The sequence below is a fragment of the Saccostrea echinata genome, unplaced genomic scaffold (genome assembly GCF_033153115.1).
Source record: "Saccostrea echinata isolate AGI-Se365-2 ecotype Australia unplaced genomic scaffold, CSIRO_AGI_Sech_v1 ptg000008l, whole genome shotgun sequence".
In the NCBI taxonomy this organism is placed as follows: domain Eukaryota; kingdom Metazoa; phylum Mollusca; class Bivalvia; order Ostreida; family Ostreidae; genus Saccostrea; species Saccostrea echinata.
The window spans coordinates 11,675,340-11,747,428 of NW_026889757.1; the positions used below are offsets into that span (position 1 = coordinate 11,675,340).

The 72,089-nt window shown below is 32.6% G+C and overlaps 5 protein-coding genes across 6 annotated transcripts in view; 2 read left to right on the forward strand and 3 right to left on the reverse strand.

Annotated features, from left to right (window-relative positions):
* The window catches only part of LOC133181078 (transforming growth factor beta regulator 1-like), an 8,220-nt gene extending 4,876 nt beyond the window's left edge, over positions 1-3,344 (reverse strand). Inside the window, exons 1-5 of the mRNA XM_061315619.1 lie at positions 3,202-3,344; positions 1,504-1,655; positions 1,262-1,367; positions 846-916; positions 308-531 (exon numbers count right to left, since the gene is read on the reverse strand). Of these exons, the coding sequence (XP_061171603.1) occupies positions 308-531; positions 846-916; positions 1,262-1,367; positions 1,504-1,655; positions 3,202-3,342 (694 nt within the window). The 5' untranslated portion in view covers positions 3,343-3,344. The remainder of the gene's footprint in view (positions 1-307; positions 532-845; positions 917-1,261; positions 1,368-1,503; positions 1,656-3,201) is intronic.
* Positions 3,345-8,420: 5,076 nt separating this feature from the next.
* LOC133181437 (MIF-like protein mif-2) lies at positions 8,421-16,009 on the reverse strand. Its single transcript, XM_061315945.1, has 4 exons — positions 15,980-16,009; positions 11,602-11,718; positions 9,653-9,825; positions 8,421-8,753 (listed from the first exon to the last, which is right to left on the reverse strand). The coding sequence occupies exons 2-4, from the start codon at positions 11,707-11,709 to the stop codon at positions 8,702-8,704; spliced, it is 333 nt and encodes a 110-aa protein (XP_061171929.1). The 5' UTR covers positions 11,710-11,718; positions 15,980-16,009; the 3' UTR covers positions 8,421-8,701.
* A 3,454-nt stretch (positions 16,010-19,463) lies between these two features.
* On the reverse strand, positions 19,464-35,252 carry LOC133181438 (meiotic recombination protein REC8 homolog). Of its 2 annotated transcripts, none has more exons than XM_061315947.1 (16): positions 35,166-35,252; positions 34,107-34,181; positions 33,282-33,424; positions 32,756-32,834; positions 32,459-32,555; positions 29,507-29,648; positions 29,150-29,226; positions 28,737-28,873; positions 27,115-27,349; positions 26,512-26,670; positions 26,061-26,232; positions 25,633-25,811; positions 24,774-24,910; positions 21,818-22,015; positions 21,560-21,669; positions 19,464-20,858 (listed from the first exon to the last, which is right to left on the reverse strand). In XM_061315947.1, exons 1-16 carry the CDS (start codon positions 35,219-35,221, stop codon positions 20,776-20,778), a joined length of 2,079 nt encoding a protein of 692 aa, XP_061171931.1. In that variant the 5' UTR covers positions 35,222-35,252; the 3' UTR covers positions 19,464-20,775. The 2 variants fall into 2 exon arrangements, with proteins under 2 accessions (XP_061171931.1, XP_061171930.1); XM_061315946.1 differs by having other exon boundaries at positions 25,633-25,814.
* Positions 35,253-35,434: 182 nt separating this feature from the next.
* On the forward strand, positions 35,435-56,481 carry LOC133181082 (uncharacterized). The gene is made up of 8 exons (XM_061315625.1): positions 35,435-35,527; positions 40,663-40,914; positions 43,353-43,634; positions 46,457-46,631; positions 48,213-48,346; positions 49,350-49,514; positions 51,877-52,020; positions 54,377-56,481. Exons 2-8 carry the CDS (start codon positions 40,848-40,850, stop codon positions 54,892-54,894), a joined length of 1,485 nt encoding a protein of 494 aa, XP_061171609.1. The 5' UTR covers positions 35,435-35,527; positions 40,663-40,847; the 3' UTR covers positions 54,895-56,481.
* A 12,058-nt stretch (positions 56,482-68,539) lies between these two features.
* LOC133181395 (uncharacterized) overlaps positions 68,540-72,089 on the forward strand; it is a 3,828-nt gene continuing 278 nt past the window's right edge. The window contains exons 1-3 of the mRNA XM_061315910.1: positions 68,540-68,585; positions 69,770-70,051; positions 70,485-70,659. Of these exons, the coding sequence (XP_061171894.1) occupies positions 68,540-68,585; positions 69,770-70,051; positions 70,485-70,659 (503 nt within the window). The remainder of the gene's footprint in view (positions 68,586-69,769; positions 70,052-70,484; positions 70,660-72,089) is intronic.

The window sequence follows — 72,089 nt, forward strand, 5'->3', positions numbered from 1 at the left end:
ATTTCAATATTAAATTTGTATATAAAACTTTCCAAGAAACATACAAACTCTGAAGTGGAAAATTTCAGAATTGATATTACATTGGTAATTATAACAAAAATTCTTATATATATATATATATATATATATATATATATATATATATATATATATATATATATATATATATATATATATATATTTTTGCATTCCTACAAAAAAAGTGAAGCTTTGGGCTTCCTCATAAATTATTTTTTTTAAACACTGATAAAATACACTTCAGTATCTTTATTTTTTGTGGTATGTGTTATTGTACTATTTTGAGTACCCAATATTTCTTTGGCTACTGTGGGCACTGCTGTTGCTGATTTCCGTTTGTCTGTCCCACCAGAAGACTTCTTTTTGGACTTGCTCTTGATGATTGATGGTTCTGGATTACCCTCAGCAACAGATATCATAGACTTACTACTACTGCCACCTGGTGATACTTTACCAGGGGCAGGTAATCCATCTTTCAGGGATTCGTAGTGAAGGAGTTTTCTTAACAGAAACCTTCAACGAAATATATCTGTTAATTGTACAAGTTTTTTTTTTAACTACAACATTGCCAAATGAGCATAAGAATTTTGGCAATATGTATCTTTTTAAAGCAATGTTGTCTGCATAATTTCTGCAGTTCATGTAATCGATCTCAAATTTGCTTTTCAAGCATATACTGTACACTGCATGTACAAATAGCAATCAAGGAAATATCAAGAGTAAATTTTGTTTACTAGATATCTTATAAATGTATTGATTTAATTTTTTCAATGAATATCTGACAAATATATTAATTCAATTTATATGAATATGGCTAGCCACTTTACCTCCTTTCTTCTTTAGCTTTAGCAATCTTTTCCTCAACATGGACCACTTCGTCACAGATTGAAGCATTGACCTACACATATGTTTAAATACAAAGGAAATGTAAAAACACTGCATGTAACAATTTACATCTACCTGTACATATTCAATACATGTTGGGAAAAGCAATGACACTTTAACCATATCTTATTTTCACACAAAAATTTGAGAGTTGCCTTCTAATTTTGAATTTGAAAGCTACAAGCCAATCAATATAAGTGAATCATGAATTTAATTTTCATCTCATTTCAAGCTAAATTTGCAACTCTGAAAAATGTTGTTTTGTAAATACACATTCACATACTAATGTCATTTGATAAGTTTTTTCACCAACCCCATTTTTGTTATCTAAAACACGTTTTGGAGTCCCCATACTTACAAACATTAAATCTTTGATGACTTTTTTGAGTCTTTTCCATCGCTTCAGATATGGATTCACTGGCACAGTTCTGGTTACAACTGCTGGTTTTGTTCCCACAACAACTCTTCAAAATAATTCATGAATACTTTTAAGGTTTCATTAGTCATTCAAATGCAATCAAAAATACAGGCCGGTGGGTAAATGGTGGGTAAAATTAGGGCTGGTCGGTTAACGGAAACACATATTTTTTTTAGCCTTACCTGCCAGCTTGAACATTCTTCAAAATCATTCCATGGGGTCCTTTAATGACTTGTGTGACATGCGGATTACTTGTACTGGTCCCTGATCCACTCATCATAGGACCAGCATGAGAGGTCTTCAATAAAGATGTTCCAGCTGTGGTATTTATCAACTGTGTAAATTAAATCAATTTCAAATAATTAGTTTTGTGGTCACTTTTAGGGGGACTGTAATAAGTATACCAATATAATTATGTAGTAGAGGTACTTTTATTAAAAATTATAAAAGTTGAAATGATTTTAAATGAAATAAAATAAATATAAACTAAATAAACTATTAAATATGTTATAAATGCATAAATGATAAGTTTTCTAGTAAAGTTTCATTCTGTTCATTCTTTACTAACATGGGTATTTAGTGACATAGATATACACCCCTTTGAATCCACACCTGTACATATACTTTTACATGACCACACACATATCTATTGGTCAGATTTTGAAATGGTTAGATTTCATTGGTTGTAAATTTGGTCTTTGTGGGGTACTGAGTTTTATTCAGATTTAGCTCAAGATTTCATGGTGTAAGACATACAGTTTAAGCTGCTGACTTTATTTATTTCTGAAGACCTAAGACAGTTCCTGAAAATGTAAGTTTTACCCTTTTATGCCTTAAGATATGTTTTCCATAATTTATGTGAAATAGGTGGAAAACAGAATATTTTACTTTTAAATGTTAACATATTGAATTATCTGTCTGTATAATCAGATGTAGATAAATCTGATGGAGTTTTCTTATTAATTAATTTGTATATATACCTAGAAATATTTTGATGTGAATATTTTGGTAATCAAACTAATTTAAATATCTATTGGTTATGAGAAAGGTATTTGTAAAGAACAAATCCCTGATTATTTTATTTGTTGTACATAGGTAACACCATAAGTAAACCATATAAATAATTGAAATTGGAGAAAGTTCAATTCCATAAATTGGTATGTCTATCTGTATATATATATTATGATTTGTAAGAAACATAAAAGAAAGATAACTCTTCACAAGACTGTTAAGAGTAATTATGTTGTAAGAGTTAACTCCCTTATATAGAATATCTTCATTTTATCATATCGAGTTAAATTGATAAATATGATAATTAATTGTAAAAGGGAATACAGATAATTTGTTATATTTTTATGATCAGAATATTAGATAATTGATATATTGTTTGTACATATTTTTATGATGCAATTTGTATATTGCAGGACATTTCCATATTATCCATTTATCTATCATCAACTATGTCACCTTAATAAAAGAATAATTTAAAATTTACAACTGAGTGTGTTTCCATCATTGCCGGGAATACCTGCTACAATTATATATCTAGATACTTTACTTTAAACTATGACATGCCATAAAAATTCAAAATATACTGATAAAAGATGAAACCCATAGATCTATATGATCTAAGTCCAAGGAATTTTTACAAGCTAACAAGAATTTGATGTAGCATTTTAATAATCCATATGGTAGTTTAAATGAACTACATCGTTGAAGTGAAACTACATGGCGCTGAATATAACTGTTCTTTATTGTAAGACAAAAGGTAGATTGCTCTCGTCAGGAAAGATTTTAGCATGTTTGGGAAAACTAAATGTTCAAAATGATTCGAATTTCCTCGACACCATAAACTCTCTATACACATGATGAAAATTCACCTGAGATGGTTTCCCAGTAAGAAGACTAATATGACTGTGGGATCGCTGAGCAACATTTTCATGTGACGCTTGTTTGTTGAGGTCAGCTTGATACTGCTGCAAAAACGCTGAATCTTGACTAAAAATTTTGTTCGGATCCATTTTTTCTTCCTTAGGTGCACAACAAATCGTTCGTAAAGTAACTCGTAAGGTAACTCGTACAAAGATTCTTGACCCCCCCCCCCCCCTTTCTTTCAATTTTATTGCCTATCCATTATCTAAGTTCCACCACAGGGGCTTGCTCCCGGCGTGTAATAATTATTTATTAAAAAAAAATCATATACGTTAATACTAAAACGTATATGATTTTTTTTTAAATAAATAATTATTACACGCCGGGAGCAAGCCCCTGTGGTTCCACCTCTGGATGCTGAACTTTAAAAAAAAACTAAAACAATAGTGTATACCTATTGATATGCAAAAAGATCACAGATACTTGGGTCTTCGTTTATAAAGACATATAACATGTAGCGGTATCTCATATTTTTATAAACTAAGATCCAAGTATTGTGGATTAAATAAGAGATTAATCCTTGATATATACCAGGTACATGTATATAGATGAGTTTTGTTTGCAATTATTTGTTTTGTTATGTCGTTGTTGTTGTTTTTTTAATTTGTTTTGTTTTGTTTTAATTTGCCCCCCCCCCTTTTTTTTGGTTTTTGATTTGTCTTGTTTTTTGAACTTTCTTTTATTTTGGTGAATAAGTTCAATTTAAAATTTTCTTCAATTTTTTCCAAAGTATAACTTACGTTACACTGTATTATAAATTGTCATGCAACAAGGACATAAAGTTGGAACAGTTTTAACTCGTTTTTGATTCCTATTAGGCCCTATTTACTGTGCATTTAGGATGACTTATTTAAATGAAATAATGAAAGCCAAAACATCTGCGGTAGAAATAAAGCGTCTGAAACAGATTCCTATCCCCCCTTTTTAAACAATGTAATTGAACTATATAACCCCACCCCCCTTAAAAAGGAGTTTGTACAAATAAGACACTGGTGCTGGGAACAAACTTTCAAATTCACAACAAAGAGTGAATTTGGTAGGTTTTTCATCAGCATATAGAACTATAGATGCTGGAGTGGCTCAGGGATCTGTACTTGATCCGTTCTTGTTTTTGTTATACATCAATGATATAGCTAAAAATATATCAAGTAATATTCGATTGTTTGCTGATGATACTTCTTTGTTTGCCATTATAGAAAATAATATTACTAATCCAACAATGCCCCTTACTCAAGATCTTGAAAAATTAATAAATTGGTCCAAAGCTTTGGCTGTAGATTTTAATAGTGAAAAAAACTGTTAATGTTGATTTTACAAGAAATCATATAAGTTATCCCTGCATTCAGTTTGGATATGGAGGTGATTATATAAAACAATAAAAGACTCATGTTCATTTAGGAGTACAATTTCAGGCAGATGTGTCTTGGAATAATCATATATAATGTAATTTTAGTTATAACGCGGTATTTGATTGGATAAAAAAATTACTTTGGGGTGCCTACGTCACAATTACTTGCGTCAAAAACGTATCGATCCGCCTGACGTTACCTTTAAATTTTGTACAATTTGAAGTAATTTTTTATGCGCAATCATCTTTTTTCTTACAATAAATGAATGAAATAAATAGCTACCCAATTTATACGGTATAAAGTGGGTTGGAACAGTTTACAATTTGAAGTAATTTTTTATGCGCAATCATCTTTTTTCTTACACTAAATGAGTGAAATAAATAGCTACCCAATTTATACGGTATAAAGTGGGTTGAAACAGTTTACACTTTTTTTATAAACCGCTTCCCAGTTTATAAAGTGTAAACTGCCCCAACCTACTTTATACCATATAAATTGGGTAGCTATTAAATTCATTACTTAAATCAAACATATATATGAAAGGGCATGTAAAAGACTGAATATACTTAGGTTATTGAAACATAGTATAGATAGAAATTCACTTATAAAATATTTTGCTTTCATAAGGCCAATCTTAGAATATGTAGACATTGTGTGGGATAATTGTACACAAAGTAATTCAGAATTGCATGAAAAAGCTCAGATAGAAGCTGCCAGGATTATTACTGGGCTTAGGGTTAATTCTTCAAGAACTTGTTTGTATGGTGAACTTGGATGGGAACCATGCATTATATCTTAGAAGAGAAAAACACAAACTTAAGTTAATGTATAAAATAATCAATGGTTCTGCACCTGATTTATTTGTACGAATCGATTCAACCCTTTTTTCCAATTCAACATGCATACAACCTAAGGTCTGGATGTAATACCAGTTTTTTAAAACAATGTCTTAGTATAATAATTTTACTCCCTCAATTATAAAACTTTGTGAGAGTCTTAGTGAAGATGTCAAAAAACTCTCCATTATTATCTATCCTTAAAGCAGAACTTAAAAGTTGGCGAGCAACTCAATCTAATTAAAACTAGATGTTCCGAATCCGCTACCTCTTCTCAAACGTTTGAGAAGCGGAAACGGATTCGGAACATCTAATTTTAATTAAGTTGCAGGCGTCGATCCAGGAATTTTTTTCAGGGGGGGGGGGGTCTACTCCAGTCAGAAAAAAAAATCCAACCCAGAAAATTGACAAAAACATGATAAACCTATTCCGGGGGGGGGGGGACTTTTAAAGCTTCATACCTATGACTTTTCATACCAACATAACACATATCCGCGTTTATTAGGGGGGTCCAAGGTCACTTTTAGTTGGTTTAGTATATCCATTTAGTAACTCGGCAAATATATATATATATATATATATATATATATATATATATATATATATATATATATATATATATATATATATATATATATAAAATCTTTCTAAAGATTGATTATTTAAATAAAAGGGTGTAACTAAGCGTACGCAAATGCTTCCCCATCATTTTCATAAAAAAGAGAAAACTTTAAGCTAAAAAGAAACATACATTTTTCTTTGAATCCGGTGAAGATCTGCTATTTTTAAATGTTAATTGATATTTATCATTATCTACTTCATTTTTACTTTTCACAACATACATGCTTAAACCCTGTTTTAAAACTAATTTGATACGATATCCATAAATTGACAACTTGAGTAAACATATCATACAGAGAAGATTTTCTTTCCATTCACTATTTTGTGATTTATTTTCTACATTGTATGTACAATATACTGTACTTTTAAGCATTCCCGATCATGTAATGTATGTTTAAATAGTGGATAGTAAATAGGTCTATTGAATACATATATAGGTATCAACATTTTATATTATAAAGGATCTTCGTTAATTTATACAATGTGAGCCAAACGCACATATGTATTTGCACCACTCCTTTGTGGGGACGCGAGTCAATCAATTCAACAGAGTTATTGACAGAGCTACATGTAGTATCTTTGAAAAAAAAAATCATGTCCTTTTTGAATTTATTTTTGAATTATATGTGCATGTAAGTACTACAGCATTTTATTTCATAACTCCTTTACATTATCATAATCTTCATAAAATACCGTTAACACAATCAGTCATTTATAAGGAAGATATTGCGCAAATAACATCGTGTTAATGTACGTGTACTTTGTGTCAAGAGCGTCTTGTACATATAGTATTTGCATGATATGCCTTACCATGTAATTGTATACATGTATTTTATGAATTTGGTCCAATAGAGAGAAAGGAAGGTGAAATTTGACGCTTTTATGTTTTTTTTTTTAAATATACAAATGCATATAATAATTTTTCACAAATAATTGTTCATGTTTCCAATATACATGTACATGTATATACTAGGTTTATTGCTTTGAAATAGTTTGAATAAAAAAATATCTGTTAAATTAAACTGTAATATACATCAACCATTTTCACACAGAACATGACAGTATATTTTTATTCGTGAACTTATCCATAAAACATGCAAACTAAAAACGATGTACATATTCTCAAAATAAAATTAAACAAATCAAGGGTCAATGAACAATATCATTAATTTTGTTGGAAAATCTAGGATATGGAGTACATTGTGTGTGTATATATATATATATATATATATATATATATATATATATATATATATATATATATATATATATATATATATATATATATATATATATATATATATATATATATATATATATAAAATCTTTCTAAAGATTGATTATTTAAATAAAAGGGTGTAACTAAGCGTACGCAAATGCTTCCCCATCATTTTCATAAAAAAAGAGAAAACTTTAAGCTAAAAAGAAACATACATTTTTCTTTGAATCCGGTGAAGATCTGCTATTTTTAAATGTTAATTGATATTTATCATTATCTACTTCATTTTTACTTTTCACAACATACATGCTTAAACCCTGTTTTAAAACTAATTTGATACGATATCCATAAATTGACAACTTGAGTAAACATATCATACAGAGAAGATTTTCTTTCCATTCACTATTTTGTGATTTATTTTCTACATTGTATGTACAATATACTGTACTTTTAAGCATTCCCGATCATGTAATGTATGTTTAAATAGTGGATAGTAAATAGGTCTATTGAATACATATATAGGTATCAACATTTTATATTATAAAGGATCTTCGTTAATTTATACAATGTGAGCCAAACGCACATATGTATTTGCACCACTCCTTTGTGGGGACGCGAGTCAATCAATTCAACAGAGTTATTGACAGAGCTACATGTAGTATCTTTGAAAAAAAAAATCATGTCCTTTTTGAATTTATTTTTGAATTATATGTGCATGTAAGTACTACAGCATTTTATTTCATAACTCCTTTACATTATCATAATCTTCATAAAATACCGTTAACACAATCAGTCATTTATAAGGAAGATATTGCGCAAATAACATCGTGTTAATGTACGTGTACTTTGTGTCAAGAGCGTCTTGTACATATAGTATTTGCATGATATGCCTTACCATGTAATTGTATACATGTATTTTATGAATTTGGTCCAATAGAGAGAAAGGAAGGTGAAATTTGACGCTTTTATGTTTGTTTTTTTTTAAATATACAAATGCATATAATAATTTTTCACAAATAATTGTTCATGTTTCCAATATACATGTACATGTATATACTAGGTTTATTGCTTTGAAATAGTTTGAATAAAAAAATATCTGTTAAATTAAACTGTAATATACATCAACCATTTTCACACAGAACATGACAGTATATTTTTATTCGTGAACTTATCCATAAAACATGCAAACTAAAAACGATGTACATATTCTCAAAATAAAATTAAACAAATCAAGGGTCAATGAACAATAACATTAATTTTGTTGGAAAATCTAGGATATGGAGTACATTGTGTGTGTATATATATATATATATATATATATATATATATATATATATATATATATATATATATATATATATATATATATATATATATATTATACTAGTGAATATGTATTAGTAGTATGCACAAGACTGTTCTGCTACAATATCCCGATCATGTGGGCCTCAGCAGCTTTATACACCAGTGTGACTCTAAAACAAACAAAAAATCAGTTCGTAACAATACATTCAAGATGCTGCACAGGCTCGTAGAACGCGGGGTGGGGGAAATTTTTCTGAGTATAGTATTTTGCTATACCAAATTTTCCTTCAGATGCTGGTTGCCCCCCCCCCCCTCCCCCCCACTTTTATGCTGATCCAAGGTCGAGCACTGGAACATATTTTAGGATTTGGACGGTTAATTAGGGTTTCTTTTTTGCTTGTCAGATGTTTGGAGAAGCCCCCCCCCCCCACTTTTTACTGTTGTTACGGGCCTGCTGCAGAATTGAATGAACTTTACTATATAATTTGGTTCTAGTCATTGTCAAATAATTTAGACTGTGCACCACTCTTTTTTTTTTTCAACCGAAGTCGAAAATAGAGTACTTCACCACCACGTACCCCATCCCCAAAAATGCAGGGATTAATCAGGGGAGGGTGGGGGTTGGAGTTAAAATATTATTATGAAAACGTCTTCTGACCGCCTTAAAGTTTCTGTCTTTGAATCTTGTATCAAAAAAAAAAAAAAAAAAAAAAAAAAAAAAAAAAAAATTGAAATTAAACAAAGTCTCATCGCCGCATGCCAAAGGTTTTCGTGTCCATGTATTTCTAAATAAAAATAATAATGAACAAAACAAAATTTCCTGACTTGCAAAGATAGTGCAGCTGTGACAAATTGACGGATTTTGCTGCATTAAAATTATCTCCTTGTTTTTCCAGAGGGATTTGCCCCCTCCCCCCCCCCCCAATTAACTTGGCAACCCCAAGAGGAGATACAATCTACGCAATAATTATAATATTTCCACATTCATGACATGTATTAAACCATGCATGGTTACACTCTTGGTTTCAATAGAGAATGTAGGATCCGAAAAAGTATCTTAATTGATTACCTTGATTTAGGAATGCTGAGTGTGGTCGAAAAGAATTCCATGAACTTTTCTGTGTATCCCGGATTTTTGTCGGCGCTAAACACGCCTAAGGATTGAATCTCAATCAACACACAGGGCGAAGAATCTTCGTTCCTACACATACGTTTGTCCGAATTCAAAATAACATGAATTCTCTGGAAACAGAAAAAATACGTTAAAATACGGCGTTGTAGGTTAGAATTAACTTCCAGTGGTAAATAACATGTATCTCGAAGTCAATTATATTATAGAACAGCAAAGAAGAATTAAAAAATTGTGTTTTTTTTCTGCCAAATTGACGGTGTATCAAAATACTCATAGGCGATGTATTATCTTTAAAAATAAACCTGTTTTATCAAATGGTTGTCCACGACTTTCAGCAAGAAAATACATTAAAGTCATAATTTTGCGTATTCCAGACCATGAGATTTTCATATGTGCGTTGCTTTTTGAAAAACTTAATTAATGTGTCGTAACGCTACAATTGCCCCCGTAGCCGTAGGCAGCCCAAATTCCAAATGCAATATTTAGTTTTAAATTAATTTTTTTTCTAAGTTCAAGGGGCATAACTGAGATAAAAACTATAAATGTTAATCTTATCAAGGTGGCTAGAGCTTGCATCGATGCTTATAATACTTTTTATATTAAGACATTGTATCACAGGACGGCAATTTAAGTGTTTTGTGAAATTGTTTGTATAGATCGATTTGGTCAACTATGATCATAGCCAAGTGGTTAAAGTATCGGACTTGAGAACTGCAATTCCCAAATTCGAATCCCACTTGGGCTTTTGTTCATATTCACTGACTTAAATTGTTATAATTTTTAATTTTTTTAACCAAAGAGGCAAATTCAAATGTAAACAGGAAGATAACCAATTAACCATGATATCACCTTCATTTTCTGACCCTAACAAAGAAAATTTCACAAAATATCTAATTTTTCCTGAATACATGTCTCTGCCAAAAATCATCGGACCATGATCAAATTCAAACTTGACCTGTATTTTCTGGTAAAATACCTGCACATGCAATTTCAACCTTATACATACATCCTACAAAAGTTAGCGGAAATTGAATACTAGAATTTCTTATTTTTTTTCTAAGTTCAAGAGGGATAACTCTGTCAAAAATAAGAAGGCCCTTGCAACAATCAATCAAAAGTTATGGTCAAAGTTTTTTTTCTTCCAAAAGTAGGTCAAATGTCAAGGTTAACGTCATGAGTTTAAAATATTGGTACCTAAGAAAAGGTCTTGTCACGAGGAATACACCTGTGGAAATACTGGAATATGACAGCCATATTGCACCAAAAGTTCAAAAGTTATGGTCATGGTTAATTTTTTTATCAAAAGTAGGTCAAACTCCAAGGTTAAGGTAAAAAATATTCAAACCAAAGGGAAGGTCTTGTCACAAGAAATAAACATGTGACATATGAAAGCCTTAGCACCAACTCTTCAAAAGTTATGACCAAGGTTAATGTTTTTCAAAAGTGACATGTGAAAGCCTTAGCACCAACTCTTCAAAAGTTATGACCAAGGTTAATGTTTTTCAAAAGTAGGTAGTACTCCTAGGTCAAGGTCAAAAGGTTAAGAGGTCAAATATGTTGGTACCCAAAGAAAGGTCTTATCACAAGGAATACACATGTGGAAAATGAAAGCCATTGCTCTAACCAATCAATTGTTATGGCGAAGGATAAAGTTTCTCCGAATCTACGATTAAGGGGCACAAATCGATTAGATCTTTAGATGCTATTTTAAAGTGGCACAGGTTTCTACAGGCCTATGTATTAGATTCGTACTATATGATATCGAATCTTCCGACGATTTTTATCCCTAGCAAGGTATCGTACATGTTTACGTCCCATTTGATAACCTGTCTATTTTTTTTGTCCAAAATATGATTAAACACTTTTAAAATGTTAAGAAAATGTACCTCTTTGGGTTTGTTCAGAACTTCTGACACACATCTGGAAGTTTTAACCTCGAAATCTGCAGGGACCTCCTCATCCTTTAGATTAGTGTACAGAAATACCATCGGCATTTTGACTTCCTGTGATTTCTGTCGCTAGTGCTCAGGGTCGCTCTTAATAGATTATATAGGGGAAAGAGCGACTGAAATCACTGGCTTCTGCGCATGCGTAGGGATTTCAGTCGCTTCAAATCGAAGCGGTGCTCTGTTGGTTTCAGAATTTATCAAGACTGACATATTTAACGTCTGTAAAACTAGTAAAAGGTACATTTTGATGCCGGTTTCATTTGAAATACATAATTTAAGTGTAGTTTAATTATTCTAGAGGAAAAAATTGGGGAAAAGAATTAATTTGCATTAGTTATGAGCATCAGTGATTTGAGTCGCTCTTCAAAATGGCCGTTTCGAAATTAATCAAGACTGACACATTTAACGTCTGTTAAACTATTAAAAAGTACAATTTGATGCCGGTTTCATTTGAAATACATAATTTAAGTGTAGTTAAATTATTCTAGAGGAAAAAATTGGGGAAAAGAATTAAGTTGCATTAGTTATGAGCATCAGTGATTTGAGTCGCTCTTCAAAATGGCCGTTTCAGAATTTATCAAGACTGACACATTTAACGTCTGTAAAACTATTAAAAAGTACAATTTGATGCCGGTTTCATTTGAAATACATAATTTAAGTGTAGTTTAATTATTCTAGAGGAAAAAATTGGGGAAAAGAATTAAGTTGCATTAGTTATGAGCATCAGTGATTTGAGTCGCTCTTCAAAATGGCCGTTTGCAATTTTTTTATGCTTATGCGATATTTTAGTTTTTCTATTTACTTCTATGGATATATAATACATAGTGTAAAAAGCTTGTGCTATCATTGCTAGACATCAAGATCACGTCTAATTTCATTTCATGCTAACAAACATTGGTATCTAATGCAAGATTAAAGGAAATTCAATTTCTCCAAAATCACATTTTGTTTTTCTTTTAAGGGCTTCAAATGTCTATTTTTTACAAGACCGTTTCTAAGACTTCAAAGAACCGTGAATCATATTCAGATGCATAAAATGAAAATTGTTGCACGTAAAGATCTCAATTTCAAGCTTCACACTCACACTATTTAAAAAAATTAAAAAAATTAAAAAGAATAAAGTTAAGAGTTATCCTTCATGGCTGTGGATCAGATATGCTTAAATGTAACCTTAAAATTTCAAAACTAGGTCATGGTGACCTACTCTCAATTGAGACACTTTAAGAACCAAAGATGCATTAACTCATAAAGTTCTATGATTCTAAGCTAATTAATATCTAAAATATTTAAATATAGCCATATAATTCTAAAAGTAAGTCACAGTGGCTCTGTAAAAATTTGAGGTGTAAATTGATGTGTTAATTAAAAAAATGACCAGCTGACATATATTTATCAACCGGCAATTACCACACATACTTACATAGTTGCAGTGGGGATAATTTTCTTTTATCTCATCATATGTCTTTTCATTTTATCGAAATACCTTCTGGGATGTGGTAGTGGAAATGTGTAATGGCAGCAATTAATTACAAATTTCGATGTAATTGAAAGTAATGTGTAATTAGCAAAAACTACAATTACATATGATTGTTATATGATTAAGGTATTCAATGTATAACGACCATATTTTGTACCTAATAAATGAATGGTCCGAAATGATTCATCATGGTAGCATTTTGAAGGTGTTATGAAATAAACATGCTCCACCATAGGAATTTACAAAATGTTATTTACTGTCCAATTTATGAAAATATGAAATAATATGAATCATTTGTCCTCAATAATTCTCTGATATGTCACAGGAAATTGCAGTTTATTTGATAATTATAATATTAGGTGGCATTGAAGAGATGAATTTATAGAACACTTTTGCAGGAATTTTGCCCATTTAAGTAAATAACAGTGATTTATGTTCATCAGTACTTCATTGACTTTGAGCATTTTTCCTGGGGGTAAATGCAACGCAACCTATGTTGAAAATGTGATAGATAAGCTCAATACTTACACCTTTACATACTATAATTTTCTCAATGTCCAAAAAATATTTTCCTCTAGTGTATAGAGGGTCCTTAAAATGTTCATTAGACCATGCATATATCAAGCACAACAATACAATAACAGTGGTTTATTTTATATTGCAGGTGAAAGAATGTGATAGATGTCAGAGATCTGCCAATGCTGCCCCATCAACAGCCCCTCCCCTGCAAGTCATACCAGTGGCTACAGATGTCTGGAACAAAATTGGTATGGATGTGGTCAACTTTAAAGAGTCTGTAGATGGTTATAAACATGTTATTACTATTACAGATTACTTTTCCAAATGGATGGAAGCTGTAGCTGTGCAAGACAAAACTGCAAACACCATTGCTGCCTTCCTGATCAAGACCATTCTGCGCCATGGTGCCCCACGCATACTGGTGACTGACAATGGCTCCGAATTCAAAAACCACACTCTTCAAGAGCTGACCAGTACCTATGGAATCAAGCACATTTTTACCACGCCGTACCATCCCCAAGCCAATGGCCTTGATGAGAGGACCAACCAGACACTGAAGCAGAGTCTGCGGAAAGTAGTCCATGACAATGAAGACGACTGGCCAAAGTACATCGACCACGTGGTTTCAGCCATAAACATGACCATACAGGCTTCCACAGGCTACTCACCAATCTACTTACGGGAGTTACGGACACCCAGGATGGGGTTTCAAAACCAACTTGACGAAGATATGCATAGCATCGTGTTTAACCTGGAGGTCCACCTAATTACACATTATAAACTTAAGTTTTATATTACCTATATGACTTTCATAAACTTCACACTCCCCATCTCCACTCTAATAATATCCATAATTTGTTGTATCCACAGACATGACTTATTTAAGTATACCAAATATCTCTTAGACTAACATCTTCATTGAACATAACCAGATCGATATCTATAGATATTAAAACTACCTTATGTATAAAATTGCTTTGGTCGTAAAACACAATTGACCTCTTAGTTGGATATTAAGTTGTATACACAGTATAGCAGGTCCAGAACAATCAGTACATTTAGCTAAGTAGCTAGATTTAGCTACCATAGCTTTATTTAGGCTACTTCAGGTAGCTTTATTCAGCTATTTCACTACAACTTTTCATAACTTTGCTTTTTATTTAAATTAGATAAATAATCACAAGAACATGTCGACTAATATTTATACTATAGGATATAGAGGATATTTAAAAAGCAATCTAAAGCAGAGATTGTTTAAACATTGCTGTGTTTAAACACTTTTTACAAGCTTAAGCAAAAGATGTATTTCCATTGTTCAGTAACTGTACAAAGTGTGATTTTCTGCACAGCCTGAGAAAAATGCTAATTTAAAAAATAAGTCTATTTTATAGCTGAATAAAGCTACTTCAGGTAGGTAAATAAAGCTATGCAGGTAATTTTGGCTATCTAGCTAAATCTAGTGATTATACCAGACCCGTACTCGGCTACTCGGCTCACTGTACAGGGCTCATTTAAGAATACAAATAAATCTTCATCTATCCCAGAACTATATAGAATTTCAAAACCAAATGTAAAGAAAATAAAAACAGCATTTCTTCACCTTTTCTTCATCAAGATAAAGAATTACTCACGGTCCTAGCTTACATGAAAATGCATCGATATATTAGAAACACGATAGAGGAAATTCGATTCACAACTTCGTCGAATTAGTCTTTGACTGGTACAGAAAGATCATTATTTATATTTATTTATGCCCAACTCTACTTATCAACGATAAAACGTTCATGTCTTATTATTTTTCTATTATCAACACTTTCTTACTTTCAGCTGTGGAATCATAAGTGATACGTGCCAACCGAACGTACGGCACTCTGGCATGCCGATCTCGATGATTCTTGCGTGTAAAACTAATATATAATCATATTAAATTTCTATCCATTTTTTTTTTACATAAAACATTTAGCACTATATATATCATGTAATAACAAAAACAAAATTAAGGGTCAAAATGAGCTGATTCTCCGATGAAAAATGGAACTAAATGAAGTCCATATGCCAATCTCTACATTTCGAATGTAAGTGTGCTTAATACAGCATTTTCGGGATTTTTCTTATAAATATTCAATAATACAGTATTGTTTGATTATCTAATAATTTCATAGCATCAGTATTCTTCAATTAAAATACAGATTACATTTATTTAAGGTATTTACGACTATATATGGGTCTGATTATGCGAGCGCCGAATTGTCAAGGTACCGCTAGGTAATTCTATTTTTAGAGCGACTCGGAGCACTAGCGATAGTTTTCACTGGTACACCGGTATCAACTTTTCAGTGCGAAAGTATATTGATTGATTGATTGTATGTTGTTTTACGTCCCATTCGAGAATTTTTCACTCATATAGAGACGTCACCATATACCGGTGAAGGGCTTCAAATTTTGACCTTTACTTGACAATTCGGCGCTCGCATAATCAGACCCATATATAGTCGTAAATAGGGCCATTGAGCAGTGAGGGATCTTTATCGTGCCAACGCCTGCCGTGACACGGGGCCTCGGTTTTTGAGGTCTCATCCGAAGGACCCGCAACTTTCACTTCAAAGTGCCGAGCGCATGGCGAAGGAACAGTTGCTACCCATTTTTTATCGACTTAGGTCTGTCGCGTCCGAGATTCGAACTCACGACCTCCCGATCACAGAGCGAGCGCTCTACCGACTGAGCTACCGTGAACGGTGCGAAAGTATAGATTATCTAGCTCACATATCATACATGTTATGGTGTACCATGTATATGGAACGCCAAATTAACATATATTCAAATATTTGTACCTATCTTCAAATAATTGTACCTATCTTCAAATGAATTGAAGATAGGTACAATTGAATTAAAGATAGGTACAATTGAATTGAAGATAGGTGTAAATAGTTAAATACCTATCTCTAAATAATTATACCTAGGTACAAATAAATTATACCTCATATGGAGAAATGGTGTTCATTCTGCTGATTTGCATATCGACCATTTAGGAACTATAATGGCGGCCGAATTTATAAAGGTCTATATAGAGAAAATACAAAAAATCGCGAAATTTTATATCCTAGCTATTTCGGATAAAGTTCTTCCGCCGATGGTTTGATTCTTCTTAATATCTTCTACCGTAAATGACAAGATTGTTGATACCAAAGTGAAAGTTGCGACCGCCTTTTTGATTTGAAAATTCGAAGCGAGAGTATATTGTTTTAATGAAGGAAAGACAGAATTGGTGTTTTTATCATTTTTTATGAGGAAATGTAAGTGTTCATTACAAGTTGACAGAGTTCTTCCGCCGATTAAGAGGTGAAGGAGAGAGCCTATTTTTATAAAATACGTATGTTTTACCATTCCATTAGGAGTTACGACCGCCCTTTGAATTTGAAAACGGCAATTTTTTGCATCAGTGTGACCTGCTTATATCGGGAAAACGGTGTCCCGAGTCGTCAGCTGTTATTCACACAAATTTCTACCCATATAACTATGAAAGAGCCTTGGAGAAAAAACAAAACGAAACAGGCTTGCAGGTTTTAACATAAAAATTTAAAGAAATGGAATTTCGAGTATATTCAGTATCTCATGAATATTAATGAGAAATAAATCACGTGGAAGCAATCTCATGAATAAATTGCACACAATTTCTCCATATGTATCTTTAACGGAATTACACCTATCTTCAATTCAATTAAAGATAGGTTCAATTCAATTATACCTATCTCTAATTCATTTGAAGATAGGTATAATTGATTTTAAGATAGGTACAATTGATTTGAAGAAAGGTACAATTGATTTGAAGATAGGTACAATTAGAACATATCCACAAAGGATTTGAAGATAGGTACAATTCAATTATACCTAGGTTCAATTCATTTTGTGTTATTGAAAATAATGAACGCTCCCTAGGAGACAATATTGAACATGGAGGGAAACGCACAGAACACACAGAGCGACGACAACGAGGATGAAAGGAGAAATAAAGATATGTTAAAATGTGCAAAAAGCATTACATACTTATTAAAATACACATGTATGTCAATAAGTGAGCTGAAAAAATATATATACTCGAGAGATGTCGGAGATCGGTAGACGTAACGGAAATGACGTATAATGAAGGGAGTAGTTATTATTGCCAATATCTTAGTAATTAAAGATAGGTTCAATTCAATTGTACCTATCTTTAAATCAATTATACCTATCTTCAATTCATTGCATTTGTACCTATCTTCAAATCAATTGTACCTATCTTCAAATGAATTAAAGATAGGTATAATTGAATTATACCTATCTCTAATTCATTTGAAGATAGGTACAATTGATTTAAAGATAGGTACAATTCATTTGAAGATAGGTACAATTATTTGAAGATAGGTACAAATATTTGAATATATGTTAATTTGGCGTTCCATACATGTACGGTACATATTCAATTTATTTTTACTATTTTTTTTTAATTAAATCTAAAGTCTTTAGCTCTGAAAGTTACAGTGTATCGACTCGTTCACAGGAAACATGAATCAGACTGTCAAAATTCAGTTTATTAATTATTTTTCTACTTTCCAACATTAAAGTTGGTCAAGACACGTGGTAAGGTGTAGTCGAAAACGGCCAGGTAAATACACTGTATGTGCGGATCCATGAAATATTGGGGGGGGGGGGGGGGGGGGGGTTCACACCGACTAAAAAAATCGGAAATTTGTTGAAAAGAAACACACACACTTAACGAATTCCCCACATCTTTAAATCCTTTTTTCGTGGGAGCGGGTAGGATTAGTTTTATTCCTTGGTCAATTTTCTTCGGATACATCACTCACCTTACCATTACGAGTTCTTTCCTATTGGGGGTGTTTGTCCAAGGTAAAATGTTCGTTATCTTACATGGAAATTTAACAAATCTTCAAATGGGGGGGGGGGGGGGTTCCGACCACCTTCTCCTCTAGATCCGCTCACGCGTAACTTTAATTCCTTGAACCGGTCTACTGGAGAAACCAAGTTTTTACTTGAAGGGAACACTATCACAGTGGAGACATGAAAGTTTAACTAATGCATACATTTGATTTCATATGCATAGTACTCTGAAAATCAGGAACCGTTTATTAACATAATCAGATCCAGGGGTTGGTAGGAAGTCATCACTTTCTCAAAAAATATTTTTTTAACAAGAGTCTGTCATAAAGTCATCAAATTCATTAAAAGTACACATAAGCCAAAAGTATGCTGTGAACAATTTTGTTTTATTCAACAAGAACGGTAAAATCAAAACAACTTTTGTATAGAGAACAAGTTCTAATTCATACTCTAACAAGAGGCCCATATTATGCAAAATACACTCATTAGGGAGACATGGCGACATTATAAAATGCTTCTGATAAAGAAGGTTTTAGAATGTCAGACATAATGTAGCTCTGGTTTTGGTAATCTACATTTATTCTGCTTAGAATAAGGTAAAGATCGCAAATTACTGAAAACCAACGAAGTTTTTATGTACTAATCAAAAGTATTTATCCTGACATAACTTTAAAATCTCTAAACAGAAGCTATATACCGTTTTGTTTTTTTTTTTCCTATCACAATTTTTGCGAAAATATGCCAAAACACTGCAATTTTAAATTTTCATAGTTCTATTTTTAAGATTGTCCACATGATTTTATAGAGTTATCTATGTGATTAACATGGTTTATATGGTATGCTGTCGGTGACAATGTATTGCCAATTAATTATTCTGTAATCTAATAATGCTTGAAAAGAAAGCAAAAAATTGGTTTGTTAAAAAAAAAAAAACACATTACATGGTATTCAAAGACACCAAGAACACAGAAAAGTTCTGAATCTTAATTTTCTCCCTCTTTTAATGGTATAAGTTGTATTTGTATTCAACAATCATGGTCCATAATATATGAAATTCAACAAGAAATAAAATTTATACACTTGTACACTGTACATGAAATAATACTAACATTTGCCATATAACAGCCTCATAAATAAATATTAACAACATATATAGCCAACTTTTTAACAAGAACAGCATATTAACAGTATTTTAAGGAAGTATAGCACAACTGCAAAAAACATTACAATAGGGGAAAACAAAAATATATTAAGGATGATGAAAGACAGGCAGTTTGCCATAAAAACTCTCCCTGTCGCATTTTGTATTAAAATTTTTTGCCTTGGAAACTACATAATGTATACAGAGGTGTTTATACCCCATTTTGTATTTTTCAGTAATTTAAATGGTTTCTGTCCATACTTTTGGGGACTCTTCATTTGTACCTAGTAATGTTATTTTTCTAATTTTCTAATATACATTTCATTAAGTTTAGATATGATCATATGAAGGTTTATGATTGTTACTATCCATTTTGTCAGCATGTAAACTGTATCATACATATCAGTGACAATCTAAATATAAAACAGTGTACTAGGTAATTAGGGTCTTTAAGTGCATATCTATCATTGCTGAGGTATTAATATGAAAAAAAAAAATTGTCCCATAACCAAGAAGCCATATTCTACAGGCCAATCTCTAATCCGCATTTTGAAACAAAAATCAGGAATATGGAAGAATTTCCTTAATGTTAAACAGCTCTCTGTGTATAAACATTTTTTTTGCTTTGCTTATATAAACTTTTGGATATAACATGATTTAATCTAATAAAAAATTGCTTTTTTGGTTTAAAGTCACTGTGAAAACCTGATTGAACAACTGACATATAGTTTACCATGCAAACGGATTAATGCCTCCTTAAATATATCAATAACAGAAAAATGTGACAAGCACATCATAACAATAAATAAACAACATTAACAGCTAATCAACAACTTTGTAATAAACAAATACAATTGTTAACATACATAAAACAATAACTTGTGCATGATTTCATTCATTAGAACATTAATTTTGTCTCATGATATGTCATGCCTTAAACAATTGAAACAAGTGAAAAGATATAAGCCATGCAACAAAACCTACCAATTATCATTAATTTTTGATAAACATTGGAACAACTACTCTGATTTAAATAAAAACAATAATGAATGCCCATGAGTTGATAAAATAAAACTCTGGTCTTTCTGCTTGATCCTCAGAAATTGTGTCCCCTCTGGATAAGCATCTCTCCATAAGGCTCCCTCTGGTCAACATATACATTCCCTTTGGCACATAAATCTAGGGTAAAAAAAATTATTACTTACAGATAAAACAGCATTGCTTATGATCATTTTATGTACAAGTAAAATATATACAGGTATGTCCATAACCAGGCCTTCTTTTTTTCCATAGTATGATCTTTGAGAACACATATTCATGTAACTCTAGAATATTATATAATACACAGGATTATCTACACTAGATTAATGCAGTAAATTGTAAAAACTGTTTATATCCACTGTATGACATATTTTATACTAGGACACATTCATCCCATTGATTTATTTTACGTATGTACTGGGAATTGTTCATGAAATGAGTTCATTTTTTATTTGCTAGTGAATTGCCCATTCTGTTTTGCTACTTGGTTAACTATTTTCGATTTGGTTCAGTTCCAATTATCCTTAATTACTTGCATGATCATACTACTGGAGAACATGAAAAAAATTATATGGAGGCAAGTTATTTTGTATTGATTGATAAAATCTGCCCGAAATTTAATTATCAATTTGAAGTATGACTGGCTACATATGAGAATTACTCTTTTGCTGAAGGTAATGGTCCCTAACAAACAGACTGACAGACAAGATAATAATTTCTCTTCATGCATACCTATTGACTTTCTTAGTAGCAAGTTTGATTAAGACTAATTTCAAGTCTCAGTGTACATCAGTTATATAAAGTAAGGGGAAAGCAATAGATTCTAGATTGAAACTAACGAAGCAAGGCGTTGAACATGGAGGCTGCTATTTTTCTGTCATAAAAGTGTGGCGGGCAAACTTCCTCAAATGTTGAGTAATCCTTCTCACTTGTGTTTGAGTTGATTAACCTATAATTGAAAAAAAAATATTTGACTCGATCAGTATGTCCAGATTAAAGAATGTCCATGCAAAATCAAGGCAATAAGAAAAAGCAATAAAAACCAAACTCTTGTTTTAATAAAAAAAATTCTTTCTCAATACATTCTACAGTATTACCTGAGAAATCTACTTTCTACTTGTGAGAGCTTGGAGATAATTGGTAACGGTGTGTCCACCATAGGTATTTCTGACTCCTCCTGCACCACTGAGAGATTTCGACTGATCCTTGAGAATGTGTCAGACACAGAGTGCTCTGAGGGAGGGACCAGAAGCTCCTCCTCAATGGATCCCCGAGATCGGCTCCTCCTTTTTCGACTAGAAAATACATGTAATTCTTTATCTAGTTTAAACATTAAAAATCACTTACAGGGGCAGAATATCATAAGAAAATTGTAAACAAAAACAGAATCAATTCATCAAGTAATGAATAAATCTTTAAAAACAAAAAAAAGAAGACAAACAAGAGGCCCATGGGCCTTGAATCGCTCTTCTGATAAACTGTACAACCTATCACTTCTATTTGAAGCCTCGAAGTATCCTGTATATTTAGATAAACCCTTGAAATTCCAATTCACACTCTGAGAACCCAAGATGATTCTAAGCCAATTAGTACCTGAGAGTTGGTCATGGTGACCTACTTATCACTTGTCATTCTCTGAAGACCCATCAACTAAGTTTGATGATTCTAAGCCAATTAATACCTAAAATATTTTTTAAAATTATAACCATAAAATTTTATAAGTAGGTCAAAGTGACCTACTTTTCAATTGTTTTACTCCAAGGACCCAAGATGCAAAAGTTTGATGATTCTAAGCCAATTAGTACCTGTAATATTTAATTAAAGCCATAAATTTTCAAAAGTAGGTCACCGTGACCTACTTTTCAGTTGCTGTACTCCGAGGACCAAAGATACATCGACTGACAAAGTTTGATGATTCTAGCCAATAAGTACCCAAAATATTTAATTACAGCCATAAATTTTCAAAAGTAGGTCACGGTGACCTACTTTTCAGTCAACCTACTCCGAGGACCAAAGATGCATCAACTGACAAATTTTGACGATTCTAAGCCAAATAATTCCTGAAAATATTAAATACAGCCATAAAATTTCAAAAGTAGGTCACCGTGACCTACTTTTCAGTTGTTGTACTCCGAGGACCCAAGATGCATCAACTGACAAAGTTTAATGATTCTAAGCCAATTAGTACCCGAAATATTTGACTAAAGCCATAAATTTTCATAAGTAGGTCACCGTGACCTACTTTTCAGTTGTTGTACTCCCAGGACCCATGACGCTTAAACTGACAAAGTTTTATGATTCTAAGCCAATTAGTACCCAAAATATTTTATTAAAGCCATAAATTTTCCGAAAGTATGTCACGGTGACCTACTTTTTAGTCGTCCTACTCCGAAGACCCATGAGGCATCAACTGACAAAGTTTGATGATTCTAAGCCAATTAGTACCCGAAATATAATTAAAGCCATAAATTTTCAAAAGTAGGTCACTGTGACCTACTTTTTAGTCGACCTACTCCGAAGACCCATGAGGCATCAACTGACAAATTTTGATGATTCTAAGCCAATTAGTACCCGGAATATTTAATTAAAGCCATAAATTTTCAAAAGTAGGTCACGTGACCTACTTTTTAGTCAACCTACTCTGAAGACCCAAGAGGCATCAACTGACAAAGTTTGATGATTCTAAGCCAATTAGTACCCGAAATATTTAATTAATGCCATAAATTTTCAAAAGTAGGTCACTGTGACCTACTTTTTAGTCGACCTACTCCGAAGACCCAAGATGCATCAACTGACAAAGTTTTATGATTCTAAGCCAATTAGTACCTGAAATATTTAATTATAGTCATATAAATTGAAAAGTAGGTCACTGTGACCTACTTTTCAGTTGACCTTTTTTGAGGACCCAAGATGCATCAACTTACAAAGTTTTATGATCATAGGACTTAAAATGTCCAAATTATGCCTCTAAAGCGCTTTGAAATCGAATGCCTGCAAAGTTCAAAAAGTAGGTCACTGTGACCTACTTTTTAATAAATATGTTTTATGGCCCCAAGATGCATCATCTTACAAGATTTAATGATTCTAAGCCTCCCCGTATTCGAATTAATGACCTTAATTGTTTTAAAAAAGATTAGCCATAAAATTCAAAAAGTAGGTCAAGGTGACCTACTTTTTAGTTGACGTACTTTGAGGACCCAAGATGCATCAACTGACAAAGTTTGATGATCATAGGCCTTAAATTGTTCAAAATATGCCTCTAAATCATTTTGAAAAAGAATGGCCGCAAAATTTAAAAAGTAGGTCACCGTGACCTACTTTTGAGTCAACATGATATGAGGTCCTTAGATGCATCAACTGACAAGATTTGATGGTCCTAGTCCTTATAGTAAGCAAAATATCAACATTTTAATAAAATGTAATTTTTGGTCAACTTTGAAGTGACCTTGAGACCACGCCCTTTGCCCCAGGGTAAATCCCCGCGCAAATTTTAATCTACAACATATCCTCATCCTTTTGTGTAAGTTTGGTGATAATCTGCCCAGTGGTTCTTGAGAAGAAGATTTTTTAGCAACCAGTACTTTTGTTTCTATTTTCCTAATTATCTCCCCTTGTTAAAGGGTCACAACCCCAGTTTTAGTATAAAAGGGAGCCCTTGGGCCAAGGATACCCTGTGACAAATTTGACAATAATTGGCCAAGGGGTTCTTGAGTTATGGCCCATATTCTAAAAAGTTTACGCACACCGCACAAATGGCCATAGCATTAGCTCTTTGAGCCTTTGGCTCAGAAGAGCTAAAAACACATTAATTCTTCTTGAAAATAAAGGTGTGCTGACAAATGTAGATCATTATATGTAACACAGGAGCTTGGCTGTAAATAACAGTTCGTGGGACAATTTCAAGTTAAATTTATTCTCCTAAACCAAAATATTGGTACCTGGGGTACGTTTAATAACATATTATATACATTTTATACAAATTAGTCAGAGGTACCCTCCCCACTTTTTTTTTTAAATTTTGCCAACAATTACATGTAGCTTTAGAAAATTGACCTGGCAGTGGATCTATCAGACAGCGAGTCATCCTTACTCCTGGCAGACAGATGAAGCTGGATAGGGGTTGTGTCCTGGAGACTTTTTTCCATTGATATTGAGGCATCTCGGGGGATTTCCATAGATGGCATTTCATTCTATGAAATATGCATATTAACTGCTTATCAAGTGTTAAAGAAAAATATCTCTCCAAAATGTTTAGTTAGATACAATCTCTCATTACTCGCTCCTCTCCAACTATTTACACAGTTTGAGTATGATCAACTTGAAATGATAAATTTCCATTTTTATATTATATAAAACAAGTAAATTTTCAATTTCTATGAAACACTATATTTAAAAAATTACAAGACAATTCTGACTTTTCTCTTAAAATTCAAAACAATTTGTGTTCAAGATGCAGTCTGTCACTGTTGCTTAATTGATAACAAAACTTAATAGTTTCTCAGGCCAAAAATTTTAATTCAATGTGGCAGGCAGGTCCTTTGGAAGCAGGTGGTACACCTTTTTTTTTTTTTTTTTTTTTTTTTCATGTCAGTCATTCAACAAAATGATGATATCAACAGATTCTTACTTTTCTTGTTCTCTTACATTAATTATAATATGTATTCAACTTTGAATAATGTTATTCCAAACATTAAAAGTTAATTAATAAAATACTGTATTAACAAGAAATATATTGTTTATCTAATAAAACCTCTATCTATTAGTATTCATGAAAAGGGTAATAACTCGATTTTCTTTAATAGAAAATTGAGTTATTTCCTTTCTCAATATGTCAATAAAATTGATCTATGTGGCTGTGCCTGAGAAACTACTGATTTTTGTATTTTTGCCTTATAGGGACATTTTTACTTACTCCCATACTAATATCTGCCCTGACTTTCTCTGGAGAAACTTTGTCTAGGGGGATTTCCAGTTGTGGGGGCTGTATTTCTGTCATCTGTATATCTGGAATCTCAGGCTGCACATCTCGTCTTTCCACTTCTGGTTCAGACAGGAGAGCTCGTCTAGATCTTTTACTACGTGTAGATTCATCTCCTAAACATAAGCCTTAAAATTTCCAGGATGGACACTATATTTGGGATGGACTGACAGGCATGGACAACCTGCTCTCCCTCCCATCCCATTTCACTAGCAGCATGGGCAAGGGGCACAAAACTAATTTTGCTTAGTCTTGAAGTATTGTATTTTATTTATATACAATTAAGTTACAGACTACTATCATTTTAAATCAAATTCTTATTCAAGTTTTCCTTATACAGATTGTATCTAACTCAAACTCACTGAATATACTAGGCACAGTCCAGAAAGGAGTCTCAATATCAGACTCGGTCTCCAACACCCCTGGCCTGAGATTACATCGCCACAAGTCGATAAGGGGAGACAATCTAAGGCACTTGCTACCTGGCTGATTGAAAAGAGTGGCACAGTCTGATCGCCCAATGACAGGGACACTCTGGGATAAGAAAAGGTATTTAAAAATAAGGTTAATTCAGCAATAGAAATATGATTTTCTTAAAACTCATTTATCTTTATAACTGTCCTAAAAGGGATGCTATGGATTACAATTAAATTAAAGAATCTTGTTAAAAATCACTTTTCCACAGCTATAACTTAAAGACTGCAAAATTTAACTCTTTATTTTTTCAGAATTACATGTACTATAAATTCAAAATACTCTGTATCACTCCACATTACAGAAATTTAGTAAAATCAGAAGAGACTTAAAACTTACAAATGGTTTACACAGATCACTCCCTGTCTGGAGATTTTTCTTCATCTCAGTTTTGGGAATCATCATGTTCTCATCTACTATTAAGTGACGTCGTCTCCTTTTCACCGTCCTCGGACTTGGAGGCAAGGGGGCTAACTCTAGTGACATGTCAATCCGTCTCTGCATTAAATATAATTGCAGTGTTTTGCTTTTAATTATTGATGTTTTTGCTAAACAATTGTGAGAAAAATTTCTAACAATCTTTGCATTGTTGTTAGAGATTACTTCCATTCAAGGATATGATTCCAATGAATTGACCTTCCCCAGTACCTTTTCTACAATATCTCAACACAGTCTGCTCAAAAGTAATTATGCAGGAAGCATGTACAGACCCTTTTTTTTTTCCCCAATTTTCCCTTTATTGACTGTAATTTATTATTCGACTAATAAACAAATAAATGATTAATTCACACAAAAGTTAGCACAAAAGTAAGGATCTACAAGAAAGAAAAACAATGATGTACTATATAACAGTTCTAAGTGAATTTCTAGTGATGAAACTATATGCCCCTCACCCCCACCCCCAAAATATATACAACACAGTGTAATAGCTACAAATTGTACTTTTCTTGAGCTCCGATAAGGTTCCTCCTCAGGTGGGGGCATTAGAGTGACCTCTGGCTGTGACCTTGGTCGAAGTTCACGAATAGCTGGAGGGGCTTCAGGGAGAAGCTCCTCAGCCTGTCCTCGGGGTGTCTTTTCTTTGGGTGACATAATTTGTTCTTCAAGTTCTTTTGCCTCTTTGGTTGTCTTTTGAGGGGAAGAGAGACTGATTAATGCTTCTGATGCCTTTACAGAGCTACAAAATATTAAGCATTGATAACATGGATGAAGATTGTAGTGGCAAGTCCTAAATTACCACACAGGGAGTTTCTTTAGTGGGTGTAAGATTTGGCATTTTCCTTGCTCACAGATATATAGTGATAATTTTGGCAGAACTTAATTTAGCCGACATGGAGTTGAATGACATTGCAGAGGGAGGAACTTTATCCCACAGACAAGTTTTCTTTACGTTTTATGTGTCAGAATCATGATTTATGCAGTTGGAATTTATATTTAAGTAAAACCAAAAGGAAGATATGATGTATAACAATTAACACTGATCAAAGTTATATTTCTTGTTCTCTGTACATATACACAAGGGTGCATATTTAGCAATAAATTTTTTTGTGTTTACATCCAAATTGCTAAAATAATTAAGCCAAAATTATCACCCCACTAATCTAGATGTTGTTGACACGGTGACCAATCAAAGGGCTCCACTTTAGCAAAGGACATTAGGATGAAAGACCCTTTATCCAAGGGCATTCTTTGGGTGAAGTTTGAGCCAAAAACCTTAAGCTCAATGTCCATGAATAAACAAACTTTTCAAAGGTATACATGTACACTATAAAACAATTTTCAATATACACATGTAATCATTGTGAAATTCATGCTCCTAAATTGGTTAAGGTGTGCTGCCTTTGTGTAACCAAAGGAGCATAAATTTCCCAATTCAATGGTTCATTTTAATCATGCAAATAGTTTTCATATGACATATTTTCTCTCTGAGTTATTTCCCTTGGCCGCCATCTTGGTGGTCAACATGTTGATTTTTCCTCTTTGTCTTACCAAATTTAAGAGGGTGTAGCAGAAAAATTTAGGGAAAAATCTTTATAAAACAAAAATTATGAAATAAAGAAGGCTTTTATAACAATTAAGTGTATATTTTTCATAAAAACAATGCTTCCTACCTCACAATGGCCAGTATAAAATGTAAAAGTTGGTTGAATAATATACTGAAGGAATATGAGCATGTTGACCTCTGATATGGCAGTCAACGGGAAATAACTCTTGCTAATTCAGGCCTACTGAAATTCTGTCTATTAATATAAAAAAAAAGGAGTAAAGAAAATTTTTCCAAGATTTCAAAACAGGACCAACTTAGCCCCATAAATTTATATTAATTACTGTGGTCTATACTATGGACATGCACAAATTTCTTAATTTTGATAGAGGGCTAATCATGCAAACAGCATGCCTGTTAGATACCAATGAGTAGAGAAGAAAAATTTTGTAACTGTATTTTGTAACTGTATTTTCCATATACAGCATGACCAAATTATCCTGAGCCTAGATAGGAATATATCTCATACCATCCTGACTTCTTAAGAGTACGGTACTTCACATGATAAACTGTCAATTACCTCTCCCCCAGAGGAATAGCAACATCAGGTTGATGTGAAGTGTCAACAGGATGGAGAGTGTCCATTCTGGCTGACTCATTTAGCAGGGCTTGAATGTTCTGCTCATCAAGAGGAGGCAATTCTGTCTGCTCAGCAATCTGAAATAAAATTCATATAGTGTATCAACTTTCCTTTAAACAATTATTATAACAATGCTTTATTGTATATCATCAAAGCTTTTAAAACAAATTTCATATTTGTTAATTTTTTCCCATGGTACATCAATTGCCCATACTGGAATAAATAAAGGGCTACCAAAACTGGAATGAAAATTTATGCCAAATTTTGATTCATAAATGTAATCCATTTATATAATTCTCCTCACTCAGTACCTCACCCTGTCCAATCTCTCCAACTCTGTCCAATGCACTTACCTTTGGAAGATTAGGTATATCAATCTCCTTCAGAGTAATTTGGTCCAGACTTGATACAGTGTGTGGAGAACCTAGAGCTATAAAGAACTATTTCTATTAGCTTTATTCTCTCTCCATGAATATTCATACATTTGTGATGGATATAAATTCCAACTGCAACAAAGTGCAACTTTGCATAGACCTATGAAATTTTTCCATATTTTTTTTTCTTTTCATACTTTGCAAGATGAAAATTAATTGTTCAAATATTTCTACGTAAACCCAGAATTTTGTCTGGGATATCCTTGCTATTTTATAGAAGACTTGTAATCTTTTTTTTTTAATTTAAATTCTCTATTCAGGGGTTGGTCCTCTCACCTGATTTTAGGAAGCTCTGTTCTGACTCAATTTGAATTGAGGAGGATGCTTCTGAACCTCTGTGGCGCCGAAGGCGTTCCATGCTGGAGTCACTGCCAGGGGAAGATAACTCTGTCAACAATTTCTGCACATCTTCATAGTCCTGGGAAGATCCATCAAAATAAACATCTAGACTATAACATCAGATTTCAAGAATTTCTACCTCAGTTGTTGAGCTTTACATGTACGACTTTTATGTACAAATAATATAGAAATTGCTCAAGTTTTCTTTTATACTTTATTATAAAATAACAAATCATTTTGACTTGTTTATCATATGAAATAACTAAATGCTCAATGAAAAAAAGGAAATAAATAAGCTTACCAATAAAATTGGTTGATGTTAAATTATAAGAAACTGAAATGAAACAAAACATAAATAGCTAACCAAAACCTCACAAGAAAAATAAATCTTTTAAAAATTAAATCAAAGAATACAAGAGGCCCAAGGACCTTAACAGTCATCTGAGTACAATATAACCCTTTAAAAGATCCTTGGAAAGGTATAATAGCACAAAATAAACTGAAAGAAAAGGCTGATCAGATCTCAACAAAATAGTTTTTCTGGTAACCAGCAACAACTCGGGAACATCATATATGCTAACTACATCCTCATCAGATCATCACTGACACCAAATTTTACAATAGTGCTTTAGAATAAAACACAATGTTCTCAGAGTACCTAGTCAACAATAGCCTCTCTTGGTCTTTGAATTATATTTATACAGATATTTTTGTCCCATTTTTATTCATTTATTAAATAAAAATCTACCTGACTATTAAAAATATGAAAGTACTTTTTATATCATACATTATTCTAGTATAATTCTTTTATTCACTTACCTATCAATTACATTATTTACATAAATTATAATTATCTTTAAGCAAATAAAGAGGGGAATAACTTTTCTTAAAGTAGAAAAAATATTCCCATACATGATCATGATAGAGCCCCATCTTAAGTCCTGGACGCCTGTCTCAAGGGCCATGAAATTCACAATTTTGAAAAAAAAAAGGTGCTCTCTTTCATTATAACCAATTAACCATGCACAAAGTTTTCTTGCTAAATATTCAAGAGCAGAGGAGAAGATTTTCAAAGAATTAATGCATTTTCACTATAGGATCAAAAGAGCCCATCCTAACTCCAGAACCCCTGACCCAGGGGCCATGAATTTCACTATTTGGAAGAGGCACTCTTAATCATCATATCTACACTTAGTTTGTCTGCTAAATACCCAGGAGCCATGCAACTCACACTGGAAGAGGCACCCTTGCTTATCAAAACTATACACTTAGTTTCTTTGCTTTATAACCAGGAGCAGAAAGAGGATTTTCAAAAATGCTTTTTCACTATATAATCAAGAGTCCCCCCCCTTCCCCAGAACCCCCAATTCCTGGGGCCATGAATTTTGCAAAGATTTTGGAAGAGGCATCCTTGTTAATCATAACCATGCACTTAGTTTATTTAAATAATACCCAGGAGCAGAAAAGAAGATTTTCAAATGATTAGTGCATTTTCACTATAAAATCAATAGAGCCTTGCCCTAACAACAGAACCCCTGACCCAGGGGCCATGAAATTCACAATTTTGGAGGAGGCACCCTTACTCATCATAACTATGTTCCTTGTTAGTTTAATACCCAGGAGCAGAGAAGAGAATTTTCAAAGAATTAATGCATTTTTACTATCTAATCAATGAAGCCCCACCCTAACACCAGAACCCCTGGCCGAGGGACTATGAATTTCATAATTCTGGAATAAGCACTTACGTTAATTATAACCATGCACTTAGTTTGTCAACTAAGTACTCAGAAGCAGAGAAGATTTTTCCAGGAATTAATGCAAATTCATTCTATATAATCAATAAAGCCCTGCCCTAACTTTAGAATCCCTGACCCCTGGGTTATGAATTTCGCAATTTTGGAAGCACTCTTGCTCATCATTACCATGCATTTAGTTTGTATTCTAAATACCAAGTAGCAGAGAAGATTTTCAAAGATTTATATGCATTTTCACTATAGGATCAAATTACAACCATGTCCTAATACCAGAAGTCCCAACTCACTGGCCATGAATTTCACAATTTGGAAGAGGCACTCTTGCTCATCATATCTATGCACTTGGTCTGCTAAGTATTCAGGGGGAGAGTAGAAAAATTTTGAAGAATTTATGCATTTCACCATATCATCAATAGAGCCCCACTTTAACACCAGAATCCCTGACCCTGAGGGCATGTATTTCACATTTTTGGTTACTACAATCAGCTCAAAATTGGACTGCTTGATGTCCAGGAGTAGAGAAGAAGATTTTCAAAAATTGCATTAATTTTGATTGTTTTAGTCCTTCCGCTCAGGCACCAAGGGTTGGATTGGGAGGGATGGGCTTGGTGCAGGGACCAAGAAATTCACAATTTTTGTTCCCCGTTACCCATAGATGCTATATGACAAAATTGGTTGAAACTGGTTCAGCAGTTCCAGGGAAGAAGCTAAAAATGTTGAAATATTAACACATGACGACAGTCGAAAACAGATAGCAACAAGTAGTGACTCAGGTGTCAAACCTAAAAATGCAAATCTGCACATAACCAAAGTAGAAGCTTCATCATAACACTATGCACAAAAGATAAACAAATTTAAGAATTTTATTGATCTTTAAACCCATGTTTCTTTAATATGAAACACATATCAAAAGTCCTTGTGTTTTCATGCAGTATCTTCCCTAAAAACAGGCCAAACTGACTGCTTCAATTGATAAAAATGCCACGACAAAATCAAAAAAAAAAAAAAAAATTGTTATAGGGTCAACAGAAATGTTATACATTAACATGAACCTAATAGCCTGTTACAATTGATCTCCAACCATTTACTTTGAAATAAAGACAAAACACTGTGCATGGACATAAACATTCAATACCTCATGATAATCTGTAATTTTGCCAAAGTATGGGTCGTAGAAGGGTTGTTTTTCTGTTGTCAATTCTACAATGTCTTGCATTGTTACATGATCTGGTCTAAAATACATGAATATGGTAGATTACTAATTTTAATACATTGTACTTTAAAAAATTAAAAAATCAAGTAGTGTCATAAAAATGTGAATGCCATACATATCCCTTCTTGAATGGATTAACTTTTAATTTTTTTTTTTTTTTTGAAAAAGTAAAATAATTCTACTTGTTATTAGTTCAAGGAAATTTATTTAACCATTTACCTGCATGCAATATTAAGATCAATATTTTCTGCAATATTTGCAGCTAGTCTCACTTTCACCAAGAAAGATGTGATATCCTCTGTAAATACAAAAGGAATGACACTAATTATTGTAATAGAATGTATAGAATCATTTAAAAAGAAAGTAATTAATCATAGCCATGCCTATGACAATCAAAATTGTAGAAACTTAATTGGTTTATAGTTTCAATCCATCTCAATACCCTTTTATTAATTCTCAGAAATGACAAGATATCTTCAAAGGTCGATCTGTACTATCATAATTCATAATCATGATTATACGATTATTCTGTGGAGATCTACATATAGTTACAAAAATTGTCCCTGAAGAAATTTAGACAGTCAATTAGGATGTACAGCTTCACTGCTTCATAAATTTTAAGCCTGAATGTACAGGCATAGAGAATTTGCTTAACCATGCATGCACATGCATGTGCACAAATTTATTTTCTGTCATCTGAGCTCATACTTAATAAAAGAAAATTTGAGTTGGTTTTAGTACCTACCTAGTAAATACTGAGTTTGCTTTTTGTACAGTCGCACACATCCAAACATCAGCTTGGCTGAGAGGTACAGGGAGAATCTGGGTCGGCTTCTCCCTCGCACCGAGGGTTGCTTCCTCACCATGATGTAATCTAAAATGTCTTCACTGAAAGCATGCAGATGGAAATAAAAAGAACAAAATTGCTTAAAAGTAGGATTTTAGTTTGTTTTTTTTTTTCAAATAAACAAGGTTTTAACAACTTTTCATTTTAAATTTTCCTCTCCTTAATACAAATTTCAAAAAAACTTTACCACTAAAGTAAAATTGACCCAAAACTCTTCAATTCAGAGAAATATCTCTTTTCAGTAATTCAACCTGAAAGCAATGTTTGTTGAAAATTTGCAAAGTCAGTAATCAAATTTAATCAGCTTGAAGTCTACTCATGTGACAAATATCAAAAAGGAGCCAAAACTGTAAGAGCATTTTGAGAGAATTCTTTAGAAATTTCTACAAATTAATAGTGAGCTAGCAATTTGTCCATGTTATATTTACCTTGGTGTGTAGTACATTTCTTTACCAAAATTAAATAATGGACCAAAACTGTATGATGAGAGCAGAGAAGCATTCTTGAAAGAATTTCACAGATATTTCTATTTTTACTAACAAAAGGTTCACGTCAGTGTAATATTTAGAGTAAATTACTTGTGTTTATAGATATACATTCATTTTTCTCTTTTTTCTTTTTCTTTTTTTTTTTAAATTTTTATCTAATAGAATTGTATTGCTTATAAACCCATATGTTATAATATGTGTAATATGCAATAAAGATTATCATTTATAATATTACCATGTTTTACATAGGTTCACTCTAGTAACATCTCTTCTCTTCAACACATGTTCATCTTTAATTGTAGCTGCCAACCTGTAGTAAAATAATTAAAGCATTTTGATTTATAATAATATTGTATATATTATTCAGATATGTCAGTGGCCCATTCCCCCTTAAAAGTTGCCTATAATTAGCCCTCTGTGCATGATTTGATTTTCTCTTAATATCAGTGACCACCAACTCCCGAGAAGTAGGTGAAATTAACATCAAGATTTGGGCCCAAAAATGTCTAAAACGTGAATTCCTTAGACATTGTACTAAAAGTTTGTAACACAATGTAGTGCAGTTGTCCAATATCGTGATGTTTTCAAGGATATTATTAAAAGGAAAGCTGATGTTAGCATCAGAACCTGTAGCTTTATGTTGGACCTAGCTGCAGACCTGTAGCTCTCTGCCTGAGAAAATTCGGACAGATAAACCAGTGAGCTACAGATCCAAGTGTTGTAAAAACCTTGATTCATGCTGCCACTTTTTTGTCGCTCACTTCGGGTATTATTTCTAGGGATATTTGGAACCGCTGACAGGTAAATAAAGTATTACCTGGTAAGACGGGGAGTAAAATATATGATTAATTATTGGATACCATATGTGAATTAGGGGAATGCATAAGATACAAGAAATAATACCCTAAGTGAGTGACAAAAAAAGGTGGCGTAAATCCAAGGTTTTTACAATGCTTTGATCTGTTGCTCTCTGGTTTATCTGTCCGAATTTTCTCAACCAGTCTGAGAGCTACAGTTCTGCAGCTATGTTGGACCCAACAGAAAGTAGCATTCTTGAATCAATTTTTCCATATTGCCAATCCACAGTTAATTTCAAGCTTTATACAACACAAAAAAAACACAATGCATTAAGCACCCATCAATTGCTCAGTATCTCGAGACATTCTGACAACAAAAAACTCACTGGTTCCTATAGCTCCTACATGTAGAAATCTAGAAGTATATTCTATTCTGTTGAAAAGAACATCATATTCTTTGGAAAATTATAATGATAACTTTTTCAAAATAATTTTACCAGACTGTCCCAAAAACACCCCCTCTTCTATTCAAAATGCTCTGATGATAAAACATTTTCTGCCTGTTCCACAACTTAAAGTTTCCCGCCTAAATAAGATTTCATTATATTTGTTAAACCAAACCCGATTCAATATTTTCGGGGGGGGGGGGGGGGACTATTACCACGTCTACAGTTGCTTTAGGCAAATATTTCATGAATTGAATTATATATAAATGATATCGTTTAGTGAGAAAAAATACTTGGATTCGAATGGGGGAAGGAAGAAATGTTGCGAAGAATATTTTTGACAGCGTGACCTTTGAACCAGGATGTTCCCTTGCCACTTGCGTCATATTCGAAGATGGAACGAAGATCGAGAGGTAGAGTGTTTACAGTGTTTATAATGACATTGTATTTATATACTGAACATTTCATTACCGATTTTTTTTTAAAATCATCATGGACATTCATGATAACATGTACTGTATGTATCATCCCAGACAATTACATTGCCCTACATACAATCATTGACGTATAAATATAATTAACTTAAACTACTTTGTATAATATAATATGTTGAATGTAAACGACATGTGACCATGAGGGATGGGTTCTGCTAACAGGCGCGGATTTACTCAAATTTGCAGGTGCATATGAATATATGAGAATACTGATACAGTATCATAAGTAAAACCCACATTCTCTAATTCAGTAACATACCCTTTTTCATATCACATCCTGTATCAGCCCTGGACCAATATCAGTTAATAGGACCTTCAGCTGTCTGGCTGATATTGGTGTCTCGGGCTGAAAGAAGATGTGATGTGGAAAAGGGTATGATCTATTATGTTTATTAGGCCAAATAAAAAAATATGTGTGGTTCTGGTTACCCAACCGTCCCTATTTTACACCCCCGACCCTAAACTTTTTTTTGGCAATTTTCATATTTTTTCTGGAATTTTCTCCGATTTCCGTCATCCGCTCCAGTATTTAAGTTTTAGTTTTAGCAATGGCGGCCTCCTTGCAAAACATTGTTTCAACACATAGTGCAAGTGTTTAATAGTGTTAAATCTAATAAGCAAGCTAGCATGGCGTGGTGGCATGCTTCTTTTCCCAGCTTCATTTTTTTTTTTTTTTTGGTATTTGCTAGCCAAAATTAAATAAATGTGCCTAACAGTGGCGAGATTCACTAATAGTTGCTCAGTTTAACCAGCACATGCTGATTAGCCCCTTTGTTTAATACATGCAAAGGTGTGAAGTCAGAATAGAAACACACACAGACAGCTGGGGAGGTAACATACCTTTGGGAGTTGGGGGAAGATAACATGAGAAAGCATTTGATTACATTGATTACGCAAGAATTAGCCTAATGTTTAAGATAAATTAATTTATTAATTATTAAATAATTTATATCAGGATCGTTTCTTTTAAACCGAAAATAGAAAAAAAAAAGCAGTTGATGAGTGACAAACAAGACTGCTGATTTTACCTGAATAAAGTCAACATACATAGTACCAATATATAAGAGAAATGAGCTTGGAAGTATGAAGTCTTCAATAAGGCAAAAAAGTATTCATTGTAAGAATTTAAAATTTTAACAATATTAAATTTTTATAATTCTCACACACATGAATGATTCTATGTCACCTTGCTTATGTGGTTTATTTTGTTTTAAACATTACTGTACAAAGTACAGGTGTCACTTTCCTCTGACAGCTCTTATACTCTATGTCCATTTTCTATTTTATTGTTCTAAATTTATTCTTGAATAAAATAAGAATTACACTGTATAAAATTAAGTCATTAATTTCATTTATAAACATGGATTTAAAAAAAGGATGTTCACCTCGAACTTTTTTTTTACCAAAATGAAAAAAAAGATTATTTGTGTTTTTATTATTTTTGATTTAGGGGTGCCCCCTACCAATGTTAACTAGTATATTATCATGGCACATCTAATTATGCCACTTGCAAAGCAGTGATAGGTATTATTTAGAAAAATTTAGATTGATAGATTGTTTGTTGTTTAACGTCCCTCTCGAGAATTTTTCACTCATATGGAGACACCACCACTTGCCAGTGGAGGGCTACAAATTAAATTTTGACCTACTCGACACTCAGGGCCATTGAGGAGTGAGGGATCTTTTTTGTGCCAGCACCTACTGCAACACAGAACCTTTGTTTATACAGTCTCATCCGAAGGACAGGTCTCCACGTCCCGCAGTGGGATTCGAACCCACGGCATAAGTAGTGATGGGACATCGGTTAATTTTCATAATCGATCATTGGTTGGAATCGATTACTGCTTCCGATGCGATTTTACTGATTATAATTGGATTTTATAGTTTTGTATACAAAAAAGCAGACTATTAAAATTATTTCATATTATTTCCTTAACATGTATTATAATATATGAAATATATAATATATTATTTTCTTCGTTGTTTTGCTTCTTTTACACTTTCTAGGCCTAAAAAAATTATGTTTGTTTGTTTCCTGTAACATTCCCAAAAAATCTAGGGTCGGTAGGTCAGGAATTTTTTTTTTTTTTTTTTTGCTTATGAATCAGGGGGTCAAACATCCCGGGACTGAATTATCCAGGTGTTATATTTACAGTGGACACCCAACATGTCTGCCTAGCGGCAGAAAACGAAGTTCAAAAAGTTGTGGGAGGAAATGATTACTCTTTATATTAAGGTAAATGTTGACTAAGTTGCATATTTTATATCTCAAATAAAAGATACAATTAATATTTTTTGAATAAAAAGAATCAGCTGATTGATCAAACCAAAGAGCAAACACAGATTTGGCAGAAAAAAAATCCACCTGGGGGTAAATTGAATGGGTCGGTCGGGTTACAGGAAACAAACATAATTTTTTTTAGGCCCTATATATGCACCTTTCGGTTCTTATATAGTCACCTCTGCATCGTGCTAGTTGGCTGGTATCAGATGCAGACGCCATTTTCTTTCATTAAGAAGAAATAAATTTTAAACCAGAAATGGATAATTCCGGAATGTATTGTATTAGAAGTATGTTTCCGATAATCGATTATAAAAAATTATAATCGATCATCGGAATCGGTAGCATATTTTCATAGACAATCGATGTTTTCTGATTATCGGTACAACACTAGTCGTAAGGATCAACTCCTTACTCCACGACTCTAGAGCAAATGCTCTAACCACTGCAGGCAAAAAATTTAGAAAATCCCTACCTACCTACCCTATTTTTTTTGGAGGTGTAACCAGAACCACACATATTTTTTTGTTTGGCCTTACAAAAACAATTAAATAATCATGCACTGATGACTGACATGTAGCTTAATTATTATATCAAAGAGCAGTATGCGTGATTTAAAAGTAAACAAATGTGACCAAAAAAAAATATTAGATGTATTTTCACAAGTACTGTTTTTAGCTCACCTGAGCTGAAAGCTCAAGTGAGCTTTTCTGATCACCCGTTGTCTGTCCGTCCATCCGTCCGTCCATCCGTCTGTAAACTTTTCACATTTTCAACTTCTTCTCAAGAACCACTAGGCCAATTTTAACCAAACTTGGTACAAAGTATCCTTGGGTGAAGGGGAGAGTAAATTATTAAAATAAAGGGCCAAGTCCCCTTACAAGGGGAGATAATCAAGAAAAGACAAAATAGGGTGGGGTCATTAAAAAATCTTCTTCTCAAGAACCACTGGGCCAGAAAAGCTGAAACTTATGTGGAAGCATCCTGGGATAGTGTAAATTCTAAATTGTTCAAATCATGACCCCCGGGGGTAAGGCGGGGCCACAATAGGGAATCCAAGTTTTACATTGAAATACATAAGAAAAATCTTTAAAAATCTTCTTCTCAAGAACCACTGGGCCAGAAAAGCTGAAACTTATTTGGAAGCATCCTTGGGTAGTGTAGATTATAAATTGTTCAAATCATAACCCCCGGGGGTAGAGCGGGGCCACAATAGGGAGTCCAAGTTTTACATTGAAATATATAAAAAAAATCTTTAAAAATCTTCTTCTCAAGAACCACTGGGCCAGAAAAGCTGAAACTTATATGGAAGCATCCTGGGGTAGTGTAGAATCTAAATTGTTCAAATCATGACCCCCGTGGGTAGGGCGGGGCCACAATAGGGAATCCAAGTTATACATTGAAATATATAGGAAAAATTTTTTAAAATCTTCTTCTCAAGAACAACTGGGCCAGAAAAGCTGAAACTTACATGGAAGCATCCTGGGGTAGTGTAGAATCAAAATTGTTCAAATCATGACCCCCGTGGGTAGGGCGGGGCCACAATAGGGAATACAAGTTTTACATTGAAATATATAGGAAAAATCTTAAAAAATCTTCTTCTCAAGAACCACTTGGCCAGAAATACTGAAACTTATATGGAAGCATCCTGGGGTAGTGTAGATTATAAATTGTTCAAATCATGAAACCCGGGGGTAGGGGCGGGGGGGGGGGGGGGGCACAATAGGGAATCCAAGTTTTACATTGAAATATATAGAAAAAAATCTTAAAATATCTTCTTTTCAAGAACCACTGGGCCAGAAAAGCTGAAACTTATATGGAAGCAATCTTGGGTAGTGTAGAATCTAAATTGTTCAAATCATGACCCCCGGAGTAGGGCGGGGCCACAGTAGGGAATCCAAGTTTTACATTGAAATACATGAGAAAAATCTTTAAAAATCTTCTTCTCAAGAACCACTGGGCCAGAAAAGCTGAAACTTATATGGAAGCATCCATTGTTCAAATCATGACCCCCCGGGTGTAGGGCGGGACACAATAGGGAATCCAAGTTTTACATTGAAATATATAAGAAAACTCTTAAAAAATCTTCTTTTCAAGAACCACTGGACCAATAAAGCTGAAACTTATTTGGAAGCATCCTGAGGTAGTGTTGATTCTAAATTGTTCAAAGCATGACCCCCGGAGGTAGGGCGGGGCCACAATAGGTATATTAAAAGGGGGGAAATCTGGTAAAGAACAGCATGGCCAAAGCTACTCAGGTGAGATGTGGCCCATGGGCCTCTTGTTAAAGGTTTAATCTACTAGGGGTGTGATATAAACCTGTATCAGCCCTGCAAATCCATATCAGCCCTGCAGGATTCGTCGGCTATTGTGACATTAGTCATATCGCATATATGCAAAAAAAACTGTATTTATCACTAAGTATAACAGAAATTAAGTATTTACTGGCTACACTGTTAACATGATCAATTATAAAATATGCATGTTTTGTTTTGTTTTGTTTTTTTTAATTTATAAATACTTTTACATTTGATCTACAAGGAATTGTAAATTTACAAAAACACTACGTTATATTTAGATGATATATAATATTAAAAAATATTATTTGTTGACTACTAATCTTCATAGTGTTCCAGGAATGGGTTTTCTGGTAAATAATGCTTAGAATTTAGTGTATATATTTATTTCATAAATCATTTTTGAGAAACTTTGAAATAATATCTTAATTTCATAAGTTTAGCTTTTGTTTTAATTAGCCTACATTACATTACAGTTTTATTGACCTTTGAACTTTACCAGTCTGTTTCCTGTGTGTAAAGTTGCACTATATATGACTCAAGAAACAGGAAGTAAGAGAAGCAAGATCAAGGATTGATATTGAAGAGTGTTAAACTGTGGAGAAGAATATGAATATTTTGAAGATGAACTTAATGACTAGCTGTCAGAATTAAACCACTTATGAGAACGTCTGCACCAAAATTATGGATAATTCTCTTCTGTGTAATAAAACACACAGAATTATCAGGTATTTTATTTACCATCTATCAATTGTATCCATGGTTGTATTTCTACACATAAGGAAATTTTATGAATATACTTCCCAGATCTTTCCATGAAAAAAACATGTCATATTTTCTGAGCAACTTGCACCTCTAATTCTGATATTGTATTTCTTTTCATTTCTTTTTCTGATCGAAATTTTTCTGTTGTCTGTCGGCGGCGGCGTTGTTGTTGTCGCACACAATTTCACAATTTCACCTTCTCCAAACTACTGGGCCAATTTCAACCAAACTTGGCACAGAGTTTCCGTGGGTGAAGGGGATTCAAGTTTGTTCAAATGAAGGGCCGCGCCCTCTTTCAAGGGGAGATAATAAAGAATTACTGAAAAATTAATAGCATCTTTTAAAAATCTTCTTCTCAAGAACCACAGGGCCAGGAAAGATGAAACTCATGTGGAAGCATCCTCAGTGAGTGTAGATTCAAGTTTGTCCAAATCATGACCCCCGGGGGGAGGGCGGGGCCACAATGGAGGATCAAAGTTTTACATAGAAATATATAGGAAAAATCTTTAAAAATCTTCTTCTCAAGAACAGCAAAGCCATGATGAGTCATATATATATATGGAAGCATCTTCAGATAGTGTAAATTCAAGTTTGTTCAAATCATTACCCCCGGGGGTAGGGCTGGGCCACAATGGAGGATCAAAGTTCTACATAGAAATATGTAGGAAAAACCTTTAAAAATCTTCTTCTCAAGAACAGAAAAGCCATGATGAGTCATATTTATATGGAAGCATCCTCAGGTAGTGTCAATTCAAGTTTATTCAAATCATGACCCCTGGGGGCAGGGTGGGGCCACAATGGAGGATCGAAGTTTTACATAGAAAATATATAGGAAAAACCTTTAAAAATCTTTTTCTCAAGAACAGCAAAGCCATGATAAGTCATATTTATATGGAAGCATCCTCAGGCAGTGTAGATTCTATTTTGTTCAAATCATGACCCCCGGGGGTAGGGTGGGGTCACAATGGAAGATCAAAGGTTTACATAGAAATATATAGGAAAAATCTTTAAAAATCTTCTTCTCAAGAACAGCAAAGCCATGATGAGTCATATTTATATGGAAGCATCCTCAGGTAGTGTAGATTCAAGTTTGTTCAAATCATGACCCCCGGAGGTAGGGCAGGGCCACAATGGAGGATCAAATTTTACATAGAAATAAATAGGAAAAATCATAAGAACATATAGAAAAAATATTTCTTCTCAAGAACAGAAAAGCTATGTTTAGTCATATTGATATGGAAGCATCCTCAGGTAGTGTAGATTCAAGTTTTTTCAAATCATGACCCCTGGGATAGGGAGGAGCCACAATGGGGGATCAAATTTTTACAAAGGAATATATGGGAAAATTTTTATTAATATCTTCTCAAGTACAACAAAGCCATTTGTTATATTGACAAGCCCCCCCCCTCCCCCCCGGTAATCTTTCCAATACTGAACTGATTTGTGCTTTTGCCAAGCCAATGTGCTCAGGTGAGCGATGTGGCCCATGGGCCTCTTGTTTCTCATGTGGCCAGATAGTTGGCCCTTTGTGAGTTGAACCCCTTTGAGAATAATGAAAGAGATTTATCAATGTTGTTTTAACTACATGTAAACAGTACCTTTCTCAGTTTCCGGGTTCCCCTTTGGAAAAAAAATGTCTCAATACTCCTTTTAGTTACAGAAAATTTCCTGATTAAACATAAGGCCATAACTATTTCCCGAGGTAAAGCCAAGGGAAATAGTCCAGGTCAAGGGGAACTGGAATCTTGCTAACTCCCGCAATGATATACTTTTCACTATTTTATCATACCGATACAAGCGTAAAATTTAGAGGATTCAGATAGCATGATTTCAAAGCAGGGATTAGCTCACTTGACCAACACACAGGGATTAGTCCATTCGCATATCATAAAAATCTGAAAGTAAAATCTAGAGGATTACTTATAAATGGGAATTAGCTTTTGAAGCCGGGATTAGCTCCATTCATAACAATTTCTAGGGAATAAGTCACATCTAATGATCTAATGTTATATAAAGGAAAAATCAGTAGATGTATAATAATTAAATATAATAGATGAATCCCTAAAGTTACTCATTATACTGTTCAAATGTTTTCAAGCCAAATTGATTACAGAAAAAATATTAACATCACATACATGTACACATAGTCTGTTTGTCCCAAATTGTCCTAGCTGTCCAAGTACAACTTCCTCTATCTCCATATTATGTGGCAGACACCCCCATCCCTTTCATTCTTCCTTCCTGCAGGTCTGATAAATTTATTGTGGGTTAAATTAGACAATATATGTTAGTAGTTTAATGAATGCACTTACTTTGTAAAAGTTTGCTTATATAATTTTGATCATCATGCTATAGTAAGGTTGGAATAATCTTGTATAGCTTTTAAAAATTTTATTTTCAGACATTGATGCCAAAATTACATATGCTGAATTTGGTGCAGGATTGAATCTGAGCTGTAATTGTTTTTCTAAAAATACCGGAAGTCAAATCAAGAGATGGTGTGACAATGATGGGTTAATTAAAGAATCGGGGGATGACTGGGGTCCAAAATTGTTTAATGGAGGTGAAATACTCAAAATACAAAGTGTCAGAAACCTGGACAAGAATATCACATACGAGTGTCGAGTTGTTGGTCAAAACGGATCCGAAGAGCACTGTCAAAAATATACTGTACAAGCTTTTCGTAAGTATTAGAAGTACATTAGTGGAAGATATCCCTCTGCTCTTTCTTAAGTAATTTTGTCAAATTTATAATGGCTAGAAGATGAAGACAGACTGAAATGAAAACCAAGCAAAATAAGTACCATATTCAATATTGGACAAAATCTGAGATGAATCATTTTATAAAAGAAACAAGATGTGTATATGAAACACTGATGCCCCCGTATGGCAACTTATAGCGAAAGTTAAACTTTCTCAAATGCAAATCAAATATGATGGTACTGTACCCAAAGTGTACTTGTACCGAGGAATATACCTGTGTAATATGAAAGCCCTAGCAGCAACCATTGAAAAGATATGGAAAAGGTAAAAGTTTTTCAAAAGTAGGTCAAACTCCAAGGTCAAGGTCAAAGGGTCAAAGTTGTTGTTATCCAAAGAAAGGTCTTGTCACAAGGATTACACATGTGAAGTATGAAAGCCCTAGCACCAACCGTTCAATAGTTATAGCCAATGTTAAAGTTTTTCAAAAGTAGGTCAAACTCCAAGGTCAAGGTCAAAGGGTCAAAGTTGTTGATATCCAAAGGAAGGCCTTGTCACGAGGATTACACATGTGAAGAATGAAAGCCCTAGCACCAACCGTTCAAAAGTTATGGCCAAGGTTAAAATTGGGAAAAATTTTGTAAAACTGGATCAAACTCCAAGGTCAAGGTCAAATATGATGGTTCCCAAATAAAGGTCTTGTCACAAGGAATATACCTGTGAAATATGAAAGCCATAGCTTCAACCAATCAAAAGTTATGAGCAATGTTAAAGTTTTTGCGGACAAACAGACAGACAGACAGATGGACTGACAGGGCAAAAACTATATACCCCCGAATCTTCGATATGGGGGCATAACAAAGTTATTAACCAATTTTAGAGTTTAGATATTAAATGTACTACCGGTAGTATGTGAAAAAAAAATACTGAGGATTAATAATGACAAACGTCTGTAGACTAGGATTAAATCTAGAAATGTCACTGTTACAAGAGACATATATCTGAAAAATTTTTGTTCTCAAATTAATATAAACAAGCAGGGCTTTCAAAAATATTAGAAAACAAGATGTGTTTGTGAAACACTGATGCCCCTGTATGGCAGCTTATGGCGAAGATTAAAGTTTCTTCAAATACAAGTCAAAATCCACAAAAAAGATAAAAAATGTTGATACCCAAAAAAGGTCTTGTCTCGAGGAATACACCTGTGAAATTTGAAAGACCTAGATACAACTGTTCAAAAGTTATGGTGAAGGTTAAAGTTTTTTAAATAAAAGTCAAACGTCAAGGTCAAGGTCAAAGTGGTTGGTATCCAAAGGAAGATCTTGTCACAAGGATTACATATGTGAAGTATGAAAGCCCTAGCACCAACCATTCAAAAGTTATGGCCAAGGTTAAAGTTTTTCAAAAGTAGGTCAAACTCTTAGGTCAAGGTCAAAGGGTCAAAGTGGTTGGTATCCATAGGAAGGTCTTGTCACAAGGATTACATATGTGAAGTATGAAAGCCCTAGCATCAACCATTCAAAAGTTATGGCCAAGGTTAAAGTTTTTCAAAAGTAGGTCAAACTCCTATTTCAACGTCAAAAGGTCAAAGTGGTGGTTGGTATCCAAAGGAAGGTCTTGTCGCAAGGATTACATATGTGAAGTTTGAAACCCCAAGCACCAACTGTTCAGAAGTTATGGCCAAGGTTAAAGTCTCATAAAATTTTGCAAAAGTGGGTCAAACTCCAAGGTCAAGGTCAAAAGGTCAAATATGATGGTACCCAAAGAAAGGTCTTGTCACAAGGAATACACATGTGAAATATGAAAGTCATAGCTCCAACCAATCAAAAGTTATGGGCAAGGTTAAAGTTGACAACAGACAAACGGACAAACAGACAAACAGATAAACAGACAAACAGACAGACAGGACAAAAACAATATACCCCCGGGATCTTTCAATCTGGGGGCATAAAAATAGGAGGTACCTTGTGGAAGCAATTTTTACTAAATATGTTATCAAATTTTTCTCCAATGAATATTTTGGCCGGTACATTCATAATTTCAGCCGGGTAAAAGTACCGGGTACTGGCACATTTTGAAAGGCCTGAATAAGTCTGACAAGACAAAAGTGTATTATTACCTTTAATACTTTAGTTCAGATTACCTTTGATACTTTAGTTCAGACTCTCGGTCTGTCAAAATAGTCTCTTTAGTTAATATAGTTATCACATTTATATTTTTCAACATAACAGGAGTTGGGCTTTAGTTATAAAGATTGCAGATTTTTTGTGATGGTTATTTCACTAATTTCTCGTTTCACACATGTTTTTGCTTAGTTCTTTGTTTTGGTTGTGCTTTACTTGATTTATTTTAGATGACATAGCAATATAGAGTGTTTTTTCTTCAAAAAGGTGTAAAACTTTTTAAAGTACTGTAGATTCTTTATTTTTCGTGAGTACTTTAAAATTCAGCCAAATGACTTGTACATGCAGTAGACATCAAGTCACAAAAACATGAGTCTGGGAGTTGACGTTTGATCTAGATTTTTTACGGTAGATCTACATGTATTTCAGCAATATAGAAAAAAAAGTGAGCAATTTTATTTCACAAGTGTTGCAATTAAATGAATTCCTTGCTTACGTAATTAGGAATCTACAGTATGCAATTTTTTTAAACATCAGATAACATTCCTATATTTATTCTAAGGATGGGTAGACTAAGATGGAAGTCATTCTGAATGCGCTTTCCATAAGCAAATATTACCTTCATGTACAATATATTTTCACTTTGTAATATTTAACTATAATAGCTCAATTTTGTTTAAAGGATGCAGACCAAACACAGAATCAATTGAACCTGAAAACAAGACCAATTTGGAGCTTGGCGACTCACCTATGTTCACCTGTAAACAGTACTTTGCATGTAACAAAGTGAATGAGGTTCATTCAGTATCAATGAGAACCAAGGCAAAACGCAGCAGAGTCCTACCATGCATTGTCAGGTATGCAACAAAAGTGGTTTGCTGTAGATTTTAAATTGTTCAAATCATGACCTCCAGGGGTAGGGTGGGGCCACAATTGGGAATCAAAGTTTTACTTTGAAAAATAAGGGGAAAAATTTAAAAGTCTTCTTCTCAAGAATCACTGGGCCAGAAAAGCTGAAACTTATTTGGAAGTTTCCTGAGGTAGCATAGATTCTAAATTGTTCAAATCATGACCCCCTGAGGAAGGGTGGGGCCACAATAGGGAATCAGAGTTTTACATTGAAATATATCATGTATATCAGTGTATATAGGAAAAAATCTTTAAATTAAAAAATCTTCTTCTCAAGAACCATTTGGCCAGAAAAGCTGAAACTTATGTGAAAGCTTCCTGAGGTAGATTCTAAATTGTTCAAATCATGACCCCCAGGGGTAGGTTAGGGCCAAAGTAAGTATTACAAGGGGGGAAATCTGGTGAAGAACAGCAGGGCCAAAGTTACTCAAGTGAGTATTGTGGCCCACCTTTTGTTATAATAATGAGATCTTGATTGATTTTGAAAATGCAACTTGCATTTTATTATCTTAAGTTTATTTTGGCCATCCAAAACTTTATGCATGGTGATAATGAATTGACTCAGAGTCAAAGGCTCAATTGAGCTTTTTTGATCGAAGGTTTTTTCTGTGTTTGTCTGCCATTGTTTGTGTGCCTTGTATGTGTTGTAAGTGCCTGCATTTTCAACTTCTTCTCCAGAACCACTGGGGCAATTTCAGTCATACTTGCTGCAAAGTCTTCGTTGGTGAAGGGATTTAAAATTTGTTCTCAGTCTTAAGAGGAGATAATTATAAGAATTAGAGAAAATATGTTAATCAATCTTCTCATGCAATAACCACAATTAGGCCAGATAAGACAAAAAGTTACGTAAAAGATTTCTCAATGAGAATTGATTCAAGATTTTTTAAATCATGCCCTTTGGGACTTGAGTGGGTTCATAATAGGGGGTCAGATTTAAACAGAAATACAGTAAAAAGGGTAAATCGTTAAAAATACATGTACAATGTATTCTTGTGAAAAGCAACAGGCCACAATTAGTTGTGTTTATTATACTTAACATGCAAGCATCCCTATGTAGTGTAGGATAGGGCCATTAAGATTTTGCATAATATTTGCATGCAAGATAAAAGAATTTGAAAAACATTCTCCAATACAGCAAGTCCACATTAGTCATTCAAATTGAAATAATATTGAAATAAATAGCATCCCCCTGTAGGTTCAATTAAGTTTGGAACTTTTCATTTACTCCTACAATTAAGAGCCATGGTTAACATCTGTATGCTCTTTCTGTAAATGGCATCAAGTCAAAATACTTACTTAGTCCTCTTTATGCTTTTACCTCTAGCATGCTGAAGTCAATATCCCTTGGAGCTATATTGTATGGCAACAATAATGGGGGTCAAAATTTCATTTTGATAGGAATATAGAGGATCAGAGTCTTTAAATATCTTCTGAAGAACAACAGGGCCAAGTGACACTGATGAGTGTTGCACCGGCTTGTCATGTGGCTTGTTGATCATTTACTAAATGTATCTAATATTTCTTTGTAGTGATCATGGATTAACACATGACTGCAAACTACAGATTCTAAATATAGCAGCAGAAGATTTTGGTAAAGCTGTTCAATGTGTTGTGAATGACAGTGGAATCATATCTGTATATGAGGCATTTCCATTTAAAAAAGGTGAGAAATTGTATTTAATGCATATAATTTTTATGCTCAAAGGTATGTGAATTTTGTAGGTAAACAAATTAATGTACAGAGCAAATTACTCCATCAAAAATTTAAGAATTCTCTGCTGTAGCTTGTAGGATTGACTAAATTCATTTGATAAAAAATGCATTGTGATATCTTTGAAATATTTGTTCATTCTTAATTTTGCATTCAGACTCTTTATAATTTTTAATGAGCAGTAGTTACTAGGTACTTAGTTGATTCTAAAATATGTGTCTGACATGTCTCCTGCTTAATGCAATATTGGCCCAAAACTTTGCAAGTCACTACTCTTTGTCCCATTAGTTTAAACTGTGAATAAAAATCGAAAGGATTCAGAAACAAATTACAAAACTTAAACTAGTCTTGTCATCTTAAAATTAATTTTGATAATCAGTTAATGATGTAAATAACAGAACCTTATTAGGTAGTACATGTACAAAATAAAAATGGTTTTAGGCAGTTAATATGAACAAGAACAAGGTCATAAAATTAAAAAAAATAAAAGGTTAGTGATGTTATACATGAAAAAATACACCCCCGCCCACAAATAACATAGGCTTTCAAAATGATGTTTGAATGGATTTTATTGGAAACTTTTATTACATTGCCTTCAGTATTATGATATTTTACCATGACAAAATGAACATCATAATAAGGAGATTCCACTGTCCAAGTATAGCCTAGGTAGCTATTAGATTTATTTCTTATAATTTGATTTTCAATCATATTAAGTGAAAAGAAAACAGACAAAAGCCTTTCAAAAATTACTTCAAATTGTACAAATTGACACATCAAGTGGATTAAAACATTTTTGCGACAGGTCATATTGTGAATAATGATTGGCATCACAAGTTATACAGTATAATTAAGTTATTTTTCTATCCAATCAAAGAAAATTAATTCATTATTAATTTATTCATTATTTTTTATTTTATTTTTTTATTTATTTATTTATTTTTTTTTTTTGCAGAAAAGATTGTCAATCTAAGGCAGCCATCTGAGATAATCATAGCATTGAGTGTAATTTTTGTTATGATCATTCTATTAGCCATTATTGTCATCAAGGTCTGTTTCTGCAATCAGAAATATAAAAGCAAATGCAAATGCCTATCACCACTTGATTACTTTAATTCAGGTAAGTATTTACTTTAAATGATGACAAACATAATCATTTTTAAAATTTAGTGTGAATACAGATAGAGGGAAATATTTGCCACGTACCATTTTATTTTTGCCCCTTTGCCCTTGTGGCAAGAGGGTGAATTTAAATGGGGCAAATTAAAGAGTATAGCATTTATCTCTTTAACACAATTATGCCTTGTTGAAAAAAAAAAATGTTTTTCAAGCATTATATAGCAAAAATAAAAATGGGGCAAAGATAAACCTGTATTCAATATTCCAAGACATATTTTCTCAAAAATTGAAATTTTTATGTTGCATAGACATTACTTTCTCATTTTTATTTCATTTTTAGAGAGAAATAGACTAAATTTAAAAAAATGTATGAAATTCATTTGTGTAAATACACTGTGTATGATCATTACTTCATTCTTTTATATTTAGGTCACCTGAGTCACTCAGGTGACCTATTGCTATCCGTTTTTGTCCGTCGTCGTCCGTCGTGCGTTAACTTTCGAACATTTTCAACTTCTTCTCTAGAACCGCTCAACCAATTTCAACCAATTTTGGCATAAAGCATCTTTGGGTGAAGGGGAAAAAAAATTATGAATTTCATGGTCCATTCCCCCCTGGGGCCCCGGGGGTGGGGCTAAAACCACCAAAATTGATGCAATCTTTAAAATCTTCTTCTTTACTCCTGGACATCAAGCAGTCAAACTGTTGACATGATTGTAATAAGCATTGGGCCCTCTACCTAAATTGTGAAATTCATGGCCCCAGGGTCAGGGGTTCTGGTGGTAGGGCGGGGCTATATAGATCATATAGTGAAAGTGCATTATTTCTTTGAAAATCTTCTTCTCTACTCCTGGGTATTATTGAAACAAACTAAGTGCATAGTTATGAGAAGCAATAATGCCTTTTCCAAAATTGTGAAATTCATGGCCCCTGGGTCAGGGGTTCTTGTGTTAGGGCGGGGCTCTATTGATTATATAGTGAAAATGCATTAATTCTTTGAAAATCTTCTTCTCTGCTCCTGGACATCAAGCAGTCAAACTGTTGGCATGATTGTAATAAGCATTGAGCCCTCTACCAAAATTGTGAAATTCATGGCCCCAGGGTCAGGGGTTCTGGTGTTAGGGTGGGGCTATATTGATTATATAGTGAAAATGCATTAATTCTTTTAAAATCTTCTTCTCTACTCCTGGGTATTATTGAAACAAATGAATACAAAATTATGATAAGCAAGGGTGACTCTACCAAAATTTTGAAATTCATGGCCCCAGGGCCAGAGATTCTGGTGCTAGGGCAGGGCTATATAGATCATATAGTGAAAGTGCATTATTTCTTTAAAAATCTTCTTCTCTACTCCTGAGTATTATTGAAACAAATTGAATACATAGTTATGATAAGCAAGGGTGACTCTACCAAAATTTTGAAATTCATGGCCCCAGGGCCAGAGATTCTGGTGCTAGGGCAGGGCTATATAGATCATATAGTGAAAGTGCATTATTTCTTTAAAAATCTTCTTCTCTACTCCTGAGTATTATTGAAACAAATTGAATACATAGTTATGATAAGCAAGGGTGACTCTACCAAAATTGTGAAATTCATGGCCCCAAGGTCAGGGGTTCTGGTGCTGGGGGGGGGGGGGGGGCTCTATTGATAATATAGTGAATCTGTAGTAAAAATGCATTATTTCTTATTTCTTTGAAAATCTTCTCTGCACCTGGGCATATCAGAGGCAAAAAGAGTAAAAGTTTTAATAAAGATTTTTGAACATCTGGACCATTTGGTCAAGTGTTCTGGTCCTGGCCAGGGCTCTATTAATTTGTATTCAACTGAGAGGTGTATTACCCTTTGCCATTTACTTTTGATAATTAATCACTGTAAATAATGTACTTGAAAGGTTGATAGAAAAGAAGAATTATGCAAGATTTTTTATTGTATAATGCAAAAAGTACTTTTATAGTTTAAATGATCAGGTAGACTTGTAAGTAATAGATAAATAAAAATGAGACAAAAATAACTTGTCTTATTCAATGTTCATCAAAGACCAAGAGAGTCCAATGTAAGAGATTTCATCAAGGAATTAAAATAGTACAGAATCACTGATAAGTTGTTAATATACTGTATGGCGATAGTGATAAATGGGGAACAGATTTATGAACTGTTAATGAACACTAGACTAACTATTTTGTTGATCCTGATCACCCTATTTTTCTTGCTTTTGGGCAACAAAGCTTCACCTTTCAGTTCATTTTATACTCTATGGATCCTCTAAATTGTTGTATTATACTCAGGTGACCGTTAAGGCCCTTGGGCCTCTTGTTTTATTTATTTATATATTGATTTTATAATCTCTATATTTTTCATTCAAGAATATAAGAATAATCCCCAAATACTGGTGTACAGTGTTCTCGAAGAGGATGATTTGCTGTCAACAAGATTGTTTTCTTTGAATGAGCTACTGCAGGATTTTTATAAATATAAAACTTATGATAAAGATATCAAAGAGGGAGAGAGTGAGTTGAGTTTTTTCTTAATTTGAAACTTTTTTAGGTCAAGTGAATCTTTCAAAAAAACTTTTGAACATTTTCATTTCTCTTTTTTGAAATGACCCATGCAAATTTTCAACCAGATTTGGTATACAGTATTACATCTTTGGTGAAGGAAATTATAAATTAGGAATTTCATGGTCCCTTTAGAGGCCTGAGGGTAGAGACTATAGATATTAAAGCATGCATTTTTTTAGAAATTTTTACTTCAGGATTTCCAGTGACTTGATTGAACCTTATCATCCATCAGATCACTCCTATAACCTTTGAACTAATGATGCAGAATTCAAAATTCCTCACTTTAGAACTACATCATACATGGAAAGTTTCCTTCCATGAACAGTTAAACAGTGGAATAAGTTGCTTGATTATACTAGAAATGCTTCTGGAATACTTTCATTCAAAATTCTTTTAAATTTTTATTTTTCAAAATAGGTAATGATTGAACTTTTCCATTTTGGAATATTAAAGCTATACTAGTATATGGCATATCTGAGCAAAAAAATGATAATACGAGATTGAGTGTAGATATACATGATATAATGTTATTTACTTTCAAATTAAAATTTTCATCGATTTTGAACTCGAATAACCTCATGTTTATATAATTAAATTGACTTTAAATGAGTCTTTAATTTAAATGTGGAGTCGGTAAATAAATTGGTTACTGTCTTAATTTTTTGATATCTTTGAAAAACGGTTAATTTAAATTGTGTAAGTTACAGAAAAGTCCTATCTTTATAGAAAGTAATAAATCAAATAGAAAGATATTTTAAATTTTTGTTATCTGAACTTATCAAAACTATGCCATATATGACTTTATGAAGGTATAATATAATACATTGTCAGTTAAGAAATAATGCAAGTAATTTGATGGCAGACTTATATAACCAATGTTTATCAGAAAAGCCAATGTGTGAATACTGTATTGATTCTGTTGAAGATGCTTACCATTATTTCTTTTGCTTGTCCAAAATATACATCTCCCTGATATGTACTATTCTAAAAAATCAAAAATATTATTGATTGTGATCAGATTATTTCTGAACTTGAGATTGTAGCATTGTAGAGATTTTCCAATATAAATTTTCAGTCTATTATGATGTTTTTTAGCTCACCTGAGCTGAAAGCTTTAGTGAGGTTTTCTGATCACATTTTGTCCTTCGTCTGTTTGTAACCTTTTCACATTTTTGACTTCTTCTCCAGAACCACTGTGTCAATTTCAACCAAACATGTCACAAAGTATCCTTTGGTGTAGGGAATTCAAGTTTGTTCAAATGAAGATCTACACCCTCTTTCAAGGGGAGATAATTAAGAATTAAAGAAAATTTGGTGATATCTTTTTAAAAAATCTTCTTCTCAAGAACCACTGTGCCAAAAAATTTGAAACTTTTAAGAAACCTTCTTTACATAGTGTAGATTCAAATTTGTTCAAATCATGACCCCCAGGGGTAGGATGGGGCAACAATGGGGGATCAAAGTTTTACATAGGAATTTATAGGAAAACATATTTTCAAAAATCTTTTTCTCAAGAATAGCAAAGCCATTATTAGTCATTTTGATATGGAAGCATCCTCAGATAGTGCAATTTCAATTTTGCTCATATCATGACCCCTAGGGATAGGGTGGGGGCCACAATGGGTATTCAAAGTCTTACATACAAATAGATAGGAAAAAATCTTCTTCTCAAGAACAGCAAAGCCATGTTTAGTCATATTGATATGGAAGCATCCAAAGGGAGTGTAGATTCAAGTTTGTTCAAATCTTGACCCTGCTGGGTTGGGTGAGCCATGATGGGGGATCAAAGTTTTACATAGGAATATATAGGAAAAAATCCTCAAAAATCCTCTTTTCAAGAACAGCAATGCCATGTTTAGTCATTTTGATCTGGAAATATCCTCAGGTAGTGTAGATTCAAGTTTGTTCAAATCTTGACCCCCGGGGGTAGGATGGGGCCACAATGCACAATCAGTGTTTAACATATTGATATATAGGGAAAAATTTTTCTAAAATCTTTTTCTCAAGAACATCAAAGCTATGTTAAGTCACATTGATATGGAACTGTCTTGAGGTAGTGTAGATTCAAATTTGTTCAAATCATGACCTAGAGGGAAAGGGTGAGGCTACATCTATAAAAGTCATGACACAAAGGGGGGGGGGTCACAATAGGGATAAAAGATTAACATAGGAATATATAATAGAAAAAATCTGCTGATGAAGAGATGAAGAACAGTAGGGCCTTATTGACTCAGGTGAGTGTTGTGGCCCATGGACCTCTTGTTTTCCCTTTCAGATATGATTGAGGCAGTTTTTCTTCTTTCAGATATAATTGGGGCATTTAGTGAATTGGCTAAAGAGAGCTTGGCGTTAATCATTGTGGTTGATGTGGGACTCTTGAAAAAAGATGAAGATTACAAAAATAAGTTTACCAATGTTCTGAATTCTGATGCAGCGAAGGGAAAATGCAGGATACGACCTTATTACACATCAGTTTTATACAACTATGAAAACTGTTGTGAATTTCAGGGTGGCATTAAGGAATGTTATCAAAAGAATGACCTAGAAAAAAAATTTGTTAGTTTTGACATTAAGGGTAATCAAACTGATGTGGAGAAAGTAATAATGAAAAAACTTAAAAAACGTCTACCTCCCATTTCAGCTTCTGATAGAGCTTCTAAATCAAAGCACAATTGTATTTCAAAAGTGACAAGCAATGGGAATTATAAAAGCTGTGAATCTGCAAACTTTTCTGTGAATAAAACGCCAAATTCTTGTCCAGATTACTCGAGAATGGAAAGCTACATGAGCAGTACAAGTGAGACACCTCTGTTCATTTCATAGGGCTTTCTACAGATAAAATGACATTGTCTATGAGTACCAGTTATTTGTCATTCAAAGATTGTTCAACCATACAAATGTTCTAGGCTTTAATATTGCATGTATATATTTTTTCCGGTGATTATTTTTGGTCCATGGAAATAAGATGTTTAAAAAGTTCAGGGGAAATATATATCTGTTAGGTAAAAAGCAATCTCAAATGTGTGATTTTTAAAGTTTTCCAGTCAGAGGAAGTGATATATATAGCATCACTCTTCTCTAGGAAAATTATTTGACCTAAGTCCCACACATAGTGCTAATAAAGGCATATACAACTGTAATGGATGTTACTACATGTTTATGGTTGTATAATTATGAGTTAAATGGCCATTTTCTATCCAGAGTTGTTGTTCCTGCCATGCTTCCAAATACACCTCTGTCAATGCTCATTGTACAAGATTCTTGTACAAGTTTTGAATGGTGAAAGTTTATATAAATAGATAATAATAATATTAAAAAAAACATTTGTAGAGTGGCCTATATAATAAAAATTACCCTAAGGGGTTTAACAATAAGGATATACTGATATAAATGTGCAAGATGTTAATCAAAATTTTGAATTATTGTAATTATCAAATTGAATAAAGATGACAATTTGTCATTTATTTCAAATCTATCATCACTTCAAATGATTTATTTTTAAAGTTTTGAAGGAACTATTTTGCAGAGTAAAAATTGAAAAACTTTTTTAAAAAAATCCTTTTAAGGGTAAAATTCCATTGATAAATTTTCCGAGAACTTTGTAAGTTTTACATGTTATATATATGAAATATTTCAGACACTTGTTATAAGTTCAGAATCAACAAGTCTCTAATGATAGATGGCCAAATAATAGTAAAAATCATCATCATATAAAATAAATAAACTTCACGCATAATAAAGATGTATCTCTGATAAATGTAGAAAAAAAAATTGAGGATATATATCTTGAAAGTCAAAATCTAACCGAATCTCAAATAAATTTTTGTACACTGCAAAATATATGATTATTTACATCAGTAGATAAGGAATCTTTTCCTCATAATAAAAAAAGAGTATTAACTATTGTCAAATGGTTAAATTTAAGAATATTGTTGACTAGGTCATTTCTTGGCCTCCATATTTCTTAGATGCAAAGCTTGACAGCATGAACAATTGGGTGAGTCTGTTATAATTCGTTCATAGCTGTGGTTGTTGTCATACCATATAATCTTCAAACTTCACTCACAGGTTATTAGAATTGACCTTGGCCATAATTTTTTGAGCAAAATTTTAAGCAAATGAAAAACTTATTTGTATTTAGGAGAGTGATTTGTCAAATAAAAATACAACTTACCTATAAAGGTTCTTTCATGGTTTTTTTTTTTGTTTTTTTCAGTTAATTATTTAGATATAGCACAGCCTCCTCATTTTTTGTTTAATTTGAATAATTCACTAGATGTGATTAAAAGTGGTACACACATTCATGTAGCTTGGCTGAACTATTACAGTACGTATTCTATATGTTTGTAGCTGGCTTATTAAGCAGTGTGTATTGTATTGATCAGTGCATTAAATAAATCCACAACATTGTTTGAGTTTCATTTTCTTTACCAACATCCAGCACACATTAAAACCAAATACTTTAAGGTTCAATATCCCTCTGTTCACTTATATAAAAACTTTCTTTAACGCTTATGATCATCCAAAAGAAATCTAATTCATAATTTAAATGCACACAATTTTAGCATACCTTGCGGGGCAAAATTTGACATAAATGGCTTGTAAACTTGACAATTTTATAAAGGAATAATAGTTATTTATAACAGTAAGAGTTATCTCTCTTATCAGAGTATCAATGAACTTTAAGACTGTGATAGCTTGTTTAAATTGGAAAGCCTGTTTGAGATAATATATGTGACATCACGTGCACATTTAGATGACTATTTTTTAAACTGAGTCAGGTCACTGACAAATAAGTTGATGTTAAAGGGGTATCAACAATCTCGTTCAAAATAAGGTACTGCAGCATAATACAAATACACATCATAAAGAAGAAGCCATAACATATAATCACAAGCACCTGACGTTGTCTAGTTTTCTTATTGTAAATAATCCCCCCCCCCCACCTAATAAAAGGGGGGAAATAAACAATGTCAGGTGCCTGTGGATACATTATGTATAATGTAAAGGCACGATCTTATCATAAAAATCCACCACATAAGGCAGATGTGACGTTCCATACCCCCCCCCCCTTCCCAACTGTATTCAAGTGTCAAAATGCTGGGCATTTTTTTTTTAGTGAGACCTGTGTGGTTACTTTGTAGTAAACGAATTCAATTGCTACATATATCGCTGTATAGGATTTAAGTCTTCCCATAAATGTATTTGCTTAAATCACCTTCATATTGAGATGATGGAAGTTTAAAAATACTATTTTTCTTTCCTTCTTACAATTATACAACTTGACAGAAATGGTAACCTGAGTTTAAAATATAGCCTTACTCCTCACAAACATTTTTATAGCTGTGTAGGAGAAACTCCAGACGTATTGTTCTACAACATATTCAAGAAGTGGAGTAATTCAAATGTGGATTCTCAAAAACTCCAAAGAACTTTTGGAAATTAAATTTTAAACTTGAATTTTTTTTCAAACACCAAAGCATTAAAACATTTCTACGCTTAATACAACGAATGATAAATTAAAGAACAGACTTGTTGACATAAACAACAGTTACTGCTTCCTCAATAAAAATGGAACGCGTGTTTTTCATGTCTTGTGAATGGTTATCTACAAAATCTGTTAAAAATCAATCTGATTTTACATACAAGTTCTCTGAAGAACTCCAGCATCTTTTAAACGTCGTATTTAAAGATACTGGAGTTCTTCATTGACGTTGTCTATGTAGTCTTTGGATGTTTTACTGACTATAGACGATAATGGGCAACTATAAATAAATGAACTGAAATTTAATAGACTTTAGATATAAAATTGTTAAAATACATATTATGTCATTATTTAGTAATAAATTTTAAAGCAAAACGTCATATTTTCCTGTTCCGCCAAAATATATAGTGAGTTCCTTTCCATGTTAGTTGTAAAAGGTGAAGATAACAAACAGTGATCAATCTCATAAATCCCGTAAACAAAACGAATTGTAAATAGGACAAAAACACCGGAGGTGGAATCAGGTGCTTAAGAGGAGTAAGCATGCCTTGTCGACTAGTCACATCCTATGTCTTGACCATAGACGGAGTACCCCATCCTATTAATGCAGTTCTCAATTTTAAACAATCAAAGTCTTAAACGATTTTCTGAACTAAATAAAATTTATATCTTAAGTCTTAAATTTCAAGGTTTATCAAATAAATATATTTTAATTTCACTGTGTAGAAACGGAGTTTAACGGACTAGGGTAAAGTGCGTTACCCTAGTCCAAGATGGCGACAAGCAAAAACGCTTCACATTTTCTCGTACAGATATCGGTGATTTTTACTTTATTTTGCACCAATCTGTCGGACAGCTTCAGTTTTACATGCTCGCTTGAAGACTGTATTCTACTTTAGCGTAATTAAAAAGAAAATGCACATCAAAGGTTTGCTTCAGATTAGGGTAAAGTTTTTGAACTATTTATTTACGATTAGGGTGAAGTTTTTTTCGAGGCTAGGGTAAAGTTATTTATTCTACAATCTGATTGTGCACGATGTTGATTTTTTTTTAACTGCTTTATACAATTAATTTAGTTGGAAAAAACTTTCTTGAAAATGTTCGAAGAACTTGTTGCTTCCACAAAGAGGTCATAACAATTGCAATTTTTTTTAATAACCACAATTTTCATACAAAATATTACTCTTATTATGAACGATAAATTTTCCGTTTCAAGTACATATATTATTTTATTGTTAAATAAATATACATGTATAGATTATGTAATTAATTTATTTGATTTAAATTTAAGTATTGTTTCCTGTAAAAATCTAAATCTACTTTGCATCTTTTAATCCCCACTTTGGGCGAAATCATCGAACATGAATCAACCTATATGTCTTAATTGCATTTATTGGTACTCAACAGCAACGGAGTTAAATCCGTAGTTGATACGTAGTCCGCAATTGTAATTGAAATAAACTTTTATCAACTGAAATACGAAAAAAAAAATAGTATTCATGCTCTAAAGTCCAGTTAAACAATACAAATTGTAAGCAGTGCAAACAAGGACCTCTGAAAACATCAGAGGTGAGATCTAGTGCCATGGGGAGTAGGCATTATTTTTCGATCGGTCACCTCCGAAAAATATCTTTTGTTAATGAGATGAACGGAAAATGTGTTCACATTCAGCAAGAAAATAATGAACTAACAATTTATAAGAAATACAGAAGTCAACACTCGAGCTAACAACATGATGTATTTGCTAACAAGAACATTGCATTGACCAGAGAATTTGCGAACTGTTGGCTTTAAACGAAAATGTTGATAGCCTTATCATCAACTTCTTCGTTAGCAGTCTGTCTCGTTTTTAGAAATTGTTAGTACGAAAACATGCTCTTGCTTACTGAATCCACTGGCGACATAAACCTAATTGCAGATGAAAATGATATTAATATTGCTACATAAATAAGGGAAGTTGAGGATGGAAGAGTTGGAGTCATCACGTTTATCATTAACTTTTCAGCTTAGGTGTTAGTTTACCATTAATATCTTTTTTGAGTAAAACATCCTAATATGTAATGTGTCAAAATCTGTAGTATCTTTTATTGAGTTTAATGGGACATATCGAATCAATGTTTGAATGAAAATGAATATTGTTAATTGACAAAACATCATCAATATATCTAACTGTTAAGTTGAAGGTCACAGCAAGAGGCTTTTTTTTTTTTTTACACTTAATCGCAAACATGGATTTTGTTTTAAAGTATAATAATGTAAATTGAGAAGATTTCGAGATTGGTCAATTTCATAAATCAGTAAGCAAAAGAGCGCTCTTTTTGTTCGGAAAAAATTTCTATGCGTTGCTAAGGAGATTGAATTTAAGTGTTCTAATTTTCTAAGTGTAATTCCTTGAATGCTGGAATACCATTTGTTTTAGTTAAGAATATTTTAAGTACTTAGGTACAATTTTTATGAAAAAAACTTGCACATATTTTTTGACTCTACTCCCAGATTAATCTGCCTTTATTTTACTTTTGAACAAATGTTTTGCCAAAGTTTTTTTTTTCAATATAGGAACAGCAAAGTTTATTTTGCCCGTTTTTCTCAATCTAGGGTTAAGCTTATAAGTGATAGTAAAATAAAATTTTCTGTATAATATGCAAATCTAAATGCAAAAAACGTAATTGAGAGAGAGAGAGAGTATACTCAGAAGTTGATGACACAAGGATATCAACCTTCTCGTTTAAAGTCGGCGTTTCACAAAATTACATGATCATGACAAAGAGTACACGACAGGCTTTACCGGTCGACAGGGTATGCTCACTCCTCCATGGCATCTGATCCCAACCTCTGTTTTCATTTTTCAGAGGTCCGTGTTTGCTCTGCTCATAATTTGTATTGTTTAAATTGGATTTTGAGTATGATTTCTGTTCGTTATTTTCACATTTCATTGATGATACTTTAACTGATCTGTTGATATTTGATTTTTCGCCGTATCTAAATCAACAGAACACTGTTTCCAAAACTTAATTTATTTTATAAAAGAAACATAATCTGATTTGAACAAATTTCGGTCACTGTGCTCTTCCAGAAATTGTCAGCGCACTGAGTGGTTGGTGCAATGAATTAACATTTTTAAAACCCCGGAACAAGCAAGACGACATTTTACACATGCTTTATCCTAATCACTCAAAGAGGTCACAAAATATTTACCCTTTAGTCGTAAATTTGCATTACCCTAATGTTCAAAATTTCTACCCGTAATTTGGCTTTAATCAGCACCGATCATGCAAAAGTTTTGCAATAGCTATACGTACTTCTGTTTAAAATACTTAAAATAAAACCACCCATTTCACAGATGACGTCTGTGGATCCATCAGTTACAACACACTGACTGTATTATTTATCAATTATATATGCACATTGTCTCCCTTCCACCGTGTAATCAAATGATGTGTATACATGCTAATTGTGTTATTGTATACAGTTGGGGATTCAGAACTTTCAGAGCGGGGTTGCGGGGATGTTTAAGGATGGGCTTTTGACAATCCCGAAAATAATCCGAACCCGAACGAAAATCTTATTTTCTGTGTGTGTGTGGGGGGGGGGGGGGGTGTTACTAACAGAAGGTTCAGACCTTTTCGAAAAAAAAAACATTATTCGAATCCTCCCTGATACTAAGTGTCTGAACGTTACGTGTGGATAAATTGAGAGTTTATACAAGTTAAACAAACAAAATGTTTCATCCAGAAAAAGACAATTTTATATCAATTTTATGAAACTCTTAACATAAGACATTACACAATTTCTTTTTACTGTTCTGAATGTATTAATTTCGGGGGAAACACGAACTGATGCTAAAAAAAGGTTTTGTAAACAATGTTTACATCAAAGGAATTTTGTTCTTATAGGGAATGGGTAGTTCATTTTTGTTTACCTTATATCAATGAAGGTTGAATAACAATGATATTGTAAATAAAAAAAAACTCAATGTTTAAGCCAAATACTACTTATAGGATTTTGACAAATGTATGTGTCTAGGTCACAGCACATTATACTGGGAAGGAAGAGGGAGCTTATAAGAGTATAAGAGTTTGACTATGAATTGTTGAAACCCTCAAGGACTCTTTATCCACCTACGAGTTTATTTTTTTAATTATTATTAATCATTGAGAAAATGATATTATATAAAGCTATAAATTTTGAGTTGATCTAATTCATTTGTAACATAGGATACGTACCAGCCATTTATCCCCAAGAAAAATGTTCAAGGACAATAAAATAAAGTATTTATGCATAAAATCACCGGTGCTAAAAAATTAAATAGGAAACAAACATTCAAATATAAAGTGTTCAATTTATATATCTTGTGCTAAATTATCTTTCAGGAATGCTTAATTAAATTTATCATAAATTGAATAATACAATGCAGATTTCAATTTACGTATATTAACATCTGAGAGGAGATCATTCTAAGTGCATAAGTTACAACATAATTAGAACTTTTTAGTGTTTAGTGTATAGAGGGTCTTTAATGAGTGCAGGAAATACTGTCGCATTCGATTGCAATATCAAGGGCATGGTGCTGTACACTCCCTCTAAAACAAGTTTGGATAGACAAAACATCTAGAGTATATGTTTATATATTTTTTTCTTTGAATCATACAAGAATTTTCATCAAATGATATCTTTTCAAAACCCCAAGTAATGCATGCTGATTTTTTTTGTCTAAGAACATCTGATAGCGCTATAATCTTAAATTAAGAATTCTTGAAAAATTATCAGTAGATAAGGTACGTTGCATATGTCCTTAAAATGAATTAAAAACAATCTTAAGTTAAAATCAATAAAAAAAAAATTCTCTTTTTTTTCATAATAGTGTTATATTTCTCACAAAGGTTCAGTTACTTTGGACGATGATGTATTTTTTCAAAGGAATAACTGTCTATTTTTTTTTTAATTAATGATATGAATATGTTTATGCATAAAGTTATCACGCAAGCCAATTGCTTGATCATCCTCATAAACCCCCATTCCCCCAACCCCCCCAACCCCCCCCAAAAAAAATTAACAAAAAGAGCCTGACTATTTACATGTACATGAATCCGTAAATTCACGTGCTCGATCCAAGCCTCGCCAACTTCTCTCTCTCTCTCTCTTTCCCGGGGCGAGATTTTTTTAAAACTACGCCTATCGATAAACCAATGGCTTTTTGAAGAAATCAGGTCTTTTATCATTTGAAATTTTATCTCGAACAAAGAAATTTGAAAAATAAATATTTCCCAAAGAAGACAAGCAGCCATGCCCTTATCCAGGTCAGGATTTTCTCTGACATTCTTGACATCACAGAATGCAGATATAAGTAATAAACAACGTACGTTGTTTCATTGAACATGATGTCAGGAACAACTTTAGTTCTGCATACATTAATCTGACGCCCTAACGGGTTTCATGGAATATGTTTGCAGAGCTAATGTTGTTCATAACACCATGTTCACTGAAAGACGTTGTTTCATTTCTTAAAGGCATAAACCTCAACTTCACGACAATTAGGTCTATATCACAATTTTTTACTATGTTCGAAAATTTTACATGGTCTACTAGTATATAAAAAGGGTAGAGAAAATCCATACTTGGATTCTTCATCACCAGAATACAAGCTGAATTCAGCAATTGTAGAGATTGCCAATCATAGACTTTGTAAGCCGCCACATTTTACGGAAGACAAGAATTCTTAAGAAATCCGTCTGTTCCTTAAACTGAAATTAGCCAACAACGGAATTGACGCCGTAAACAGTAGTAATATTCTTAATCACAAAAGGATTCAGTCTTGTATTCCACCACATTTCAAGTTGAAGTCCTCCACACCTTGTATTTCTTACAAATATTCGTCGAAAATTGCTTCCAAACTTTTTAATTACAAAAAAAACTACAGTGCCTAGATTTCAAACATCTAAAACATAATGCACATACGTGTTCATGTTCATTTCCTACAACTAAAGTCCTAGCTGTTGGAGCCTCTTTACTGGTGACATGAATATAGATAACAGTAAGGACCTTAAAATAACTTATTTTAAAGGGGCAAAATTTTAGGGAACCCTGATCTTTCAACTGGCACAAAATTTCATAAGTATTAAGAATTCTGTTGAAGATTATGCCAGATGATGGGTCAGAGATGAAAGAGAAGACCTTGACACTTTGTCAGAATGGATTAAAAGTATAAGATGGATGTTGAAATCTTGTGTTAAATGACTGAGGGGCAAAATGAAAACCATCTATCCTTCTATATCTTCAATAATTCAGAAGTGAAAAAAGAATTAGATGGATTACATGATCAACATGTACTGGTCCCAGCTGGCAAAGCATTTAACTACATGTACATTGTAGGCAAATCAATCGAATACTGGACTGCCCATCGGTTAACCTCAAGATGTTCCGACCGCATAGTCGGTTAATCGTATAAAATTACACATTTTCCTGACATCTTTTTTTTTTTAGGTAACACTAATCATATACATGTACACAGGAAGACTAAAAGAGACGTTAGTAATATTCTTTTGAAGTTTCTTCAGAATACTATATACACATATTTTTCAATATGCAGGAAAATATAAGAAAACTAGGAAAAATGTCTGAGAGATCAGAAACATTAATTAAAAATTAATAATTTTTCAAACCGGTTATCACACAAGTGAAATTCATCCTGCATTGCCATCATAATGAGAACTAAGTTTGAACTATCACTTACTTTACGAAGTTTGTTTAATATTATTATTTGATAGTTAACTTCAAAGGACATGCAGGCGGGGCAAGACACACATTATAATCAGTTTACAGTTCTCAACGGTGATTTGATTAATATGATAAATAGAAGAACACAGAATAGCTGAGTAGCGAAATGCTGTCTTTAACAGTAATTAACACTTTACAAACTGACCATTTACCCCCACAATCTCATTCCGGAGAGCTTTAATAACCTCCAAATTAGCTTTGATATGTCACAACTTATCAACTATTAGAGTTTTTAAAAAGTTGAATTATAAGGATATTGCGTTCAATTTCACACATGTTTTATTTATTTCGATGACATTTTAACCAAACGTTTTCCATCGTTCCGTCCGAGTAATCGGTTAATTAACCGATTAGAAATTGTCATCCCTACAATTAATAAGTAAGGCTCATTATTACAATTGTATTTTAGAGGAACTTGGATTTAGGTCCTATTCTAAGGAGGAAATTTCTTCAAAATATTTTGTCAGTTTTTAAAATTTTAATATTCCTAGCTTGCAACTAAATTGAATTAAGTTCACTTTATACAACCATTCCTCATAATAAATTAAAGGTCTGACTCTTTGACATCATTGACAACTACTTCTTTAATAAAGATGGAGCTCGTAAATCTTTATACTTTGTCATTGGTTATTTTGCAAAATTATTTTGTTAAAAAACATTCTGATATTGAGTTTCTCAACAAAATAATTTTGCAAATGACCAATGAAAACGTATGTAAATTTACCAATTCCTTTTTTTATTGAAAAAGCAGCTGTCTATGACGTCAAAAACCCCGGACTTTAATTTATCGTGGGGAATGGTTTGTAAATTGTTGAAAATTCGTACGTTTTGCTGTTTTTGATTTTGGTAAAAATTTGTGATTTTAAATTTTGTAAAAGCTCCTTGTTAAGTATCTATATCTGATTTACACCACTTGTCAAATATATTGTTGTGCAGTACTCCTGAAGTTTCTCCATCAATATTGTTAATATTTTAGTGAGGAGTAAGCAAAGAGGCTTGCTAGAACATTTACTGGAACCCGCTATGTATCTTTGTTTGACATTTTCATGTCATTGTAGAATCCAGTATCGGTATGGTAATTCAAATTCAATTTGATTTTTGGGAAGAACGTACAAAAGAACTGCAGATCTATTTCAATTCGGAGACTTCTTCCTTCTCATAGTCTAGATCAAATGAAATAGTTATACAAATTCAAATTAACCATAAAAAATCAACAATTAAGATGTATTTTTCTCAACCATTACTGTAATGTAAAAATAAAAATGATGAAACATTTTAAGATTTATCATCACAACGTCAGTGGTCCTGAGCCCACTGGAGGACCCATTGCGTTGTGAGGATGGTTTATTTATTTACTTACTTTTTTGATGGTTGTGAATTTAATAAAAAAAATGTTATCACTATTCTTATTTCACAAATTTTAATTTTTTTCAATGTACTTACGAAAGGAAACTCATGTTTATGATGACAGTTGTCTTCAAGAATGAAAGTACTGTTGCTTTTTTCAGTACACCGAATTCGACACAAGAATAACCTATGAATATTATTACTTCATAGAACTAAGTTCTATAATGAATGAACTTACTTAATAGTTACTGAGCAGAAAATTATCAGATTAGGAATCTTTTCTATTGGATTAAAAAGTGGCATTTCCTGAGCTAATCTCTCCCACGTATACCACCCTAGACTACCAGTTAGGATTTTTCACAAGAAGTACGTCATAAAATTAATTATGATAACAATTTTTTGATAACACACCCCAAATGATTTTATCGTCACATCCTTTACAACCAGGAAAATTATGTTATTTTGAAGAAATGAAGATGTTTGTCAAGATTAATTAATTTTGACATTTTTTCTTGAATGTAAGTAAGCTAGAGTGTTGGGGGAAAATCCGTCTCAGAGTGTATTTTGAATAGGGGACAAATTATCTAACATCACTCTTTAAAAAAATGTAAAATTTTATTATAGAGTCAAAATACCAAACATTTTTGTTTTAATATTTATAATTTAATTAATCTGATATACATATAAGTAGGATCGACCAAAACGACCATGTCACATATCAACTGTTATACAGAGGTTATTCATCTCGTTGTATAATTTATTGTTCAAACTAATAATGAATATATTTTATTGAATATTGTAATGGAAATTGTTGAATTCATAGTACAAGAGTAAAAATGTTAACTTACAAGACACTGTAAGGATGTATTTATGTGATTAGAGTGCATGTATATTATACTGTAAAACGTAAGGATATGCTTTAAGTGTTACTTATGCTCAACATATCAAGGATTTGCAGAAATTATTATACATTAAGAAAAATAGAAATGTTTTGTTCTTCTTCGTTCCTTGATGTTTTTATTTTCCATATCTAGCGATGGTTTCTGATATATCGGGTTTTCTTATTTTTCTTTAAAGTTCTATGATTTAAAAAATGTTGCAATTAAAAAAAAACACAAACAAATTTTGCTTTATATTAGGTGAAATTTGCTAGTAAATTAAATTTGTTAGTAAAATGCAAAATCTTGTGATTGGTATTAAAACATCCCGAAAATTATATTCGAAAACTTGTTATTCAACTTTAATCAACTGTTTTCGTAAGAAGATTTGGTATATATATTCCAAAATTATCGAATATGAATTATAATTTGTCGAATAAGAATCAGAAATTTCTGTTTATAGTTTCGAATATGAATAACAAAGTTCTGAAAATAAATCACAAAATACATGTATTGCATATTTGATGCACAGTTTACGAATATGTGTACACTGAATGAATACAGATCATCCTGTTGTATATTAATATATTTTCTTATATTTTTGCTATCTTTCTAGAATCTGACGCACGGTAGATGTTGTTGCTCTATTTAGGTTAGTTGTGTCGATGAAGTCAAAATTAGACATTCATAAATAAGATAGGTGTTTATATACCTGTATATGTCCCTCTTGTTACATTGCCAACAAAACCTGAAAAAATGGACATTCAGCTGTCAATATAACAAAGTATGCCATGTTTGGCTGATGTAACTGTATCATATATAATTTTAAAGCCCAATTAGAGTGGCGAATATTCGATAATCATCGGCCATTGTACTATTTGAATTCAATCCATGCAGCAAAGTTATATAATAAAAACCCATTACGTAAAATATGAAAATTATGACACTGAATTTAATTAAGGGGGGGGGGGGAGAAGAGAAGATTGGAAGGAAGAAAAGGGACGGGAGAACAAGAGGAGGAGGAGAGTAGGAGGGGAAAGGGTGGTCCGTATATCCCAATATGGTAACATTGATTGATTGATTGATTAATACATTTAGGGATTTGATTAATTATTTATTTTTGTATTATTAAAAATAAACTTTTGTTGGTCATTTTCAGTATCAAGTTTTGCATGTAATATATCGATAATCTGAATTTCTATCTTGCAAAACTGTACAACTATTAAGGCCGAGTTGCACGTAATGAAAATTTGACAGCTGCATTCTTTACAAAAGTCCTTAGTTAAGGTAAAAAGTCTTCATGCAACATTGTCTAGAAAGTTTGTCTTTTTAAATATGTCTGAAAACAGTACTAGATCTATATAACCATAAAATGATGAGGTAAAAGAGTAAATAGTTTGTTACAGTCTCTTGTTAATGTTCAAATGTTTTACAGGGTTTTGATTGGTCGAAATTTATCACAAAAACTTAACAGCTGAAACCTGATTTTTAGTGTACCTTAGGTTGGACATGCTGCAAGGGTTTAGTATTTTATGCTGTTAGAACGTTAATCAGCGTGATAGGTTATGAATATTTGAACTACTCAAACGACCATCCTCTAAATTTTACAAACTTTAATCACTTGAGTCTAGATTTTAACCTTCAGAGTTTAATTGATTGTGTTGTGTTTAACAGCATGTATCGATACTTTAGCACCATTGATGAATTGGCGAATTTAGGACTTTTGTATTATCAACAATACACATATATGGTCATTTTCCTTACATACATGTACGTCTTCAACTAACATAATAAAAAAAACCCCTTGTTTTCCCTTGTCAATTGAGGAAGTTTGCCTTGAACAAATGACGTAGACATTGTGAATAACCACCTCTTATTTATCGGTATGTATATATGACTATCTTGAATTCCCCTTTTTTAATTAGCAAGTATATATAAAACTGTCTTTAATATAATTTTAATAGGAATGTATAAACAAAAAAGAATGATTGCTTTCTTCTGTGCAATAATATTTAATACACCAGTTGCAGGTAATGTGCCTTGTGCTCGATCTCTCTCTCTCTCTCTCTCAAAACAAAAACTTTGTATTCAAGTATTCTTACTAAACCAGAGAAATATATGTATCATATAACAATTAAAAAAATCATTCCTTGTGAAATGAAGATTTATTTCTCTTTGAGAACGTTTTCAAAAGGTTAAATATTTTATTTGAATTAAAAATATTGCAATGTAAAGGAAATATATTCAAAACTACATTAAAAAATAAATGTAAGTGAAATATTTTTAAAATATTAAATAATATTATTTTGATACAATTACGGTTCCCATAAAGTGTGAAAAAACTTGTTCTTTGACAAACTAATGGTTTGGGAAGGGATAGATAAGAAAATCGTGTTCTTAACCTGATATCATTGTTGGTTTCAATTTATAATTTCGTATTTCCAATAAGAAAACATTCTTTCTTTTGTGCTTTATGTTTAGCATTTTCTTTCTTTCTTTTTTTTAATAGTTGCAACGATCAAAAATACGTTCTCAATGTTCTCTTTAGGAGAAAGATATCCCTTTTCAAGGTTTAAAATATTGATTATTTGAAATATGCAAAAGTTTCAATTACTACAATTTTACCTATAAAAATATTATTAAACACATCCTGTATTTAAATTGAGAGTACCAGATGACATATTCTCTTACTCCTAGCATAGAAAGAATCAACCTCAAAATTAAGGAAAAACTGTGCTGTCATGTTTAAATAGGAAAATGCATCCAAAATTTTCCAATTACCAATATTCAATTCACGATATTTTACATTGTCTTAACATTCATTGTTACTTATTAGCTCGTTTACAGCAATTTGAGTTGGTCTTAAATATTTTGATGTAAAATTGCAATTTACAGTTTTAATGAAAAAAAGAGGCTTAATAAAGGTTTGTTATTCAAATTTGCTATGGAAACACTAGTTATTTATCTTAGAGAATGTTTGTATAAAGTGTTAAATAGTTGAAAAATTTGATGCTAATGATTTTGGTAAAATTTTGTTAAAACACATTAAACATGTTTTTCGAAGGTCAATAACAAACATCATTTCGTGCATGTAATGTATACCGAAACAAAAGAAGAAAAGAATCACGAATTTGTTGAAAGTGAATAACAACACGCCTTCATAATTTTGAATCGAAAGAATTATCAGTTTATTTTGATTAATTTTCAATTTCAGGCCTTGGTGGGATTATCAGATATGTTGAATTTACAACCCAGGTAGAGCTGAACTGTGGGTGTCTTTCTGAAGACGGCTTAAATAAATCAAAAAGATGGTATAAGAATGGATCCTTAATTAAAATATCGAAAGACGATTGGGGTCCACTTCTGGTAAATAATGATAAAACATTGCTGGTACAAAGTGTCCGAAACCTAAAGAAAAACATCACGTATGAATGTAGGGTTGTTCAAGGAGATGGATCAGAAAATCTTTGTAAAAGTTACACCGTAAAAGCCTTTCGTAAGTAAAGTACGTATATAAGGAATTGTAATCCAAACACTACCTCATCTTAAACTTGGTTTCAATGTCGACGCTAATTCGTTTAGAATGCTTGTTATATTTGTGTTTCAATTTGCTATTATGAAGTAATAGTTTTAGTTTCTGATTTCACTAAATTACAGACAAAAATCTATAATAAATTAATATGATCACATAAGGTTTACTTTCACTTTGCATTTCAAAGTTTTTTTTTTATGTATTAATGAAATTATACTTTACTCATCATGACTGGTAAATCTATTCATCGAGATAGTATAAAAATTAATGTGAAATCTGGCAAACACCAATTCATCATGAAAATGCATGCACAAGATATCACATATATTAGTCACACTGTGGGAGTGAGACTTGGATCCTTCTTCAAAATTTAAGTATTTTTTTTTTTTGTTTTAAGATTGCAGACACCATACAGAAACAATTGAGCCCCAGAATGTGACCAATCTGGTTGTAGGCGACTCACCAGTGTTCACATGTAAACACTACTTCGCTTGCGACAAAGTTAATGAAGATCATTCAGTCTCCATGAGAACCAAGGCTAAACACATTGGGAACATTTCATGCACCATCAGGTAAGCTGAAATTCATTTTGAAAGAAAAAAGTGCTTTTAGTTACACTTTTTACATGTTTTCTATGGCATGTCAAACGTTGCAATATTCGATCTTTTGCATTTGCATTGTATAATTTTCCATTTGCATTGTATAATTTTTATTTGTATTGTATAATTTTCTATTTGTATTGTAAAATTTTTCATTTGTATTGTATAATTTTTATTTGTATTCTATAATTTTCTATTTGTATTGTATAATTTTCATTTGTATTGTATAATTTTTATTTGTATTGTATAATTTTCCATTTGCATTGTATAATTTCTTATTTGTATTGTAAAATTTCTTATTTGTATGCGATAATTTTTCATTTGTATTGTATCCGCGGACTGTTTATTTGTTTCGTTACGAAGGATTTCATTGGTCAAGTTTCAGCCTGTATCGGGTTGAAGATGTTCCGGATGCTCAAAGCAAACTGGGCTCATATGTATTTGCTTGATTGATTGATTGATTATTGTTTAACGCCGAGTCGGCAATATTTCAGCCATATTTCGTGCATGTTAGACGGTCATTGGATTCTAAAAAGGGAGCGCTGGTAGATGGCAAATAAATAATCTGTCCTTAGGAATGCTGACTGAGAAAATAAATAAATTGACCTTGAGTGGTGGTAACTACCCCCACCCCTAAAAAACTGAGTTTTCGGGTTTGGGCGGATTTTCTTCTTTTTGTTTTTCTCCTTGTCTCTGGTCATATTGGAAATAAATATTCTCTCCTGCGAGAGAATGAAAATAAATAATCGGATTCGACAACCCCCCCCCCCCCGAGAATCAAATGGTCGTCCCTTAGCATGCACCGCAAATAGAGGAGCCGAGTTTGTGTTTGTAGAGAGTGCGCGATCGGAATTGTGGGAAGGGTACCAGACTAAGTTTGTGATGGGCACCTGAGACCTTTATACAGACTAAATTTTATGACCAATGACATCCTTCGTAACGAAATAAATAAACAATCCTCGGATACAATACAAATGAAAAATTATCGCATACAAATAAGAAATTATACAATACAAATAAGAAATTATACAATACAAATAAGAAATTATACAATGCAAATGGAAAATATAGAATACAAATGAAAAATTATACAATACAAATGATTTTTTTTACAACACAAATGGAAAATATAGAATACAAATAAACATTATACAATCCAAATGGAAAATTATAAAATCCAAATGGAAAATTATAGAATACAAATAAAAATTATACAATACAAATTGAAAATTATACAATACAAATGAAAAATTATACAATACAAATGAAAAATTATACAATACAAATAAAAATTATACAATACAAATGGAAAGTTATACAATACAAATGGAAAAGATCGAATATTGCAACGTTTGACATGCCATAGTTTTCACGTAAAATTGCATGACAAAATTACTTTGTAC

Coding starts and splice junctions, on each gene's coding strand:
- LOC133181438 (XM_061315946.1), bottom strand. CDS start 35,221: ATGTTTTATCATCAGAGCATTTTGAATAGAAGAGGGGGTGTTTTTGGG. Junction 29,227..29,506: donor ACAGAGCTTCCTAAAATCAG/GTGAGAGGACCA, acceptor AGTTCTTTATAG/CTCTAGGTTCTCCACACACT. Junction 22,016..24,773: donor TCTGATAGATCCACTGCCAG/GTCAATTTTCTA, acceptor TGTATTTTCTAG/TCGAAAAAGGAGGAGCCGAT.
- LOC133181437 (XM_061315945.1), bottom strand. CDS start 11,709: ATGCCGATGGTATTTCTGTACACTAATCTAAAGGATGAGGAGGTCCCT. Junction 9,826..11,601: donor TTCTGAACAAACCCAAAGAG/GTACATTTTCTT, acceptor TTCTGTTTCCAG/AGAATTCATGTTATTTTGAA. Junction 8,754..9,652: donor CTCAGCATTCCTAAATCAAG/GTAATCAATTAA, acceptor TGTTTGTTTTAG/AGTCACACTGGTGTATAAAG.
- LOC133181082 (XM_061315625.1), top strand. CDS start 40,848: ATGAGAACGTCTGCACCAAAATTATGGATAATTCTCTTCTGTGTAATA. Junction 43,635..46,456: donor ATATACTGTACAAGCTTTTC/GTAAGTATTAGA, acceptor TTTTGTTTAAAG/GATGCAGACCAAACACAGAA. Junction 52,021..54,376: donor AGATATCAAAGAGGGAGAGA/GTGAGTTGAGTT, acceptor TTCTTCTTTCAG/ATATAATTGGGGCATTTAGT.